The sequence below is a fragment of the Engraulis encrasicolus genome, chromosome 6, assembly GCF_034702125.1.
Source record: "Engraulis encrasicolus isolate BLACKSEA-1 chromosome 6, IST_EnEncr_1.0, whole genome shotgun sequence".
NCBI classification, from domain to species: Eukaryota; Metazoa; Chordata; class Actinopteri; order Clupeiformes; family Engraulidae; genus Engraulis; species Engraulis encrasicolus.
The window spans coordinates 35,391,926-35,463,032 of record NC_085862.1 but is presented as its reverse complement, the minus strand read 5'-3'; the positions used below and the strand labels follow the sequence as shown (position 1 = coordinate 35,463,032).

Here is a 71,107-nt window from a genome sequence, read left to right as displayed (position 1 = left end):
GGATCGTGAGGGAAGTGCCGATCCACACCACTAACACACACACACAGTAGTTAGCTGGTAATGGTTGGAAGAGGGAGGGCGGGTGGCGGGTGGTCAGATCCATCAGACTAGGCCCTCTCATCACGTGCTGGATTATGGTCCCGCCGTCTGAATTTCACTGGATGGACATGAGACGGGGACGCCTACCCTGCATGGCACACACGCGCATCCTGCCACCACTAATGATGCCCATCAGCCATCCAGCCATCCAGCCATCCAGCCAACCCGGTACCATGGTATGTGCCCCTCTCTCCGACTGAGGAACATCCAGTAGCAAAAGCAGCGGCAATAGCCGGCCCACACTTGGCATTCCCAGCATGCCTGCGGGCCAGTCAAACACCGTAAGATGGGCAGGGGCCACGGGCGGTGAGGAGGAGGAGGAGGAGGAGGATAGGGTGGGGTGGAGGGGAGAGGAGAGGAGAGGGAGGTTGGGGGAGGCAGGCAGAGGCTGATGGCTGTTGGAGTTGGGGACTGAGGAGGGGAGGGTCGGGTGGGACATTGATGGGTGTTACGGAGGCGATGGCATGAGATGGGTTTGAGGTCAAGGGAGAGGGGGAGGGGCGTGTTGATGGGGATGGCGGGATGAGGTGGGTTGGGAGATGATGGGGGGGGGCATTGATTGGCGCTATGAAGGCCGTAGTTGAGGTGAAGGTAGGGAGGGGGAGGAGGAGGGGGTTGATGGGGGTGCAGGTGGGTTGAGGGAATGGACGGGTGTTACAGAGGCAGTGGGCTGAGGTGAAGTGAAGGAGGAGAGAGAGGGAGATGGGTGCTGATGGGGGTTGTGGGATGAGGAGGGTTAGGAGGTAGTGGTGATGGTGGGGGGGGGGGGGGGGTACGAAAGGGTCGTTTGATGGGATGATGGAGACGGGGGGGTGGTGGCTGCCTCCAGTCCTGCTCTGCTCTGCTCTGCTCTGCCAGAGCTGTAGAGATGGGCCAACTGAAGCAGGCTGCAGGTTTGGCCTGTGGCCCAGTCAACATCATGAGGTTGTCTTTGGCTGTTGGCGACTGGAAAACACATAAGTCAAGATGGGTTCAGGCAAAGCCCAGGACGAGCCTACGCCATTCCTCTGTATACGCTAGGACAAAGTGTGTGTGTGTGTGTGTGTGTGTGTGTGTGTGTGTGTGTGTGTGTGTGTGTGTGTGTGTGTGTGTGTGTGTGTGTGTGTGTGTGTGTATGTGTGTGTGTGTGTGTGTGTGCGTGTGTGTGTGTGTGTGTGTGTGTGTGTGTGTGTGTGTGTGTGTGTGTGTGTGTGTGTGTGTGTGTGTGTGTGTAAAACCCAATGCAAGTGCAGCTATGTTGGCTCTGTCTTTTGTCACCCATCTTGACTCTGATATTTTGGTACCGTTAACACTAAAACCAGCTCTTGTCCATGATCCTGGCCCTGACACTATGTTCACCCCCTCAGCACACCACATTTTTTTCTTCCCCAATGCGTTTTTCACAGTTTAAATTTAGGTTTTCATCGAGGACCTCCTTCTCCCCCCTCTCAGGAGTTTCAAAAATAAAGCTTGTGTAGCGGTGGCGAGAGAGATTTATTTTGGATGCGGTCCACAGGCAGTATCGGACATATAAAAACGCCCAGGACTCGGGGGGCTGTCTGAATCGTCTGTCAAGGATTGTCAGCATCGTCCTAAAAATATGTTTAAAAAAGATGGGTTTTCTCTGGACAGAGGCAAGGGGTGGTGGTGATGGGGATGGGGTAGTTTGCCGGTCAGTGATAGGGCAGAGAGGATGGGGATAGGGACTGGAGTTGGCCATGGAGAAAGAGATGTTACTTGGGATGTGGGATGGTGGTGGGTGCACAGCGAAAAAATGAGGTGCCAAAATATTTCAGAGCAAAATACAAAGAGTAAGATTAATGTATTATATAATATAATTTATTATTTTTAAGTGGCACCAAATCTTATCTGAAGCGGGGTTAATTTAAGAGTTACATTAACACTGGAATTTTTACTGTGTCGATGGGGGGTGGGGAAATTGGGATGTGCTGGTCTGAGACTTTATTCCCAGACAGACTTTTTCAGTGCTGATAAAAAAGAGCTTTGCTGACATAAAATGGTCTGTCTGCAGCCTCTCCTGTTCCTGAGAGGGATGACGGACTAACAGCACAGGAGGACACAGGAGGGGGGCACCTAGGACTTTTTTCCACTGCCGGTTTACCTGTAAGCCTAAGGCTCGACACAGCGCGACTCAGACGCCATATTTTGCTTTTTGAATAGGCACGACACAGCTAAACTGTCAAGCAAAAAGTGGCGGCTGGCAATACTGTGTTTGTGTGTTTGTGTGTGCATGCGTGCGTGTGTTTGTCCGTCCTCCCACAGGTGACATCAGTGAATTGATTCAGTCAAGAGTCAGTGGCAATGTGGACCTGCAGGTAAGGGTTTCCCAATAAACAGAAGCCTGCTGTGGATGGCTGATACAGGGGTAATCTGACCTGACCAGGCCCTCTCTCTGCTGCAGATCCACACTGATATTCAGAAAGGCTGTTAGAAATATTTAGGAATTTAGGAATGATAAGAAATGCTAGGGAATGTTGTACGTCATTAAATGTGTATTGTTAATATTTATAAATGGTTATAATGGGTCCTATTATAAATACCATAGTTACAAATGAAAGAATAAACAGTGTAATTTAGTCAATTAAAGTTAAGTAGAATAAACATTGAGGGGATCCACTGATCTGCTGTTAATAATCAACAGTGAGGGAAAGTTTTGATAATAAAAATAACAAAATAATCAGGCGCAATTACAACTGGTATTGCCTCAAGGTGGATCTCAGCTCATAACATTCATTACATTACATTAGTCTAGTAGATAGTCACTGCATCACAACAGTACATACAAACATAAAATATGCATTTCATTTTTTTTGGTAAAAATGTACAAATAAAAATCAGTAAAAGCTAAGTCTTAGCAGTGGTGTGCACAGACGTGTTGGGTGCTACCTGGATTATTGTGCCAAGCCACTAGGCAGGTGTCACCATTCTAGTTCAAGGCCTTCTTGTGCAAACCATGCAACTGCAGACATGGGCTACAACACCATCTGCTGGTTCAAAGGCTGCAGTGCTTTGGCACTAATGGTTTGAAATGTTTAAACGTTGCCCATTCTTTCAAACACTATCCCTTTATGTGCATTAATAAATATATTTATATCTTGTGCCTTTTGTGATAGAACCATGAAGACATGACAGGAAATGAGAGTACGTGAAAGAGAGGGATCAGGCTTGGAAATAGCACAGTTTGCCCACAGATTCGCCCATACATGCTCAGTAAAAATTGTTTTCATTCAAATTGTTTTTTCAGTTTGATCATGGGAACCTAAAAGTTCTTCCACAATGGCAATCAAAGGTTTGCTCAAAGAACTTTCTGGCTTTCTGGGTTCTCTGAAGAACCTTAAAAAAAACCTCTGAGTTCTTCCTTGGATCAATTTGACGCTTTTAGGTTGCTCACAGACCTTTTAAGGGACAAACTGAAGGTTCTTCTGGGAAGTTTTATTTTTTCACAGTGTGGCACCATTGCATTAGTGCAGTACACCACCATATCACTTCCTAAAACCTTATCCATTACTTACCACAACCAGTGATCAATTAGCTTCAGTTTTTATAGTTTAATGTAGGCCTACATAAAGAGGGCCTCACCAGCCCTATCTGTGCATGTGCAATATTACACAGGTTTCGATTTTGAAAATTGCAATATTGTGCAATGTTCTCACACAAGATTAATGGCTATATAGTTGCTCAAAAGCTTGAAGATGGGAAGGCAAAACTTTGGACCTGTAATGATTAGGCGTTTCTCAGAGTTGTAGAGCCAACTCTTTCAGAATTGTGACAATACTTGTCTAACAGTGACTGTCTGGCTGATAAGGAATTAGTTTGCATCTTTCATATCACCTCAACATAAAGCACAGCAGAGCACTTGAAGTAGTAGAGTCTGACAGTGAAGAGACCCCCTTTTCATAAGACTTTGTCTGAGTGCATCACAGGAAGAAAGAAAGCAGGTCATGATTCATGCCTAACCGTAATTCTTGTAGCGAGCCATAGTTTGGAAAGCAGCCCAATAAGACTGAAACTGAAAATCTGACTCAGCCGGCATTGTGGCTTTACTGATGATGCTGATACTGATACTCATCATTGAAACACTGTAGATGCAGCTACTGATGATAGGTCTACAGATAAAGATCACATACGGTTGGATAGAATAGGGCTAAAGTGGGGCACTGTCTAATGTGGTACACTTAATGTTACAATGGGGGATGGAGGGGTTGGGGTACGAAGTCAAAGTTGCATTATCATGCGAAAAAGAATGAAAAAAGTAGCATTATTTTAAACGATTTTTTTGTGTTGAAATGTTGGTTTTAAATGGTAGACTTCCCAACTGTGAGCTACCATATGTCCCTAATCCAGGACCGCTGACAGCTTTCGCCCGGTTCAGGACAAAGTCATCTAAAAGGGATCCAGATCTGGGCCCCCTTCTCCCTGTGCCATGAACAACAGACACACCACCACCTCTGTCCCTATCATATCACAGCATGCATTCATTTTTCGGTAACACTTTACTTGACGTGGTGTCACAAGCATGTCATTACAGTGCCATAATAGTGTCATGACAGAGTCATAGATAAGTCATTATGTCCATGTCATAAACATTTTGTGACTGCTTGCCAACTGTCACAAAATGTTTATGACATGGACATAATGTTTATGACACATGCTTAACACTATTATGACACTATTATGACACTGTAATGACATGCTTATGACACCGGCGTCAAGTAAAGTGTTACCCATTTTTCAGAGTAACTAGAAAGACTGTGAAGGCCTTAATTATTGCCCAGGCCCGGATTCGTCAGAAACACAATTGAATGACCCTGTGAGAACATGCGTATAGGCCAGGGATGGGCAATTATTTTGGTCCAAGGGCCACACTGGGTATTGAATCTTGACCAGATGTCACAGGCAACTTTCATGTGTCAATAAGGAATAGTGCAAGTTGACATACTGTAACTTGTCAGCTTTGTCATTCCTGCCCATTATAATGAAATGTATTTTAGATCTAGCCGATCTACTCGGTTAATCTTTAGTTGACAAGACCCCTGTTTTAGGTAACCATTTTAAAAATGTTAAGTGACTGCATGAATTTGGTTAAAAGCTGTCTTTCTTGTAAAGGCTCTGCGGGCCACATGTGGCCTCCGGGCCTGAGCTTGCCCACCCCTGGTGTAGGTCTATGTGTGCGCACATACTGTATCCATGCATTCGTGTATTCGTGCATTCATGTGCATTCATGTTCTTGTTTGCATGTGTGCGTGAGAAGGAGATACAATATGTAAGACAACGGAGATTTCACATGTACCCAAGGTAGATAAGATCAGCATGACCGGTTGTGGTAGCCTATATATCTGCCAGTCACATAACTCTCCCAGCTCAGACTGCCAAGCTAGTTTGCCAAAGTGATGGGGTCTGCAGCTCTGCTCTACCTGCTGACTTGGGGGTCATTGCTGCTGTACTTTTCCAGTAAGTAGCCTATGTATACTGTCAAGGAAAATACATGGTTTTGTCAAGCAGGATTAAGCAGTGTTTTAATGATGGCTCAACTTACAAATTCACATTGAATACCATGTTATATTTGTATATTCTACATATTAATACAGTGCATTCTAGGTAATACTTAATATGCATGAATTACAAATTGAAATTTTGCTGAAGGCCAAGTGGTTATATTCTTTTGACTCAACAGTAGCCATTTTCGGCAGTTTATTTGATGGTACGTATAACACTAAAAAGTAATCTCCACCATCACTGTGTTTGGCAGGTGCATATGGTGGGTATGTGGGCATCATAAACGGCACCAAAGTGAAGGAGGACTCCAGGCCTTACATGGTGTCTGTGCAGCGGAATAGGAGACATATCTGTGGCGGGTTCTTGGTGAATGAGTGTTTCGTCATGACTGCTGCCCATTGCTTCAAAGAGTAAGTAATTAAATTTTTTCACAATTGAAAGTAACATTCAACCATTTTTGGAAATGTGCTCATTTTACCCCATCCCTCATAGAGTTTTACCTTTCTCTTTCTTTTCCCCGTTCTTCCAGCTGTTATCTGAATCTGGTCTTAATTGGGCTGCATGATTATGGAAAAAATGATAATCACGATTATTTGGGTCAAAATTTAAATCACAATAATCAACCATGATTATTAAACAACAATAAACAACGGAAGTTTGTTTAAAATCACAAAATGAAATAAAACCAAGAATGTTTAAGAGATGAACAAAAACTGAATTGTAATATTTATGTAAAAGGCAATAACATGAAGCTTAGGTGGGCCTACAGATTTGTGGCCAGAAATACCAGACTGTCAACATGTTCTGGCTGCAAGGACACCCGAATTTTTAATCGTTATGCCCAAAATCACATTTTTAAAATTAATTTTGATTAGTTTTGCAGCCTTACTTCTTAATATGTATCATTGAATCAGAAGGGATCATCCAGTTTAATTATACATGCTAGCTTGCTAGCTTGGTACGCTACAAGTTGTAAATTCAATTATTTAACTTTTTTTTTTTAAAGATATTTTTATGGGCCTTTGGGGCCTTTATTTTGGATAGGATAGTGAAGGTGCAACAGGAAGTGAGTGTGGAGAGACATGGGTGCCACGTGGGGGGGAAAGGTGTTACAGATTCTAAGGGCCCGGCAGCTCGGACAGGGCCCCTGGAAGGATGTTGATGACAATTTGTTATTTTGGGGGCCCAAAATTTGAATCTGTCATGGGGCCCAACATTTTTAGCGGCGCCCCTGTGGAGAGAGATGGGGTAGGGTTGTCAAATGACCCCGGCTGGACTCAAACCGGGGTCCCCATGGGCATGCAAGCCCAAGTGTGGGGGGCTTAGTGCACTGCGCCACAGCGTCCTCAAATTCAATTATTTCACTTAAGGGGAGGTGTAATGAGCCTCTTTCCAAAAATGATGGAATGTCACTTTAAATCATTCTATGCATGCCATTGAGTTTTAAAACTTTGCGAGGATAGAGGAATGAAAATCAGCTTGAATTTCCTAAATGTGTATGTGTCTGTTGTACTTTTTCTCAGGAAGGAAAACATTTGGGAGGTGACTGTTGTAGTAGGGAGCCATAATATTGAAAACGAGAAAACTGTATCAAGAAAAGACGTGAAGGAACACCACATCCATCATAAGTACAATCCTAAGACATTTGACAATGACATCGCTCTTCTACAGGTAAAGGGGAAAAAATGTTTATCTTTTGCTACAGTTTTTTTGTTACAGTGTAAGAAATGTTTACTTCTAACTTGGTTAATAGTCATTGATGTTGTTTTTGTTCCATAGCTTGTAGACGGCATCAAGAAGTCCAAGTCGGTAAGCTGGATAGCTCTTCCTGATAAAGATAAGGACATCAAGAGTGCATCGGATTGCAGTGTTGCTGGCTGGGGTGCAACAGATACCAACGGGCCTGCAAATGTTCATTTTCTTCTAGAAACAAATGTGATTGTCATGCAGAAAAAAGAATGCAAGAAAAAGTGGAAAAGTCTCACTAAGGAACAAATATGTGCAAGCGGTGAAGGTGGCTTCTGCTCGGTAAGTGCTGGTGTGTAAATCATTAATGTGCATGGGGCAATATGCAAATGCATTGTCTGTCAAGACAACGGTTGAGACAATATTGTTTTGTCTATTAGCTAACTTCTCTCTGTTGTCTGTGACAGGGTGACTCAGGAGGTCCTCTGGTGTGCAACGGCAAAGCTGAAGGTATCGTGTCTTTCTATCAAATGAACAACTGTGACAAGCCAACCAAACCAAATGTCTACACCAGAGTATCAGCATACCTGTCAGGGCCGGTTCTGGCTTATTTGGTGCCCTAGGCGAGTTTGATTTCTGGCGCCCAACCCCCCCCCCCCCCCCCCTACCTTTGAAAGAAGAAAAAAAATCTTTCTAATACCTCACAGAACACAAGACTAATATCCTTAGTAAGCTTAACTAATTAGCATCAAGAACAATAACCGTTTTTCATCAAATGGATTTGTGGTTCTTTTTGACAGGCGACCAACACATCAGATTGAGTCGCATGAAAGTAGCTTCACTGTGTGGTGTGTTGGATGTGATGGTGAGGCCAGATGAGAGGGAGGTTATCAATGTGTTTGAATTGTAACGTGAAATTGAAATGCCAGGAGAGTGATACAGTACATTTGCATGTAAAATGCATGTGTAGACAATAAGCCTACCAAGGAGGTCTGCATTGATCTACACTATCTACAGCATCACAAAGCATGGCAGCATAACAATTTTAATAAGCTACACATTTGTGCTGTCTTCCAAACCAATTTCATTTCTGGACTGGAAATAGTGGTGCATTTGTGAGTAGGAGAATGAGAAGGGGGCTATCTATGTGTTTGGAGGGACAGGGTGAGAGAAAGGGAGAAGAGCTGTCACGCTATTGAATTTCATATTATACAAAATATAGTAAATAGCCTCACTTGTCTGCTGTGCATGGTTCTGTTACATGATTAATGTAGGCTATGTCATTCTGGTCTGGAAATTAATGTTTTTTAAGCTTACAACATGCAGGTAGGCCTAATTAATGTGGATGGAAGGAGATATGGCAGCTAAAATTGTTTTAAACATTGCACCAGTCTTGCTTTACATTGCTTGTCAACCTAAGCAAGTATTATGATATCAGGTGGGTGTTAGTGAGTAGTGAGTGAGTAGGCTACTAACAGCTACTTTACTGGATTTCATTGCTTGGCATACTTGGCTAATGTTAGCATGCTAACTAGCGATTTCTCTGAACAAAAACAAAGCTCTTTTTCTCTCTAATTCCAAATAGTAACCTCATAACTATTAGGCTTTCCATAATCACAAACGGTTGCTGATTAAATCACATAGTTCCAAAACACCCTCTGAAACTCCTGCATCATGCAATGAGTGGTTTAATGAGAACATAATAATCTCCATCCAGCAGAGCAGCACTACTGTTTGTGCTTGCCCCCTCTGTCTCTCGAGTGAGTCTCCAAATTCAAAATAGACCACACGCTGTCACTCGTCCCGCCCCCTTTCTCAGAACTGTCTGTTTATTGGTTCACAGACTTCCCAGAGACAGTTGGAAGAGATATTACTATTGGCTGAGGGGCGCTTTGCCGTGAGGAGCGCTTTCGCCACTCTTTGTTGATTGCGACTTCATAAAAAAACTTCATATTGCAAAATTACGCATAGGAGAGCGCCATTTCGGCGCCCCTTCTTCACATGGCGCTCTAGGCGACCGCCTAGCCGGCCTATGCTAAAAACCGGCCCTGATACCTGTAGGCTACTGGATCAACCACATTTTGAAGAATCCAAAGAACTGAGGCCATTTGATGAAACTTGCAATAAAGAAATCTTTCTTCTGCTGCTTACTGCACTCTGTAAAAGTGTCCAGAACCTTCCGTTGTGAGTGTGGAGGGACAAAACAGTTCTTAAACAGTTTCTAAAAATTCTCTGAAGAACCCTAAGTTTCCTCAGGAGGTATTGAGGGTTTCTTTTACAGTGACAATGAAATGTTCCTCAAAGAACATTTGGGTTCCTGGGTTCTCTAATGCCTCTTTTCCCCTGCTGGTTTTCTGGTAGGCCTACAGCTGGACACAGCGCTACTCGGCCGCCACTTTTTGCTTTTTGATTGGGCACGACACAGCTCAATCTAAAAGCAAAAAGTGGCGTCCGAGTCGCGCTGTAGGCCTACCAGAAACCCAGCAGTGGAAAAGAGGCATAAGGAACCTTCAAGAAAACATTAGGGTTCTTTCTAGCACTGATTAGTCATCTAGATTCCTTATACAACGTCTAGGTATCTCAGAAATCTTTTAGGGGTTCCTCCACATGATCAAGCGGAAGGTTCTTCGAGGAACTTTTAGATTTTACAATGCATGTTGTTGCTTTTTTATTACTTTGTGTGAACATTTACAGTACCCTATTACAGCTTCCCAATCCAAGAATACCTGCAGTGAAGTAGGCTACATATTTTTGTCTAACGTGCTGTCGGTCTCATGTGAAATTATTCACTGTAATTCTTTGCGCCTTTTAATAACCGCTGACAAAGCAAAATTGCCCTAGATAAAAACTGCAAGATGGAAACGTGGTTAGAGACATGTCAGCTCAGAATGGTTTCCGGCAGGTGACCTCATTGCTTGAGGGGACCACAGCTTTGCGGCAGGGGTCTGCAGACACACTGGGGTCCTTATGAGAAATCAGTCTATATATACGAGCAAAGATACAGAGATGGTGGACAACAGTTTGAGTCAATAAATGTCTAGGCTGAACTCTGCAACATTTAATGTAAAATGTGTCAACCCTGAGTTTATCTTCATCAGTGATATCTAAGCAAAAATGTTCTAACTACCTATGGGCAACAACAGTATTGTTATTGAGCTGATTGGTGATTACATTAAAACTATGCACTTGTCTGCAATGTGTGGTCTACAGTTTCCTCACCATTCAGAGCAACTACCTGTATATCTTGACAACATCTTACTACCAATAACGTCTGAACTGACTGCCTGTAAAGACGTGAAGGCTGCAGGGTGCAAGACAAGACACAGACATTAGGCCTATGCATGTTGTGAGAAGCAAAACCACATCCTCATTTCAAGGTCATGACCAGGGAAGCTGGCAGCCAGGGTAGGACAAATGGGTCAGTTGTTCCGGGTCCATGAAGAAGAGGGGCCCAGAATTGGGTCCTCCTTACATTGTATGTATTGGATGGGGGCCCTTTCAGATGACTCTGAGCCCTGGGCCCAGCCAAAGCTGTGAGCGGTCCTGTTCTGTCATGACAGCAGAGCATTTTAGATCTGAGATTTACTATTTGCAAACAAGCCTGATTTGATCTATCATGTTTTTGAAGCAGCAGATTTACATGACGAGACGGAAATTATTGTATGAAGAGAGCAGATATGAATGGCAATGGAAATTCAGCCTATACCAGCGGTGAGAATTCAGAAGGGTGTGGTTTATCGCCTGTTGACTTATATTTGGTGGCTTAGTGAACTCTCTGTCACTTGAGCTTGTTGACGCAATGGGGTCTGCAGCTATGATCTGGCTAGTGGCTTTGTTACCATCGATGCTGAATATCTCCAGCATGTATGTATGTAAGTACATGTCAGTTTCATCAACATCAATACATCAAATACATCAACTGGTAGAGAAACAGTTGTCTTCCATTCATTTATTTGTGTGACACAATTATCATTGTGCTTGGCAGGTGCATATGGTGGGTACGTGGGCATCATAAAAGGCACCAAAGTGAAGGAGAACGACAGGCGTTACATGGTCTCAGTGCAGCAGGACAAGCAACATATCTGCGGTGGATTCCTGGTGCATGCATCCTTTGTCATGACTGCAGCCCACTGTATCAAGTGGTAAGTCTTCCACTTCCATGAGATTTCTCTTTGTAAAGATATTCTTGGGCTTTTCTTGTCTTAATTTGAGAGGACAGTTCAGACAGGAAAATAAGTGACAGGGAAGAGAGAAGACAGAGAGGGAGAGGGATCAGGTCTTGACATCTATAGTCAGAATCGAACCCCAGCCTAACAGCATAGTGCCTTAGCCTGAGCCATCCATGAGATCGATGACAAACACTATGCCGTTTTGGGTATATGATTGATTGTTTACATTTACTGGTATTTCTGGAGGTTGTTTATATCATGGCCAACAAAACCAACAACCATAAATGAAGAGATTAAATAAGTTTTAAATATCAATACTTACTAAAAAAAAGTTTAAAACCTTTAAAGGTGGGAACTTTAATTTTTCATTCTCACTCTCAGTGCAGAGCAAGTTAAAATAGCGCATGCTTAATATATAGAGGTCTACAACAATGGGGGTGCATCTCCTGTTAACAAAAAAACGATGCGTCAATCTACAATGACCAATTCGACACCTTGAATATACAGCTTTGGGTATATGTGTTCGGATGAAATAGAAATCAATGCATACCTTTTTTATCAACTCTTTCTACTACTATTCAGCAAGGGAATTGATTTGACAGTTGTGGTTGGGAGTAATAATATTAAAAACCCAAAAATGGAGTCAAGGATACCAGTGAAATACTACCACATGCATCCCGGATACAACAGTACAACACTGCAGAATGACATTGCACTTCTACAGGTAGGTACAAATATTGTTTTTGTCCTCTACAGAGAAAACTATACAAGGACCAGAGGTGGCAAAAAAGTAGAGGTAGAAGAAAATTCATGTTGTAAATACAACTAACACATAATATTACATAGCGGTTACAGCAATTATTCCATACTTAATAATAAGGTGGCTATAGATATTGTTGTGACTGAAAATACTGAAAAACCTAAAGGGAAACACCCCAAAATTTAATCCAACCAGCACAAAATCAGGTCATGGCATACGGTAACTGTAGACCATTACTCTGTGAAGTTATTTGTTCGGAAGGAAACTATGATTTAGTTTTTTACTTCTACTTTTACTTTGGACCCATCTGACAAGGACTCAATTTACAGTATTGTATGGCAAATTCGTTATCGGTCACTGTGTTTTTATTGTACAGCTTGAAGTTGGGCTCAAGAAGTCCAAGTCCATAGACTGGATAGACCGTCCACAGAAAGACGCAGACATCAAGGATAAAGCAGGTTGTAGTGTGGCTGGCTGGGGCAAAACCTCAAACAACGAGCCCCCAAGTGATGTTCTTCTGGAGGCTAACGTGAATATTGTGAAGAGAGAAAAATGCAAGAAATCTTGGAGAAATCTCACCAAAGAAATGATGTGTACAAGCACCGGCTTTTGCCAGGTAAACTTTGTGTGTGTGCAATTCATATAGGCTATATGTACCTGCCTTCATATGATGGATCCATTTAAGTAAGGGTTAACTTTCGGCGAGAAGGTCGCTACCGTGGAATAGCAGCACGACAGAGAGAATCTTTAGACCCCGACGCGGAGCGGAGCGGACCGAGTCGCCGAAAGTTAACCCGCTTATTATATGGATATAGGCTACTTAAATGATTCACACATGGAGGGGACATTTCTTTAGGCCTATTTAATGTTAAGATTGTTGCTGCGCATAACAAAACAGTGCCGTTGTGGAACACCGCTAGGTAACAGCTAGGTAGCCAGGACAACAGGTGTTGTCTATCACAGCAGCTGATTAGAGTCTTGTTGAAAAGTCGCTTTAGCAGTGAAAAGTCTTGTTGCCATTGACAGCGGTCTGTTATAGACCAACCCGTCCGTTATCGAAAAATAGGCCTAACAGACGTGCGAACGTTGGGGAGTCCCGTTGAAATGAATGGAGCATTCGACCGATGACGTCACACCATATAATAAAATAGATTAAAAAAGAGACTCAATACAACATTATTCTGCATTGTGTGTTAATGACTGGTTGGCAGTTGACTCTTCTCTGTTTCCTGTTACAGGGTGACTCAGGTGGTCCTCTTGTGTGCAACGGCAAAGCTGAAGGTATTGTGTCTTACAATGAGCCAAATAAATGTGACGATCCAGATAAACCAAATGTCTACACCAGAGTATCAGCACATCTGACCTGGATCAATGCCATTCTAAATAACATCAACTGAAGAAATCAAATGCATGATAATATGTGGTCCACAATGAGGGTGTAAGGGCATCCTTTACAACCGAAACACAACCAGAACCCTGTGAAAAGCCAACCAGGCCAAACATCTACTCCAGAATAGCAGGATATCTGCCCTGGATCATAGCATTTTAAAGAGCATCGAGAAATTAAGAAATTAGATACGTACATGCATGCTAGTGATATTCTTTCCAGGTTTGTCATTCATTATTTTTTTCTGTCTTTCCTTTTTTTGGCTTTCTTTCATTTCCTTTTCATATTATTCACATATTTTCCAATTATTCTCATTTTTAAGTTTAATAAATTAACAGAAATATGCCCATTTTTATAAACTCATAAAAAATGCACATACATGGTTTTGCATCTGAGCTCTTCACATTCCAACTCTGAATATGTTCATAATCTGTGATATCCAGGCAAATATTTTCCAGCTTCCTTTGGCTGCTGGCTGACAATAAAACTGAGCTTATGTACAATGTGTAGTTTGAAATCTCTTTCTTATTTGGATTACATACATCGCAAATACATGTCCCTCACAGCTAGGGGTTAAAATGGTATCTTACAAACCCCAACTCCGATGAAGTTGGGACGTTTGGTAAACAGTGAATAAAATCAAAATGCTATCATTTTCAAAACATTCAATCTATTCATTAGATGGAGAATAGTGAAAAGACAACATATTAAGTGTTAAAACCGAGAAAAAAATATTGTTTTGGGGGACATATGTACTAATTTCTAATTTCATAAATCCAACACGTCTCAAAAGAGTTGGGACGGGGACAATAAATAGCAGCAAATGTCGAGGAAGACTAAAAACAAAACAAAAGACAACACTTAACAGTTAAATACATTAACCGATGAGATGATTTTATATAAAAAACAGTGTTAATTCCTATCTTGGGCATGATTTCACCAGCTTAAATGGTGGGTGTATTCCTTGTCATGTTTTGCAATGTTTTCCTTTCTGTAGTGCTTACAGTGTGACAGGTCTTGACCAAAAGCCATTTTATCACCTGCTGGTCCTTATAATGGAGCCAAACTGTTAAAACGTAGTAGAGAATGCAATTTTACCTTACTATGTGGCAGTAATCGAAGATCTCCCTTCAAAATATAATGCATGAGTGGCTTTTCATGCTGTTTAAAACCCATTTATACCATTCAGCACTGTATTTAACTCTACAGATGAGTGAGAACATCTTAACCAATGCACTACTGCTCCCGCATGCCATCATGGCGGCTGACTTTTGAAGCTAGCACTAACACAAGTTGGATGGTCCATTTTCACTGTAGCACAGGATGTGCAATGCTCTATTATTGTCAAAAAGAATGGACTTCTACAACTTCTGCTGACTTCTGTAAGCAAAGGACAGTTTCCCATGTCTTCTGGGTCTATTTCAAGTGAGCTCAGGTGCTTAGGAGAATGTTACACCCCTGTATCATTTGCACGCATGAAGCATTCTTAATATGGTCAATTTTCAATAGCTCTAATTCCTGGAGTGCTAGAGTGAGACTACAGCCAATATATATTTCATGATGTCATGAACCTATACAATGATTTTAGTAACAAAAATATGTCATATACTGTATACACTCAATCGTGGTAAATCAAAGGGAATTCAAAAATGTATGTAATAACTATGGTAATTATTCCCTTTGCATCTTTAATTCTGAGTGACTCAGCCTCTCTGTGATGATCTTATACCTGGACACCTATATTGTCCGTCAGTACAATTCATTTTGAAATGTTCTTCTTTGTTGTTTTATCTTATTTGGATGTTTACTAAATTTCACTGATCCCCGTCCCAACTTATTTGAGACGTGTTGGATTTATCAAATTAGAAATGATTACATATGTCCCCCAAAACAATATTTTTTTCTCGGTTTTAACACTTAATATGTTGTCTTTTCACTATTCTCCATCTAATGAATAGATTGAATGTTTTGAAAATGATAACATTTTGATTTTATTCACTGTTTACCAAACGTCCCAACTTCATCGGAGTTTGGGTTTGTATAAAGGAGGCTATGGGCTGGGGTCAAGGTGAACAATCTTTTTGATTGCTGAAAAGTGTGAAAAGGTCATCATGGAGCATGACCTTGCATGTACGTATGTGCAAAGGCTCGGCCCTAAACAGATCTGGCAGATTTAAGCCCTGCTCACAGCAATTTCTCATCTCTGAACTGACCACCTGTGTAGGGAAGACTGCAGGGTACAAAGAGACATGTAGATGTTGAGAAACAATGCTGTAGGAAACCACAACCTTGTTTCAAAGACATGGCAGCCGTGCGTTCTATCTCGAAGAACAGAATTGTACCATTTGTAAACAGGCTTACTATGCCTGAGTGATTTTATTTCTCTTTTTTTCCAAAGCAGCAATATTTTCATGGTGCAGAGTTCTTGTATGAAGAAAAGCGATATGAATGACAATGAAATGCCAAAGGTGACAGGAATTATATAAATAGGTATTAGGTCAGTGGTTCCCAAAATGTTTCTTTAGGGACCCCCTTTGGACCAAAAAACATTTTTGCAACCCCCACCACCCATATTCCAAATGATAAACATTTTTGCCCCTTCCTACTATATTGAAACGTAATTTCAAATTCTTTGTATGACCAGTGCATGTAAAGAAATTGACAATAAAACCAACTTGACTTGACTTGACTTGACTTGACTTGATTGCAAGATTTTAATGTGAAACCAAAGGTACAGTAAATACATTACCGTATTAACCATACAAATGAGAGTGAAACTGTTACTAAAGAATTATAGAATTTTATAGAATAGTTATGTATATCCAAGATTTTATGCAAACAGTCCTCAATGCCTTTTGGTTGTTTTTTATGGTCTGACTTTGTGTAACTCAAGCCACCAGTTGTGTTACTGTGTAAGGTGTCATTTGCTCTTCGTGGCAATGGTATGTGGAATACAATGTTGGTTTCACAGCAGGGCCGTCGTTAGGCCTATTTTAGGGGGGCTTTAGCCCCCCCTACATTAGTATTAGCTCCCCCCCCCCTTTAACGATTTTGCAAAAAAAAAAATGCAGTAAAATGTTTTCTACATTTTCCCAAAAACAAATGCAGTAAAACACTGAATACGAACCTCCAAGAAGGCAAGTTAATCTGAATACAAGTTCCTGTTTGCTTATTTATTGTTTAATGCCACTTATATCCTACTAAAAGCAGGGTGCACAGCAATATGTTCTGCGGGAGGAAAACAGGTAGAGGATTGTGCTTTGTGACTAACACCTCAAGAAAAGTGTAATTACTTACACGGATGAAATCTTCAGACACAAAGTAGCCTACCAATTTTCACTCACAATCAGGATTCACGTTAGCCGGCTGTGGCCGGACATTGGCCGTTTTGCATCATGAATGACCGGCAAAATAATATGTGACCGGCCAAAATGTCCGACAAAAAATGACTAAAATTAATCAGTAAATAATATTAGCTCAATTTAAATACTGAATGTTACACAAAACACCAGTGATATGAAACTGAACAAAGCTGAAAATAGTTATGAATAGCCTATGTAAATGAACGTGTCATAGTCTAAACAGCACGCAATAGTGTTGCTTGCACTCTCGTCCCCCATGGCGTTCTCCCTAATCAAGTTGCTTCCCTATCACTTCACTCACGCTGACTGATGTCGAGGAACAATTCAGGGTTTTTTTACTTTTATTTTTATCAGGAAGCACAAAGGGCATTGCGCTTGCAAAACCGTTTCATGCCCAGTTGAGAAGTCAAGCCTGGGACCCAATGCGATGGCATGCGCAGCATCGCAGCATCGAATCACTTTCACTTTGACCTCTGCTGAAAAATGGTGGTGGATCTCCAAGTAGGCTAGGCTTCAGTCAAGGGTCAAATTAAAGGGGCATTCCACCGGTGGAGACATGAATATGTTACTGAAAGTGGATCATATTTATAGTAGAATAGTAACATACATTTCTAATTTGGTGCCTTCTTGGCCAAGAAAAGGCAGAAAATGACTTTTTAGTGCTTGTGGATTTGTGACAACAATCCCCATAATGCACTGCAATGCTCAAGTTCCACAGGCCACACCCAGTTATTTGGGACTCTATGCATCATCCCTCCCTCAGCTTGCAGGCAGTGTTGCCAGATTGGGCTGTTTCCCACCCAATTGGGCTGCTTAGGATGGTCGTGTGCGGGTAAAAATGGCATTTAGCAGAAAAACCCGCCCAATTTTAGCCAGAGAAATCAATAGAATTGGGCGGGATTTTGAACTTCTAGGCTGGTTTTGAGCATTTTTTGGGCTGGAAATCATCAGCCTCATCTGGCAACCCTGCTTGCAGGTGCATCACAGTGGGACAGACATCACTGGAAAGGAGAAGCTGGAGCACACTGCAGCTTAGTTTTCAAGACTTTATTTTGTGCACACATGCGACCAACGTTTCTGTGTTGCTACACCTTCTTCAGAGTCAAATGATAGCAAGAGAGAGACACACATTTCAAGACTTGACATTCACAGGTGATCCTACTTGGTTTGGCTAAATTGGTCTGATCTCATTGCAGGTAATTAACCCCACCCCCCAACACCAGGACAAGATTGTAGACAATTAGACAGCTTGCCAACTTCCCAAAACAAAATAAAAAAGTGAAAAAAAAACAATACACAAAGAACATTGTCAATAAAACCACAGCTATAATTATTACAAGACCACAGCCCCGATGCTGGAACAATTTGTTACTGAGAGCAAGACATATTGTGTTCCTCATTTATGCCCTGAGGCTCCACTGAATTTAGAGTATGAATCCAAAATGCCTTTCAACGAAGCCTCTCTGTCTAATTGTCTGCAATCTTGTCCTGGTTCTTCTTCTTCTTCTTCTTCTTCTTTTTGTGGTTTAACGGCGGTTGGCAAACCAGCTTTGTTGGTGCATTACCGCCACCTCTGGATCTGGAGTGTGGACAGGAATAGCTACCTCCCACTACTCAAACAAACTAAGTGAACAAATCAAAAGTAAACATAATAATGAGAATGATAATAATAAATAGAAAAAAATAAAATAAATAAGCAACAAACAAAAACAAAAATAACAAAAAACAAACAGACTACAACAAGGAAAATATGTTAAATCTTGCTCATTAGCCCTGTGTTTTTCAAGAATTTGCATATGTGGTTAAACCCCACATGCCCTGTACTTAACTGTAGTACTTTCTGAAAGTTAAAAGACACTTTTTCCCTTTTTAAGTTAGCAATTAGTTGTTGTCTTTCAGTGTAGTACCTTGGACACTGCATCAGTACATGCTCTATGGTCTCCTGGCTGTCACTGCACTCACAGGTCCCATCAACATGCTTCTTAATTCTGAACAGTGTGCTGTTAAGTCTTGTATGGCCAAAGCGCATCCTGGAGAATACATCCTCAACCTTCTTCTCTCTGGCTGTGACTCTAGCCCTTCCCACTTGACTCTGGGTAGCATGGTACTGCCGTCCTGTGTCTCCGGTATCCCACAGTCGTTGCCACTTCTCACAGGTTCTAGCTTTAACTATGCTCTTGACTTCGGCCTTGCTGTGTTGTACCTTCAGGTCAATAGACTCCTTCTTTAAAGCATCCTTAGCAAGTTTGTCAGCCATTTCGTTGCCTCTGACGCCTATGTGTGCAGGTACCCATAAAAACACTATTTCAACCCCAGCCTTGACCAAGTTGTTACCACTCTGCATTATTTCAAATATAAGGTCTTGCCTTGACTCTGACTGGCCATTCTTTATACTCAGAAGTGCTGAGCTCGAGTCAGATGCTATTACTGCCCTCCTGGGCTTGTTGTCCTCCACCCACTGTAGTGCTAGCCATATTGCTAACAGCTCAGCTGTATACACCGCCAGGTCATCACTGGCTCTTTTCGCCATTGTCGTCTTAATTCTTGGAATTGCATAGGCCACCCCAACCTTCTCATCCTTCCTTGATGCATCTGTGAAGATTGCTACCCACTCAGCATATTTTTCCCCCATATACCATGCCACAGTGCTACTGTCCATTTCATTGCCTTGCCTCTCCTTAAGTAACCACAAATCTACGTTGAGATCCTCGTACAGCCATGGGGGGACTGCTGGGTACACAACCGTGGGGGACACACTGACTGTGCTCAGCTTCATCTCAACCACCGCTCGTTCAATAGTCCATCCAAAGCTCCTTCCCTCCTTCTCTCTCTCTTGACTACGTGCCAACACAGTCTGAGTCATATGGTTGTCATTGTGTCCCCTCAGGTTTGCCCAGTACACCATAGCCAATTGAGATCTCATTAATAGTCCACGGGCCAGGTGAGATGTCGGTACCACTCAGAGGGGCAAAGGTTGCTTATATTTTTTGAAAAGATACATGTCTGAAGTTAACATTTTTGTATGATAACCCTTCTGGAAGTACAGCCAAATTAGGGTTATCAGCCGTTAAAGTAACACCCCCCCCATCAAAAATAAAGGTTTTTAAGATGGGTGCCTGTCTTTCTACTGGCCCTTGTTTAAGACATATAGGGATGGTTAATTTTGTTATGTGTGGTATCGTTGCGAAGGGGAGACTCTGAGCTTTCGTCCGACACCTCTTGAGAACATTTTGGTTAAGTATAGCCCTCCCTGCAGCTCTTCAAACATTTACTCAGACACATTTTTTTCCATTTTCGCCGATATCATCTCTTGTCTTTTCATACTGTGGCATCAGGGAGCATCAGAAAGACCTATTTTAAACTCTAAAATATTGTCTTGAGTATCAGGAATCTGAAAATGTATCCTTTCACTATGTTATCCCATGTTTAGGGGGTGATTTTCAGTCTTGTATGAGGCATGTTATTTTTTTCAAAACACAGTTTTACCATTTTCTCATAAAGTTCAGGAAGCAATACCTCTAGGTGCATTTTGCAGTTGGTTGTCATAGCTTGTTATATACCATATGAAAGCTTGGAGTGGGTAGCATATTCATATATTATCATATATTTGGTGTACCTGTTTGCAGAGCAATGTTAACTAGGTAAATCATTTTCCATAACCAGTATCAATGATATAGTTTCTCAGTGATTCCATTGTGTCATATGGTGTCTGAATCCTGACTACTTGTCCTAAAATCAATGTTGTTATGCGCCCAGAGGTTATATACCAGAAATATATGTGATAATGTCCCCTATGATATTAGTCTTGCAACTGAAATCATAGCAATTGTGTGAAAAACACAACATAAACTCATCCCTTAACTTGTCCCTTTTTAGTAGTCTTTAGTAGTAGAAAGTGAAGTGAAAGTCCAACTAGTTAACTCCTACATCCATTCACATTGTGACACAGCACTCCACAACACACTACACACTGTGCACACGACACACAAAATTGCATTTATGCCTCGCCCGTGCAAGGGGGCAGCCCCCAAAGGGCATCCAAAAGGCAGCAGTGCAGCGGGACGGTACCATAATTGAGGTGCCTCAGTCATGGAAGAGGATGGTGGAGAACACTGGTTAATTAATCCCCCCACTAACCTGGTGGGTCCTGACTGCAGTTGCACACTTGGTGGAGGAGAGAAGTGCTGCACACTCTCGAGTTGTCACATTCAAAACTTGTTTATTTAATTCGAGAATTTGCGGCACTTCTCTCCTCCTGGAGGCCTTGGTCGTACCACAGGTATCATGATTTACAGCAAAATGTAAAAACCCTCTGCAAGAACACTTGATTTGAGGTGAAGATCATGAAGAGGTTTGCAAAGGAAGAGTGGGGTACAATGTCATCAGAGCTTTGCAAAGACAGCACGAGTTCTGAACTTCATACTGCTGCAACAACTACTACACCATGCCACAGATGAAGCAACATGCATACATGTACTGTATTCACATGTGTTGGTGTACCAACTGAGCAACTGCAGCTCACTTTCCAGGCATACACTGATACCCATCCCTAGACCCAAGCAGCAGTAATGAACAATGGAGTAGAGTGAAGTAGAGTAGAGAACTGTATGGTACAGTAGAGTATAGTTCAGTAGAGTACAGTGCATTACAATAGGAGACCATGCTGAGCATTGAACTCTATGAACCTGGTAGTAGATGTAATGGGTTTGTTATTGCCCTGCTACTCTACATGTGCTAATGTCACAATAGCACAGAACCTCATATCACAATGAACAGTACTCCCTGCACATGCACTGTAAATGTAGAGAGTAGGACCAACTGTGGCATTCATACAGTTACATAACAGCCATGTTACACATACTGTAACAGCACATGGGGCAGTTGTGGCGTAGTGGTTCAGGAGATGGACATCAGATCAGAGGGTTGCAGGTTGAAATCCCACCTGTATGACTTATGCATAAAACTGTATACTGTATACTACATACCACTTTAGAAAGAAAAAATGCATACACAAAGAAGATGTACACTTACCTGCTACTTAGGTACACCTTGCTGGGCTGGTACTGGGCTGGGTACTGGGCTGTAGCCTACCCCTTTTTCCATAAGAAGCCATTTAACTGCCTGCAACAACGTTCAAGTAGACTGGGGCATTGTAATGATGCTTGATTGGTACAAAGGGGCCCAATGTGTGCCAAGAAAACATCCCCTGCTGAAATTATATTTTTGTCTTCTGAATGGTCAGTATACAGTCCTCACCAGTAGTATTTGGGTGCACAATGACAATGACAGCTTCCAAACATGTTTTTCATTCATCAATGAGCTTTTTGCACTTTTCTGATGGTATTGTCCCTCACTCTTCCTTTGCAATATGTTCAACTTCTTCATGATCTTCAACTGTTATATCACAGAGAGTTTTTACATTTTGCTATAAATCATGACACCTCTGATGCAGTCTAGGTCTCCAATACCAGATGCAACAAAGCCCTGCTGCCTGTTCAAACCACTACCCAAGACTGAAGTTGGCCTTTAGGTTTGTAGATGATAGACCTGCTGGTTTTCCTGCAAGAGGGCCTGTCTGGGAACACCAGATGTGTCATTATTGACTAAACAAAACCACTAAATGAAGAGCATCTCAAAAGGACTAGGCATGGACCATTGCTAGATATGGCACCAGACTGCCGCCTCTCTCTCTCTCTCGCCAATCCTTTCCTGTCACAAGATGAGCCATAAAAGACCAAAAAAAGAGAGGCCTAGGCCACTAGAGGACATCTAATTGAAAGTAACAAAGAACTATTTTTCATCAAAATACATTTTAAGTTCACTACTTTTTTTTGAACTACTTTACCTATACTTTAGCAGATTTTTGATGAGTACATGACTTTTACTTACCCCTCGAGTAAGATTTAAGAAAGATAGGCCTACGCTCACTTGAACTTCAACTCTTTTCCTATCTCTGCTGCTAAGCACATGTAAAATGAAGATACATGTAGGTCTGACATGTAGTAACCGAACATTTTTAAGTCATATTTAACATGACACAATATGTCTACAAAAGTTGACACGATATGTTTAAAGGTCTATTGTATTTCTCACACATTTGCTATGATTTCGGTTGGAAGACTAACATCAAATGGGCCATTATCACATATGTTGCAGATGTTGTATATAACCTCTTGATGTATTGCATCACAACACTGATATTAGGACAAGTAGTCAGGATTCACGTATCATAACACAATGGAATCAATGAGAAACTGTATCATTGATGCAGTTAAGGAAAATGCTTTACCTGTATTGCTAAGCAAATAGGCACAGCAAATATATCATAATATCCCATACTGCAAACTCCAAGCTTTTATATGGTGTATAATGAGCTATGATAACCAATTGCAGAATGGCCCTAGAAGCGTTGCCAGTTTACCACTACATGGAACTGATAGAGTAGTGTGGGGTCATGTACAATGCGGTGTAAAAAAGAAAAGTGGAGTGGGAGTCAGATATATTACGGTTACCACTCAAATTCATCTTCAAGGTTGAAACGTCTTGAGGTATTTTGGACACGTTTCAATCATAACAACAAATTGGCAACCGCTGCTATGCAAATAGGTTACTATGCAAATAGGTACACCAAATACATGGTCATATCTGTATACTATACAATCCAAGCTTTCATATGATATACAGGGTCGCTGACAGCCTTGGCTGGGCCCGGGACAAAGACATCGGAAAGGGCCCCAAATTCAATACATACAATGTAATGAGGATCAAATTCTGGGCCCCCTCTCTCCCTGGGCCCGGGACAAGACATCCCTTTGTCCCCCCCTGTCGGCTTCCTTGATGATATATAACAAGCTATGATAACCAACTGCAGAATGTCTCAAAAAGGCCTGACTATACGAGACATTAGCACACAAAAAAACAGCAACAAAAAAGTGGCATGCCTGATACAAGACTGAAAATCACCCCCTAAAAATGGGATAACATAGTGAAATGATATATTTTCAGATTCCTGATACTCAAGACAGTATTTTAGAGTTTTAAATAGGTCTCTGATGCTCCCTGATGCCACAGTATGAAAAGATAAGAGATGATATCGGCGAAAATGGAAAAAAATGTGTCTGAGTAAATGTTTGAAGAGCTGCAGGGAGGGCTATACTTAACCAAAATGTTCTTGAAAGGTGTCAGATGAAAGCTCAGAGTCTCCCCTTCGCAACGATACCACACATAACAAAATTAACCATCCCTATATGTCTTAAACAAGGGCCAGTAGAAAGACAGGCACCCATCTTAAAAACCTTTATTTTTGATGGGGGGGGTGTTACTTTAACGGCTGATAACCCTAACTTGGCTGTACTTCCAGAAGGGTTATCATACAAAAATGTTAACTTCAGACCTGTATCTTTTCAAAAAATATAAGGAACCTTTGCCCCTCTGGCTGGTACCGACATCTCACCTGGCCCGTGGACTACAAGTGGAGGGGCATCTCCCCCATCTCAACTTGGAGCGCAGCTATAGGAGTGGTCTTTACTGCCCCACAACATATTCTTAGGGCCTGGTTGTGGACTACATCAAGTTGTTTCAGCGTCGTCTTAGCAGCTGACCCATACGCCATACAGCCATAGTCAAATACTGACCTCATCATTCCTGTGTAAATAGTTTGTAATGCTGTCCTGGTCGCTCCCCAGTCCACGCCACATAAGCCCCTCATCACATTGAGCACCCTTTTGCATTTGTCCACCATCTTGCTCACATGTACTCCCCATGTCAATCGCTGATCAAACCATAGCCCTAGGTACTTGAAGGATTCAACCCTTTCTACCTCTTTACCAGCCAGCCTAAGCTTGAATTCTGCAGTATTCCTTTTCTTTGTGAACAAGATACATTTGGTTTTATCTTCCGATATGCGAAAACCCCACTGGATAGCCCAGTCTTGCACCATGTCTATTGCCTGTTGCATTTTCTTTGTTATCTTGTCCTGGTGTTGAGGGGTGGGGTCAATTACCTGCAATTAGATGAGACCAATTTAGCCAAACCAAGTGGGATCACCTGTGAATGTCAAGTCTTGAAATGTGTGTCTCTCTCTTGCTATCATTTGACTCTGAAGAAGGTGTAGCAACACCGAAACGTTGGTCGGGTGTGTGCACAAAATAAAGTCTTGAAAACTAAGCTGCAGTGTGCTCCAGCTTCTCCTTTCCAGCTATGCCAGTGACTTACTGGCAGTGTTGCCAGATGAGGCTTGTAGTGGCTAAATGTTCGTTCTTAACTGTTGACCATTTCTTTCTTGAGATAAAACCAAATAACCACTCAGTCAGACGGAATGAACGAGTCTACACGTGTTAAAGTTTGAACGACGGTAGAAAACAGTGTGTTCGCCCCGTCTTTACTTAAGATCTGAAATATGACAAACACACAGCAGTTTTTACATTCGATATGCGCGAGCTCCAAGACGTCATTGCTCAGCGTCAGCTCCTATTGGCTATTCATTCTAGATAATTCTAAGCATTAAACTAAAGGCACATTAAACTAAGGGGAAATTATAACATAGTAAGGCAGTAAAATAATTATAATGCAATCATAAATATTCTACAATATACAAATACTAAATATGTCCAAAAATAACAACTAAATATGAGCATAAATTATTGACTAGAAAATGGCCCCAATATTTCCGGCCCCTAATTGCTCATCATGGGGATGACAATTACACTAAACTAAATAAACTGAAGAGTCATTTTCTATCCTCAAATCCCCAATACGTCTAAACATGAACTAACTTAAGTCACGCTAGGTAGTAAATAATAAAGTAAATGAAATGTCCTTCATTGTCCGTGAGATTCTTCCATCTCCAGCAAGAGACACAACTTGTCGATGGGTCTCTCAAGGGTGTTGGTCTTCGTTTTCACGAGGACTCGACGAACGAACCCTTGGGCGTCGGGGATGGTCTTTTCCACTTTTCCCATTAACCAGGACCCTCTTGGAGCCCTTTCATCCACGATGAGTACGACGTCCCCCTCTTTCACGTTCCTCTTCTTTTCCAGCCACTTTTGCCGTTCTTGTAGGAGAGGCAAGTATTCTCTAGACCAGCGCTTCCAAAAGATGTCGGAGATATACTGCACCTGCCTCCATCTTCGTTTGCAGTACAGATCGTCTTTCTGGAACGTGCCCGGAGGGAGTGCTGGCTTTCCCTTGAGCAAAAGAAGATGATTCGGCGTCAGTGGCTCGAGGTCGTCGATGTCATCCGAAGACTTGGTAAGGGGTCTGCTGTTGATCACTGCTTCTACTTCACACATCACAGTGTGCAGACATTCGTCGTCGAGACACTGGAGCTTCAGGACACTGGTAAGTACTTTGCGCACTGTTCTGATTTGGCGCTCCCAGATCCCGCCGTGGTGCGACCCAGCAGGCGGGTTGAAGATCCAGGTAACTCCCCTTTGCAGCAGAGCTTCGGAGATCTGGGACTGGTTCCACTCCTTCAAAGCCTTGCGGAGCTCGTGTTCCGCGGCAACCAGGTTAGTACCATTATCGGATCTCATAACTTCCACTTGTCCTCGTCTCGCGATGAAACGTCTCACTGCATTTATACACGAGTCGGTGTCCAGTGAGTGTGCGATTTCGATGTGGACGGCTCTGACTGTAAGGCAAGTAAACAAGACACCGTAGCGCTTGACTCGCGCTCGTCCACGCTTGGCTTCAAAGGGGCCGAAATAGTCGACGCCGACATTGGTAAACGGTGGGTGATCTGGCTGAAGACGATCAGGTGGTAAATTCGCCATCTTCTGTTCACCAACAGCGGCTTGACGCTTTCGGCACTGCACACACTTTGAAATCACTCTTCTCACTGCTGCATTCCCTTTGCATATCCAAACTCTTTCTCTCAGCCGAGTGAGTGTGTGGTTCCTCCCTCCATGTCCGGTCTCCTCATGTGCGTTTCTGATGATCAGGGTTGTGACATGGTGGTTCTTGGCTAGAATGGCCGGATGCCTTGTGTGTTCCGGCAAGGCTGCTTGGTGCAGTCTTCCACCAACCCGGAGGACACCATCTTGGAGGAAAGGATCCAATCTGACAATGAAGCTGCTTCTCTTGATCTTGTCACCCTTCTGCAGCGCACAAAGCTCCTCATGAAAGGTTTGCCTTTGGCTGAACTGGATGATAGCAGTTTCTGCTCTCCTGGTGTCATTAACAGTCAAGTGGGTTCCGTTTAGGCCAGATTTCCACTTTTGCATGTGGTTGTCAACGCTCTTGGGTTTTACATCTTGACTGTCTTGAGACTGAGTTTGAGACTCAAAGATCTTTCTTCGTTCACACAGATTTGTCAACAACTCCTTCAGCCTCAACATCCAGGCGACAGCCTTCCTTAGACGGTGCCAGTTGGAGTGATGATGAATCAGCTTGAAGAGAGGATCTGTGCTTGAATTGACGGCATTAATGATGTTCACGGTGATTTTGCGCTTCACCTCAGCATCATCATCGCTTATCTCTCTTGAGAATTCTGAGAGGACCGGCCAGTGAGACTCATCCTTGGCAAGGAAGTCAGGTCCTTCAATCCAACTCTGACACTTCATGAACTGCTCTGCCTTCATCCCTCGTGATGCGTGGTCAGCTGGATTAGAAGAAGTGCTGACATATCTCCACTGTGCTGGCCTTGTGTTCTCTCTGATTGTTGACACTCTATTCGCCACAAAGGTTTTAAAACGAGCGCCATCATTGTCTATGTATCGGAGGACAGTGGTGCTATCTGTCCATAGCACGGACTCCTTGAGGTCCATCCGAAGTTCTTGCTTCATGAGCTTGTCCATTTTCACCGCAATGGTAGCCGCAGTCAGTTCGAGACGTGGCACAGTGACTGGCTTGAGCGGCGTCACTCTGGATTTTCCTAGAAGAAACGAACAATGGACTTGACCGTGGCTGTTCTGTATGCGAATGTAGCTGACGACGCCGTAGCCCTTCTCGCTAGCGTCAGAGAAATGGTGCAGCTGTGCTGACACTACTGAACCAAATCCCTCAGGTTTGATGCACCTTCTGACAGAGAAGTTGGCGAACTGGCTCAAGTCAGACAGCCAGGCAAACCATCTGTTCGCTACGTCTTCAGGAATCTCCTCATCCCAGGTAAGTTTAATTCGACAGAGACTTTGCACAATGGTCTTGGCCAGAAGAATGAACGGCGACAGGAAACCAAGGGGGTCATAAATTGAGCTTACGACTGATAGGATACCCCTTCTGGTGACAGGCATGTTCTTCACAAGGATGCGGAACTTGAAGGAATCTGATTCGATGCACCAGTCCACTCCAAGCGCCCTCTCCATGGGTAGTTCATCCTTGTCCAGATCTAGATTCTTGATCTCCTTTGCACGCTCATTTTCGGGAAGTGATGACAATACTTCGCGGCTGTTGCTAGACCATTTAGCCAAATGAAATCCTCCACTCTCGCAGAGCGCAATGAGGTCTGTGGTCAAGGAAGTAGCCTTCTCGTCGTCAGACGCTGAAACAAGACAGTCGTCTACATAGAAGTGCTTGAGAACAGTGGCTACTGCCTCAGGTGATGACCTATCTTTCCCATCCTCTGCAGTCCGCCGCAAAGCGTAATTGGCACAGCTCGGGCTGGACTTGGCCCCAAACAGGTGGACGACCATCTTGTACTCACGCAGAGGCTGGTTCAGATCTCCCTCTGGCCACCAGAGAAATCTCAAAAGATCGGAATCTTCATCAGGAACTCTCACCTGGTGGTACATCGCCTCGATGTCTGAGATGAGTGCGATGTGGTCGTGGCGAAACCTTGTCAAGACTCCAACCAGACTGTTCGTGAGGTCCGGCCCCTGTAACAGCTCCTCGTTCAGCGACTTCCCTTGGAACGAAGAGGCGCAATCAAAGACGACCCGCAACTTCCCCTTCTGCGGATGCACCACGCCGTGGTGGGGAATATACCATACTCGGCCATCGTTGCGGTTGCGCTCGTTTGCAGGGACTTCCACAGCGTAGCCTTTGCTCAGCAGGTCTGACACGAAGGCTTTGTAGTCGTCATGGAAGCCGGGATTCTTAGCAAGTTTCCTTTTCAGGCTCGATGCTCGTTGCTCAGCAACACACTTGTTGTTCGGCATCACAACGTCTTTGTTCCTTAGAGGCATGCCAATGCAGTAGTGTCCATCAATTTTCTTGGTTGTCTCAGTTACACACTGCATGAATTGGATGTCTTCTCGTGACATTTCTGACTTCTCTTCGCAGGCTTGCTCCGGAAAGTCGTGATTGTACTGCCGCAACAGCATGCTGTCCACACTACTGACTGACACTCTGTTGACGGAAGCACCATGACTGAAGTGACTTGGCTTGTGGTCATTGTCTTTCTTCAGAGGACCGCAAACTACCCAGCCAAGGGTCGTTTTTATGGCAAATGGGCCATCGTCTTGACTGTGAATTATCTTCCATGGCTCCATTGCAGAGTGAGCATTCATTCCGATGAGCATCTCCACATCTGCGTCAATCTGTGGTAGCCGCACTTCATTCCGCAGATACGGCCATCTTTCCAGGTCTTTCTCTACAGGAACATTCTCCTTCGTTACAGGTATGTCCGTGTGGGTGTAAACATCTGGTAGGCTGATGTACTTGCTCTCTGTCAGACCGCTCACCTCTAGATCTGACAGGACGAAGCAGGACACAGGCTTTTCCTGGCCCATGGTACGGAGTAGCACTTGAGTCCTCTTGCCATTGACACCAAGTCGCCTCATCAATCGTTCGGAGCAGAACGTCGCTGAACTTCCTGAGTCCATGAACGCATACGTTTCTATGATGTTGTTGCTCTTTTTGGCTTTGATGCGCACCGGCACAATGGAAAGAATACAGTCGCTGCCTCCGGCCCCCGTGACTGCTGAGAGTTCTCTCTTGGATGACGCTTGCTCTTGTGGGCTAGAGTGTTCACTGGTGGAGCCTTCACTTGTCTTTTCAGGCTTGGCAGTTGGTTGGTTGCCATCTTCCTCTCTTTTCATGTGGAGCAGAGTAGGGTGTTTCTTAGTGCAAACGTCACACGTTGCTTTCTTTTTGCAATCTTTTCCCATGTGTCCTTGAGTTAGACACCCGAAACAAAGACCTTTTCCTTTAAGGAACTCAATTCTTTCTTTATTCGGCAGACTTCTGATTTTGTTGCATGCACTCAGAGCGTGTCCCTTGTTGCAGTACAGACATGGCTCTTGAAATGCGTTGCTAGTCTGCTTGGCCTTTCTTGATTCAGAAGAATCATCAGCTGGCGTTACGCTTGTGGCTAGGCCAGTGGTTCTTTTCAGCCGACCCACTGCAGGTTTAGCGCTAGACTTTGACTTCTCTTTTGCATCAGCAGGGTCTTTGACATCACCGAACAGTGGGTCTGAAGCTATCTTAGCTTGCCTGTTGATGTATCCCACAAGATCTGCAAAGTCTGCTCTTCTTTTTTCTTTCTCTTGGAGATCGAAAGCCACGACTCTCCATCTTTCCCGAAGCCTGAAGGGCAACTTGTGGACAATGATCCGAAGGTTGCTCGGGCTGTTCATTTCCTCTAGGTACTCCAAGTTGTTTATCACATTGTTGCACCCAGTGAGAAAGATAGAGAAGCTGTGTAGGGACTTAGAATCTTCTGCTTTGATTGGAGGCCATTTGACAGCCTTGTCAACGTAAGCCGCAGCTATTCTCTGTTCGTTGCCATAGTGATAAGTTAAGAGCCTTATTGCCTCCTCATAACCTTGTTGTGCGCTCATGTGTTGGCAACTTCTCACCAACTCTCTTGGTTCACCTGCGGTGAATTGCTCTAGATAATACAGACGATCTGCATCGCTGTCTGTACGACTATGAATGATGTGCTCGAACGCCCTCAGGAATGGCAGGAACTCAAGAGGATCACCACTGAATTCAGGGACTTTGCGTTGAGGTAAGTTAGCTAGTCTTTGTTGTGTGACTAACATCTCAGTGATATCCTTTTGCTTCAATATCACCTCTCCTAGTTCAACTTGCCTTGCACCGGGACTTGTGCTTGCACCAGGATGTGTGCTTACACCAGGACGTGTGCTTGCACCAGGATGTGTACTTACACCTGGACGTGGGCTTGCACCATCATCATTTTCTTTCTTCACTTGCACATGAGGCGTGTGCCTAGCTGGAACATGAAGCGACCGGTTATCTGGGATCATTCGAGGATAGCTAGTTGCCTTTGGTCTGACGTCTGGACCATGACGTGGGATAGCTGTAGCTGCATGCATGTTCTTGTTCAGGTATGAATTCATTCCATCTTCCTTGTTCTCATATTCTTCCAGAACCTGCAGCTTTGCTGTGGACTCAGCAAGAGCAGTCTCGAAATCCAGCTTCTCCATTTGACTCTTCATCTGGATTTTCTGAAACTTCAGCTGAGCTTCAAGTTGTGCTTCTATTTGAGCTTCTTGCAGTAGCAATGCTTCTTTCTTCTCAAGTGCGTCTGCACGCGCCAGTAAAGCTGCTCTGCGAGCTTCCTCTTTCTTACGCATAGACGATGCGTGAGATGACACATTGGATCCCTTTGAATGTCTACTGCATACACTTCGTGCTGTGACTGAAGCATACTTCTGTTGCATCATGGACGCGCTGTCATACGGATGCACTTCTTCGATAGCAGCCTCTTCGGCAACAGGTTCTTTGGCAGCATGTTCTTCAGCAGCAAACTCACCTTGCTGTGTCGTGGCGCCACCCTCTGGAGCCTCGTGTTCAGTGGCTGCCTGTTCATGAGCATTCTTAGCTTGCTGCTTTACGTCTATTATCCACTGCTCTAATGTGGACAAAAAGTTCTCGTACTTGGTGAGGTTAGGCTCACTCCAATACTGCTGGTCAGCTTTTCTTTCTTCTTCATCTAACAATAGTTCACGTACAGCATTATTCGCTTCAATAAACTCATTCAGTAATTTTGAGTATTCTCTCAAGTGATCCTTCTCTACTACATGAGCATTGGACTCATCACTCATTAATTTTCCAATTTCCTCTGCTTTGGAGACAAGGCGTGCTAAAACACGTTTTCTTAAAGTCATTTGCTTATCAAGCTTCTCTTCTAGTGCCTTTGGAGTTAACTTGATCCTTCTTTTAGTGTCTAGCTCAACATTGTCATCCATCTTTTTTCCATCCTCAGACATTTTGACTGGCTATTTATGTTGGTCAAGTCTCAGCAAACTCTTATTAACTTCTGAAATCCAAATAAGCGTTCCTTTAATCTTAAAACATGTAGTTTTCCCAAGCAAGATTTAAGGCTTTATTTCCAGAGGCAAACGTGAGCTTCTTCTTAGCTGATATGACTTGCTAACTGTAGCACGTTTCCAACACCGTCATGTATGGCTTCTTAATTAGCAGAGTAGCACACGTGAAACTTTGAATATGATGACTCAGCCACGTTACTTGGCGTCGGCAATTACAGTGAAACAATCATGAATTTTCCTTCATTACTGACAAGTCTGAAGCATTGCTTATTTGTTCATTCGAATTTGACATTTTTGTACTCATCCATCATCATTGAAGTCGTCTGGAAATCCGATGGTTTTCCCCGCGCTCAGTCCTCATCAAGCCGGCTGGCTTCCTCCAAGAACGCGTGATCCACGCATGCAATGCTTTCCTCGGTTCCCCTCTGTTCTTTTCTCGCCCTCGGCGACTGTTTTCTACTTAATGTAGTGGCTAAATGTTCGTTCTTAACTGTTGACCATTTCTTTCTTGAGATAAAACCAAATAACCACTCAGTCAGACGGAATGAACGAGTCTACACGTGTTAAAGTTTGAACGACGGTAGAAAACAGTGTGTTCGCCCCGTCTTTACTTAAGATCTGAAATATGACAAACACACAGCAGTTTTTACATTCGATATGCGCGAGCTCCAAGACGTCATTGCTCAGCGTCAGCTCCTATTGGCTATTCATTCTAGATAATTCTAAGCATTAAACTAAAGGCACATTAAACTAAGGGGAAATTATAACATAGTAAGGCAGTAAAATAATTATAATGCAATCATAAATATTCTACAATATACAAATACTAAATATGTCCAAAAATAACAACTAAATATGAGCATAAATTATTGACTAGAAAATGGCCCCAATAGGCTGATGATTTCCAGCCCAAAAAATGCTCAAAACACGCCTGGAAGCACTAAATCCCGCCCAATTCTATTGATGTCGATGGGAAAGATTGGGCGGGTTTTCCTGTAGAATGCCATTTTTACCCGCAGACGGCCATCCCAAGCAGCCCAATTGGGTGGGAAACAGCCCAATCTGGCAACACTGCTTACTGGAGCCTCAATGCCAGTGATTTCAAAAGCACTGGGACACTGATCTGTGATAGGTCTGTTAGAGCATTAGGTCCAACCCCCTATGGGCGGGGTTGAAAAGGTGGGAAAAAGGCTTGTAGTCTCAACAGAAATCCACCTCTCTTACACTTCCTCTGTCGATGATGCAAAATGACAATTTTTACATCATTGACAGAGGAAGTGTTAAGAGATGAATGCAGATTTCTCCTATCTCAGGGGGAATTGAGAGATTTTTGCAAGACCATTCAAAAGTATGACTGGGTGTCTAGCAATGGAAAGCCTAATGCAAAATGGGTGGAGTGTCCCTTTAAACATTTCAGAGAAGGATATGCTCATGAGAAGTCCCAGTAAAAGTGCATGCAGGGCTTTATCACTTTTTTCATCACCGGCCAAAATAGCTAGGGGATGTATCTCACGCGCCCACATATATAGAGCATCGTACGGAATGTGTCAATTCCCTTGAGAGCGCAGGAACACAACGCAATGCAGTTCAAATTTCAGTAGCGTTGTTACCGTTACTGCACAACCATTACAGTCATCACATCGTTACCCAATTTGAGTAGGGAAATCTTCTTCGGGTTTGCTGATAAAACACAATGTTTTCAGTCGATAACTTTGCTAGATATGCCTATGCGCGCAGCACGTTGCCTGGCTGTTTTTTTTCTTTCAGTTTGTTCGAGTTCTCAGGTATGTGAAAGAGAGCGCGCGTTTGCTCCCAGTGCATACAAGCAGCTGGCTCTTTAACACCAGCCAACTGGCCCAATGCTAGTGAAATTTAAGTTTTACTGGTAGAAAAGACCAATTTACTATCCACTTTAACCCATTAGGGAGTGCGTGTTTGGATATATGAGGGAAGGTCCGTTAGATATTCTACGTAAATGTCCGGTATTCTGCAATGCAGCCGGCCACTTGTCCGGCCAGTAAGAATTCTAGCGTGAACACTGCTCACAATACCCGTGTAATAAATCCATTTGACATTGTCTTGAAATTATAGTTGAGCTTTAATATTTGTCTTAACAGTTTGAAAACACACATGAATTGATTAAAATAGCTACTAATGGAGTAAAAATGACCTAATATCTGCCAGGGATGCAGAGTTTTCCAAGTAAGGAACCTGTTTGAATGAATCGCTTCCTGACCACTGCTTCTCCTGGAGACGCGCAGTTAGTAACTCCTTAAAGTTCCTAGTCCTTGTGTAAATGATGCTCTCTACATTTTTATCTAATCATTTTAACTTCCGTAGGCCTACATAATATTCATCAGTTGAAACATTTTGAAATGTTTTGTTTAGCTTACATATTAGGAATGTTCATTAAAATGTGAATAAAAAAAAATCACTCTAGTGTTTAAAAATCGTTATGGTGTTCTTAAAATAATTGTTCAAGAAGACGCTTTTGCACACCTCTGTAGGTGGGTAGGTGCATAGGATATTATCCCAATGGGGTTGTCATTCAAGTGTAAAGAAATCCTGCACTGCCCTGTCCATTCCACCAACAAACTTTAATACAACATGAAGACGGTCGGATGACCGAAACAATGTATTAAAGTTTGTTGGTGGAATGGACAGTGTGCAGGATTTCTTTGCTCTTAAAGATGGCCTCTCAACGTCATTTGATTAATATTGCTGTGTTCCCCATTGTTATTGAATGTGTTACGCGTTGGTCCTGTTTTAAAAAATGTTCTGGTTGCTTTGTTTCAAGCTGTTTTTGCAAGCCAGCAAGGTGGCTTGTGGAGAAACGAGAGGGTGTTCCGTGTTTCTCGTGGAAATGCGTCTCTGATTGGCTCACTCTTCCTGCTCTCGTGGAAATGCGTCTCTGATTGGCTCAGTCCTCCTGTTCTTTGAGAGAATGTAATGGGAAACAGAGTCGCCACTTCCCCGGGTGGTACTGCACATAGGGGCGCCAACGGAGGCGTGCATGCTCCATTCAGGGCTGTGCTCTTTCGACAGCGACCCCTAGGCGAGCTGCAGGCACGGAGCAACCAGAGTGGGCTTGCTGCATGGATGAGGCTTTGGGCTGTGTGTGTACCTGAGAGTAGCAACCAGCTGATAGCTAAGCTAGATTTCGGGCCACCAGACGTTGCTTGTATTGAAAACAAGCAGAAAAAAATTACTCGACATGTTTTTAGAAAAATGGGTCGACATAAACCATTGTGGGCAACGCCTTTTTTCGACGTGACGAAACACAGAAAGGCTTTCGTGATTCGCTCGTTTCTCTGCATTATTTATGTCAATTGGGAAACACCGGGAAACACAGCCAGGCGAGGTGACGCACCGCTATGAGAGCCTTGCAAGTGAGTTTAACTTGGGGTGACCGTCCGATCTTCAAAAGGAGTGAGTAAAACTGTGTTTTATCGGAAGTTGGCCTTTAAAATAATAAATTCATAGACAAAACCTTAGCAGGTGAGCTGAAAAAAATTCGGCGCGCGCTGTGCACACGCATTTTCTTCCTCTGGGGCTAAGCCCCCCCTGTCACTCAAACCTAGTGACGGGCCTGTTTCACAGTTCTTCACCGTGCTTTTTTCATATAGCTGTTGACACAGCATAAATGCACCAGTTCACAACTGTATGGTTGAAACATGGTAAGTAGTGGTTGATGCAGAGGTCTGCAGACATAGGCCAAGGTCTTTACAGGAATCAGAAGTCTACATTCAGTGATGCAGTGAGAGAAGACAATGTGTTCTTAACTGTAAAACTATTCATAATGTGCACGATGTTTTAAACAAACATTATACACTATATCAACATGTACTATGTTTCATAATCTCTGAAATCTTGGCAATATTTCTCCAGCTGTTTTTGGCAACTGATTAATGTTGGCAATAAAACCATGCACTTGACTTATGTACAATGTGTGATCTCTTGATAATTTACATAACATAATGCGCCACTGTCCGTCCCTCCTCTGAACTGACCACCTGAAAAGTCAAAGCTGTGAAGGCTGTGGGTGCAAGACAAGACAAGTCTTTTCTGAGAAGCAACAGCAAACCACAACCTTGTTTCAGAATCATGACAGCAGTGCATTTCATCCCGCAGATCTGAACCTCATCACTTGTTTGTACATGAGTTACATGATTCTGGCATCCTTCTAAAGCAGCACACATTTTTTTTGGTCTTTTTGACTTCATTTATGACAGGTCAGTGAAGGTGGTGACAGGAAGCGAGTGGGGAAAGAGAGACGGGGAAGGGCCGGCAAAGGACCCGGGCCGGGAATCGAACCCGGGTCAGCCGCATGGCAGACAAGTGCCCTACTGTTTGGCCACGGAAGGGCCAAGCATCACAATTTTCAATGTGGGAGTTGGGACTTCTTGAGTAGACAGGAGGAGATATGAATGACAATGGAGTTTCAGCATATATAGATAACGTCAGCAGTAGCAAGGCTGTGGTTTGTCTGTGGGTGACTGATCTCTTGTGGCATCTGCCACAAGGTCATTCTTGAAAAACCTCACAAGAACTGCCTTTGGCCCTTCAATATGAAGCATATAATGTGTGTTGCTGCTGCTGCTATGATAACTTGACCCACTTGACTGCCCTGTACTGTCTTGTGCACTGTCTGTATTGTGTCTTGTTGTTGTCTTAAGCTTTGATTATTACTACATTTTAGATGTAGACGCACTAACAGGGCTAGAACACTTGACATTGGGAAAAGGTGATAGAGTTTCCCAAAAGACCTGTGAGTATACTTGTGAAAGATCTGTGAGTGGAGCCCCCAGGAGGAGCTGTGCAGAACTACACAGGTCTGGGGAGAGCCAGATAGGTATGTACAATAGGCATCAGCAGTCAGCATTTTGAAGGATGTGGTTTATCTGTTGGTGGTGACTAATCTCTCATTGCTCAGTAAGAACTCCTGTCACTTGAGTTTGATGACACCATGGGATCTGCAGTTATGCTCTGGCTACTGGCTCTATTACCATTGCTGCACTTTTACTGTGAGTATACTGTATCTGAGTACATACATAGTCAAGTAGAACATGCAATTTTGGCACGCAGGATGCCTTTGTTACTAATTTAAAAATATACTATTTTGAGTTAATATTAGCTTTGTTATGTGTAGTGCGTTCATGTACGGCATATCTGTTAAAGCATATCCTTAAATGTAATGCACTTTTCTTCAACCATATGATATCTACTGTCCCTTTGTTAGGTGTGCATGGTGGGTATGCGGGCATCATAAATGGTACAAAGGTGAAGGAGGACTCCAGGCTTTACATGGTGTCTGTGCAGCAGGTGAAGAGGCATGCTTGTGGCGGGTTCTTGGTGGATAAATATTTCGTCATGACTGCTGCCCATTGCATTTATAAGTAAGTCATGTGCACAACTCATGTTACACAACTCATTCAAACCATAAAAGCAGAGAGCAGTTGTCAAACAACCAGAATGGGGGGGCAAAAAAATGCATGTCTACAATTTCTTTTTCACAGGGAGGTCAATGTTGTGGCAGGGGTGACTGTTGTAGTTGGGGACCATAACATCAGAAAACAGACACCTGGATCAAGGAAGGAAGTGAAATACTTCTACATTCATCCAAAATACAATCCCAAGACACTTGAGAATGACATTGCACTTCTACAGGTAGAAAGTGTGGCCTCTGTGGCATCAATTGACTCAGTTCATTTAGAGATACTCTGAAAATGTTTCTATCTTCTACTTGGTTGAACATTATAAATCATTAATGTTTTTTTTTTCCATAGCTCGCTGGGGGACTTCAGACATCCAAGTCTGTAAACTGGATAGCTCTTCCAGATAAAGTCACAAACATTAAGGCTGCATTGGTTTGCAGTGTGGCTGGCTGGGGTGCCACGAAAACCAATGGGCGTGAGAATGTTGATCTTCTAGAAACAAATGTGATCATCGTACCAAGACAGGAATGCAAGAAAAAATGGAAAAAACTGTCTAAAGAAGTTGTGTGCGCAAGCGGTGACAGTGGATTTTGTCAGGTAAGCGTTGACTGAAGTGTGTGTACGGCAGTAGAGGGCAACAGACAAATGCATTGCACATTACTCATTACACATACTAAGAGACATTTGGGATTACTTTGAAAATATATTGTATAGCCACTGGGTTGAACAGTATATTTTTTATTTTGACTGTATAAATTATACATGTGAATAGTAACAATATTCAACATTATGAAATGAGTAATGGCTCAGTCTATTGTGTTCCCTGTGTCAGCTGACTCATCTCTGTTTTCTGTGACAGGGTGACTCAGGAGGTCCTCTGGTGTGCAACGGCAAAGCTGAAGGTATTGTGTCTTTCAATGAAAAGAACAACTGTGACAAGCCAACCAAACCAAATGTCTACACCAGAGTATCAGCATACCTGCCCTGGATCAACAACATTTTGAAGAATCCCAAGAATTGAAGAAATTATAGACACGCATACTGTAGGCCCACATGCATTGTTGCTGAATGTATTTTTGCCGTGTGGAGTACACATTGAGTTTCATGTGAAATTCTTCACTATGCATCTTTCCATAGCTGTTGACACAGCATGACTGCACTATAGTTCATGGAAACATGTGGTTATCATGTGGTTGATGCAGGGGTCTGACAACATCAGGGTCTTTACGGGAAATTATAAGTCAATGATAGACCAACATGCAGAGATGCAGTGAGGGGCGAAAATGTTGTAAAATGTAGAAAATAATGCACACATCTTTTTTTTAAAGAAACATTATACATCAACTCATAGCCAACTACGTTCATAATGTGGCATCTTGTCAAATCCTCTCCAGCTATACTGTATGTGGCAACTGATTGAGGTTAACAATAAAACTACACTTGACTTGTGTACAATGTGTGGTCTCTTCATCATTTGGATCAAATGCACAACAAATACGCCTTATAATGTCCGACCTCTGACAACCCAAAAATTTGAAGACTGCAGGGTGCAAGACAACACACAGTTAGCTGTTGTGAGACGCAGTAGAAAACCACAACCTCATGTAAGACTCATGACATAAGAACATTTTGTCCTGCAGATCTGAGCTTTACTCTTTGTAAACAAGCCTGATTTGATCCATTGTGATTTTCAGGCAGCAAAATGTACCTGATGCAGCTAGAATCGCCTGATGAGTTGGGATCCCATATGGATATCACCATCAGTCTTTGACCCACATACATCACACTCACTAAGTGGACAGCACTTGTCCAGAAGACAAAGGAAAACAACAACAACAACCCAAAAAAAAGAAAAAGAAAAGTTAAGAGGATAAAAGTTAAGAAACAGTGAGAATGTGTAGGCCTACTCAAGCTTATTTTTTCCAAGGCCTTAATAAGTCACCATGTACCATGTATGTACAACTACTTTTTGGTCATGAATTCATTATCTCTCCACACGTCCCCCTTTGTCAGTCGTATTCTTAACAAAAACAGTAGGCCTATTGGTACTGAGTAAGGGGAAATAATTTAATATTCATGTTCATGTATATACTATTTTATGTTTCATTTTTCATGTATAGGCTATTTTTACATAAAAATGCAGAAAATGGAATATGTATGACAATGATATGTCATTGCTAGTCATTGCAAGCTAGAACTGTCAATAGCGTACAAGTCAAGTCACAAGTTATTCTCGATATTGCCAAGTCAAGTCATTTGTGACTCAAGTCTGACTAAAAGGTGCACCGTGTGAGATGGTGGCGCAGGGTGGCCTGAGTAGGTATTGCAACTATGCAGGTCCTTGAAACTGTGCTGCCTATTGCCAAATTTGATATTTTCATTAATATTTTCAGAACAATAAACCAATATTTACTAGTAAGACCAAAGCACAGTAAGTTTTGCAGCAAAAGGTGTCTTTGTATTTCTGGAATAGTTATATCCAAGATTTTATGCAAACAGTCCTCAGCCTTTTGGTTGTTTTTTATGGTCTGACTGCTACAATTGTGTAACTCAAGCCACCAGTTGTGTTACTGTGTAAGGTGTCATTTGCTATTCGTGGCAATGTTGTGTGGAATACAATGTTGGTTTCATGCGTATTCTTCACCGTGCATTTTTTCATAGCTGTTGACACAGCATAAATGCACCATAGTTCACAGCTGTATGGTTGAAACGTGGTTAGTACATGTGGTTGAGGCAGAGGTTTGTAGACAACAGGCCCAGGCCTTTACAGGAATCAGAAGCCTACGTTCAGAGATGCAGTAAGAGAAGACAATGTGTTATTAACTGTAAAACTTTCCATAATGTAGCCTACACATGATTTTTTAACAAACATTATACAGCATATCGACACGTACTATGTGTCATAATCTCTGAAATCTTGGTAACATTTCTCCAGCTGTCTTTGGCAACTGGTTGAGGTTGGCAATAAAACCATGCACTTGACTTATGTACAATGTGTGGTCTCTTTATCATTTAGATCAATAACATAACACATGCACTTCATCACTGTCCCTCTGAACTGACCACATGAAAAGTCAAAGCTGTGAAGGCTGTAGAGTGCAAGACAAGACAAGTCTTTTCTGAGAAGCAACTGAAAACCACAACATTGTTTCAGAATCATGACAGCAGTGCATTTCATCCCGCAGATCTGAACCTCATCACTTGTTTGTACATGAGTTACATGATTCTAGCATCCTTCTAAAGCAGCACAATTTTCTTACATATTTTTATTTTCTTTTTGACTTTATTTATGACAGGACAGTGAAGGTGGTGACAGGAAGCGAGTGGGGAGAGAGAGATGGGGAAGGGCCGGCAAAGGACCCGGGCCGGGAATCGAACCCGGGTCAGCCGCATGGCAGACGAGTGCCCTTCTGTTTGGCCACGTTTGCCCTACCGTTTGGCCACATTTTCAATGTGGGAGTTGGGACTTCTTGAGTAGACAGGAGATATGAATGGCAATGGAAATTGAGCATAGGTAGATAACGTCAGCAGTAGCAAGGATGTGGTTTGTCTGTGGGTGACTTATCTCTCGTGGCTTAGTGAAGATCCAAAGTCAAACTCAAAGTCACTTGAGCTTGTTGACGCTATGGGGTCTGCAGCTATGCTCTGGCTAGTGGCTTCCTTACAATTGCTGCTGGACATCTCAGGTGAGTGAGCACAATTTACATGTTGCCTACTATGTCAGTACATACACTGTAAGAGTACTGTCAAAGAAAATATACTGTATGTATTACACAATTTTGTTGATGAGAAGGAGTCTTCAGTCATTTATTTATTTGTACAAAGCAATTCAATTTTCATTTTTTATGTTAATAATGTTGTTCATATTGGTAGAATGTTACGCATTGTAAGTAGGCTATTAACATATTTTGCTGACTTTTATTGTACAAATGATAAATGCACTTTTGTGAAGATTACACCTGTCTAGTATAAATTAATTTTTATCATCTAACATCACTGTGTGCATACAGGTGCATATGGTGTTTACGTGGGCATTATAAATGGCACAGAAGTGGACAATGGCTCCAGGCCTTACATTGTGTCTGTGCAGAAGGGAAAGACACATTGGTGTGGTGGATTCCTGGTGCAAGAGTCCTTTGTCATGACTGCAGCCCACTGCATCCAGTGGTAAGTCTCCTGCAGCCACAATATTTTATTTAAATCGTTCCTGAAAACCTCACAACTTTTTATATTTATTATTTGCTTAACTCAGTTTAACTCTGTCTGTCACTCGCTTATCTCTGTTATTGGTGCTATCCTGTACATTCATGTCTTTAATGCCAGTCCTGTGGACAGCATGTCCATGTCTTTGCATGGGTGGAGAGGGGAAAAAAACACTCTTTTTCTTCCGCAGGGGTGTTGAGTTGACTGCTGTGGTTGGGATTCATAACATTAAAAACCCAAAAGCAAGGGTGCCAGTGAAATTCTACCACATCCATCCAGGATACAATAACAAGACGCTTGATAATGACATTGCTCTTCTACAGGTATCAAGTCAGGTCTTTTTAAAGAAAATACAAACTACATGGAATCAATCTACAGTGTTTTAACATGGACTGCAAATGTGCTATTAAACAGCTGCTTCTTTTATTACACAGCTTGAAGGTGAGCTTAAGAGGTCTAAGTCCGTGAACTGGATAGCTCTTCCCAAGAAAGACACAGATGTCAAGGCTAAATCCAGGTGTACCGTGGCTGGCTGGGGCAGAACCACAACCAAGGGGGCAGCAAACAATGTTCTCCTAGAGGTTAAAGTGGACATTGTGAAGAGAGAGAAGTGTAAGGCATATTGGGGAAATCTCCCTAAAGGAACAGTTTGTGGGAGCACGGGCTTCTGCCAGGTAAACCTTGACGGTGTGTAATTTTTAATGCACCTTCAGAGGACAATGAGTATTCATAATCAACTCTGTAATGACTTAATGACTATGGTTGACAGCTGACTCATCTCTGGTTTCTGTTACAGGGTGACTCAGGAGGCCCTCTGGTGTGCAACGGCAAAGCTGAGGGTATCGTGTCTTACAATGAAAAGAACAACTGTGACAAGCCAACTAAACCAAATGTCTACACCAGAGTATCAGCACATCTGCCATGGATCAATGGCATTCTAAAGAGCTTCAAGAACTGAAGAGACCAGATGCATGTTGATGAAATTTGGTAGTTTATTTGTTATTCATGTATTTCTTTAATATTATACTTTTACAAGTATATTCTTTCCACAGAACATTATTTTATTTATGACCTGGTCTGAAGGCTAAAATTGTATGCATCTGTCATCCAAGCCAGCAATAGCGTCACGATGTGGCTTTGCTAGCGTGCTTCAAGTCCATGTGAACTTTCATTTCAGCTTCATGTGAAATTCTTCACCATTTTTTTTATAGCTGTTGACACAGCAAAATTGTACAATAGTTCAAAGCTGCAAGGTGGAAATATGTGGTGAGAACGTCGATCACAGCTCATGTTGGTTTCCTGCGGATGAGGTCATTGCTTGAAGCAGGGACCACAGGTTTGCTGCAGGGGTCTGCAGACGCATGGGGTCCTTACGGGAAAGTGTGCAGAGACACAACGAGGGAGGAAATAGTTTGAGTCAGCAAATGTGGTAATTACTGTGAAACATTTCTGAAGAAACATGATTGTAACTCGAAACGGGACCCCATTGCATTTTATGCATTGGGAGGGGGGGTCTTTTCAGATTATTTTGACCTGTGCTCGAGAAACAGCCGCTAGAGGCCCTGGTCTGAAGTGATTGTCTTTCATAATAAAACTATGCATTTGCACATTGTGTGGTCTGTGATTGCTTCATTGCTACCTACAGTTATGACAAAGTTATGTATGAAACCTACAGTTTCATTTTAGAGCTTGTTAAAGACACCAGAGTGGAGAGAGCAAGGCAATACACACGTGCCAAGACGTGTAGTTTTCAGACAAGCAATAGAAAACCACAACCTCATCTACAGTAGGCCTACAAGTCATGAGTGCATACAGTTGCACTGCCACATCAAACCCCTTCCAGAAACCGAAACCTTCACTATTACCTACTGATTCTATCAACCATTTTACTGAAGCAGGGTAACAATTTACAATTACAATTTCAATCTGGAGACCTTGTTCTTCATGAACATAAATGGTAAACATAGGCCTATTGTATTTTCTGTCATCATGAGAATAATTGATCACTGAGATGGTGGTAGCAGATTATACAAATCACAGTAGTAGACAATGGGGCTGTGCAGTCATTGCTATTAAGTCTAAATTTGATGTTACACAGCACACCAGCAAGTTTAGGCTATGAGTCATTTTCAGTAGGGCGCACATATCCAAAGTAACACTAGTGTCAGGCAGTGGAAAAAGGAAATATTTCTGAGCACAACTGGCAGTGTGCAGAACTATCTCCTTAAAAACACATGACAACACAGCAATATTTTATAACTTACTGATAAAATATTATATACTGCACCTACTGACATTGTTTCTGTGATCCATTCTGAGATGCAATAGTTTAGCACCTGGAAAGGACACTATGAGATACAGAAGGACCAGAGGTTTTTCTTGGTGGCCTCCAGTCGCAGTCACAAGAGATGATGACTAGGATTTCAGACTATATTCTCATATTGCTATGTGATGACATTTCTGTCATGATCACTTTAGTCAAAATAAAAGCATCGGTTGGAGAAGAAGAAGAAGAAAAAGAAGGAGAAAAAATGGTTTGTCTAAATGCCACACTCTAAAACGGCAAAACATTAGTGTGCTATGTTACATACTGTATGGACTGACACTAAGTGGAAAAGGAAAAACTAATAATTATATAGTACTGTATATAGGTATACAAAAAAACCATCAGACAACGCTGTATAATGGGTTAACTAACCTGTACTTCAATTATCAGTTCATTCTGAAAACAGGTGCATCCAGCCTTCACTCAACAATAAACCACTGTCAAGGAGACAAAAGTGGGGTTATGGTTTTCTATAACAAAATTCACAGTAACAGGAACTGCTTCATATTTCCAGAACACTAACTTGGTCAGAGTGGTCTGATGAGTAACACTGACCAGACGTTGTACGTGACTTGGACAAGTGTGTGAATGTGCAAGTGTGTGTGCAACTCTTCAGCACCTGTATTGTTCTCACATTTGCATTCTTCAGAGGTGCAATATGTGCACTTGAGCCGCCCCCTCTAGACTGTGAGACAGTCCCTAGAAAACAGCAGCATTGGCTCCTTGGAGATTATCTGCCCACCATTGCCATAAACCATCAATTGTATTTAGCCTAATGCCATAAACAGAGCAAGCAGGGGGCCGGTTACCCTGGGCCAAACGCTACAGGGGGCCCACTTTGGCCAGATCTATCGTGCTGAATTATTTAAAAACACACAAACAGTGAAACATTACCTCAAACCCTGGTCATTGTCATATGCAATTTAAAGGCAATCAAGCTGGCATCACAGTTCCCTACCCACTTTGGAAAGCCTCATGAAGTCACCAATAACATCACGGAGAGTTTGGACCTCAGTAGTTTATGGTTTGTGCTTAGTCAGTCTTGACCAATTAAGCTTACAGCCTAATCTAAGTACCAGTGGATCTCTGCAGCTACTGAGAAATGAGGTGGTCTCATTTCTGAGAAATGTCTGTAGCAGGTCTGTGGTCTTCACCACACACATCATATGTGATGTCTACGTGACTGGACTGTGTGCACTAATGATACTGATAAATTAATAAAGAAATAACTACATTCAAAATCTGCTATTTGCATGTGCAATGAAGGTGGTTGTTATTTTTTTATACTACAAGCGACTCATTAGGAAAACTCTGGCCAATTTCAACATGGCGCTGTATTGCTGAAGCAACCCATAACTTGCCGGAACTGGGGACGCTTCTGGCCCTGATGGACCAGTACTGGTACTTGGACCCCCTCAACGCCACCCTGGGGCTCTGTTAAGGCCCCCTGAGGAGCTTTAGAGCCCCCGTTGAGAAACACTAGTCTACAAGCAGTTTCATCACTTAAAAGAGTCTCACCACTGTCGTCGGTGCCCTAAAAATAAAAGCACAGCAGATGTGTCATAGGTTTAAAGATGAGTAGCTTCTCTATTAAAAAAATAGAACAATGCCCCCCAATGGCAATTGAGCACCCCCTCCCCCAGCTGTATCCTTCTCAATGCCTCCCTAGCGCTGTGTAACGCCAGGGGCTGTAGAGCCCCCGTTGAGAAACTAGTCTGCAGGCAGTTTTGTCGCTTAAAAGTGTCAGCGCTGTGGTCGGTGCCCCAGAAATAAAACCACAGCAGATGTGTCATCGGTATAAAGATGAGTAGCTTCTCCGCAACAGATCTGTGTCAGCTAAGGCCACAACTGAAGAAGATGAGTGTCCTCGGCTTACAACTCCTTTTCACTGTTTTGGCAGGTACCCTTGCAGGTAAGTCTTTTAAGACAGAAAAATAATAAAATATATCAAGGCGAAAGTGAGTAAACAGCTGTATGGATGTTATATTGTGTTGCTGAGTTTACTCTTGCATGTTCACCTATGCACCATCTTAATCCACATGAAGCCTCATCTGGACATGAAATCATCAATGGGAAGAAAGCCAGAGATGGCACCCTGAAATACATGGCATCAGTGCAGATCAATGGCACGCACAAATGTGGCGGATTCCTTATCGCCCCCAACTTTGTGCTCACTGCAGCTCACTGTGACAAAAGGTTAGCCTTACTTTCACAGTTTTTTTGGGAGGGTATTGTTTTTCATATGCTGCTACTAAATTGCTACAATGTCTTTTTGTCCATTTGTTATAGTGGGGAGATGACTGTTGTCCTTGGCACAACCAACATTGAGGGAGATGTAAAAAGACGACAAGTTCAACGCAAGATTAAGCATGAATTATTTAAAAGATCTCAGGATGGGAATGATATTATGCTGCTAAAGGTATAACTCATTATCCACTTGTATTTGGAAGACTGGCATTGAAAATAGTTTACCCTCTGAGAGATACTAATGATATGGAGATATCAATAGGTTTCAAACCTTTTTTTAAACCCCTATGTGTAGTTACGGCCTAACAAGAAATCAGACGAGAAGGTGACACCAGTGAAACTCCCAAGTAAAGACCAATCGTCCAAGGCATCCACAAAGTGCTTGGTTGCAGGTTGGGGCTTTACTAAGGACAGCAGGGAGACTGCAAAGGACCTGCAGGTTGTCAAAGTGAAGACCATTGACACAGAGGAGTGCAAGAGCGTGTGGAAGCAGGCAAGAGTGACTCTACCAGAGAATGTGCTTTGTGCTGGAGGATACGACACCCCGAAGGGGGCATGCCAGGTTTGAGAAATTTGTGAACTACATGACACACACACACACACACACACACACACACACACACACACACACACACACACACACACACACACACACACACACACACACACACACACACACACACAGGTGGAAAAAAAGCTTATTGCATGCATGTCTTGTTGATATGTCTTTGCAGGGAGATTCAGGAGGACCACTGGTGTGCAATGACGTGGCTGTTGGCATTGTGTCATTCAACCTCAGAGGTGACTGTAATTACCCTAATGTTCCCAATGTCTTCACCAACATCTCCAAATTCCTCCCCTGGATCAGGAAAAAAATGAGAGCCAACTCTTAAAGGTAGAAGTCGTCAATGTGGCTCAAGGTTGGTGCCGTTGTAATTAAATAAATAAAAATAAAACCCTTCTGTGCACCATATGTTTCTGATAACAGGTTGCTATTGTTAACACTTATTATGCTGGAAAAAACTGTCAGGCTTCTAGCCAACTTGTTTGTTTTTGCTTTAGAAATATATATTCACTCATTAGAAGGAATTGATAACGACTTGAACAAAGAAAGTTTGCAGTGGATGTATATTTTTAAAAGGCCGCTCTCCATTAGAATGCTGAGATGTATGTAACTTTCAGTCCTGTCTCTATCTTTTCTATTTGAGTCTACTTTGCATTTCTTGCCACAACAAATGTTTTACCAGTAATGTTTCAAAACCATGTCAGACCGCTTTGTTGTTTCTTGCACTTCTAATGAAACAGAAATGTGTAAAATGACGCTTGATACAATTCTTTATTAATGGTTATTATTATTATACACCAATTACAAGCCAATTACTGCCTTACTGACTAAGGCCTTGGTAGCTTCTGAAGGACAAGACAAATCATTTCCTTACAGATAGTTAATAACAGAGGGTGGATAGGACATGATGCATATTATATCACACCTAGGCACACAACTGCGTCACATTCCACATTTGAACCAAGGGTGGAGACCACCACAAAGGTGGCTGTTTTATCATGCCCATCATCTCATCACACAGCATGAACGTCAGTTTAACCACATCACTCACATTTTCCAACGGTCTTTTCCACCACAGCTAAGCCTGACTGTGGGGTTATAACAATAAGGGGTAGTAGTTTGGTCATGGCATGAAAAGCCACATTTTCATAATTAATATTCAATATTTTGAGTTGGATTTTTAATTGTTTATCATCCTTTATAATCAAAACAATACGCTCATCGGCCACTTTGATAGGCACAACGATCCAACAACTCATTGACAGAAAATTCTTCAATATAAGGGCAGCAACTCAACGCATTTAGGCATGTAGAAATGGCCAAGACGACCTGCTGCAGTTCATCAGAGCATCCAAATGGTGAAGAACAGTGATTTAAGTGACTTTGAACATGGTATGGTTGTTGGTGCCAGACGGGCTGGTCTGAGTCTTTTGAAAACAGAAAGCGGTTGAGAGGTGTTCTTCTAGGCACTGCTCTGCGGACACTGCACCCCTGTGTGCCTAATAAAGTGGCCGGTGAGTATATATTATTATTATTATAACATTTAGATCAATATTAATATTAAAGATAAAGGATGAAACTAACCCATGTCCTCCGAGGGTTACTCAAATTACCTGGACATTAGCACCCAGTGCAATGGCTTTTTAAAATTATGTCTTTCCTTTACCAAGACATGAACTAAATAAACTTGTGTAATCACTTCAAGTCATTCGTTTTCGTTTGTTTCTGACATGTAATGTTTCTGACATGTAATGTTTCTTTTTGTTTTGTTTTTTGTTTCTGCAGTATAACAGTGATGTCAGAGTGTGTTGATGTCGGACATGCTGTGTAATTACACACCCATGTGACCCTCTGAGGAAGACAGACTTGATTTAACATGAAAACATGATGAATGTAATAATAATAATAATACTTTCGTTTTATATAGCGCCTTTCAAAACACCCAAGGACGCTTCACAGAGTGTTGTGTTGGAGAGTGTGAGTGTGTGTGCGCGTCAGTGTGTGAGCATGTGTGTGAATGCGTGAAAGTGCTTGTGGAACTAGCAGCCATAAGCCTCCAGGAAGAGATGTGTCTTAAGGTGTTGCTTAAACATGGCCAGTGAAGGAGCATTTTGGATGTGGTCGGGCAGATTGTTCCAAAGAATGGGAGCAGCAACATGGAAGGCTCTGTCACTGGTGGCCTTGAGCCTGGCACTGTAATCATCACTGTACCGCCCCAAGGCTGTGATAAAGAACAGCCCAAACTACCTTTGTTTCTGACATGATAAAGTTTATTAATCATGAAAATAACAGCTAAATGGTTATTTACAAAGGAGATTTGATTTGTTGCTGTAACAAATGATGTGTATTTTGAGTTGGGAGACATATGTTGGGTAAAAATACAGCAGACCTGTACTGTATCATTGAACATTCACTGATAAAATGGTGATGACAGCAAACAAAACAAGTGTGGATTTAAATACACAACAGCTTCATAAATGTAGTTCTCAGAAACTTCAGACATTTCCCCCCTCACTTTACACAGAGGCAGATTGTGAACATAAATACCACGAATGTAGTGCGTATGAATTCATTAAATCAGAGTGGGAAAATCTCGAATGAACTCAAACATAAATAAGCCACTATCTTTTGTGAAAGTGGAAGCGGGGCCTTACATAGAGATCATGTGACTCATATTGAAGCTTGGGGCAACAGCAACCTGATTGGACGAGCAAGTGGCATCGAAACGGTCTTCACTTGGCGAGGTTTTTTACATACTGCACGCCCTGGCTGGTGGCTTCGCCTGCTCTGGTTGGAGCCATAGAGAGAGCATGGATAGACTTCTGGACTCCTATAGAGAGAGTATGTGTGTGAGGGGCACAGAGAGAGAGAGAGAGAGAGAGAGAGAGAGAGAGAGAGAGAGAGAGAGAGAGAGAGAGAGAGAGAGAGAGAGAGAGAGAGAGCGAGAGAGAGAGAGAGAACGAAGAACATTTTGAAATATTGAATGCACACAGCTCAGAGTGTATGACTGAGTTACATACAGTAAAAGAAGTGAGTGTGTAAAAAGTGTGGGTTTAACACCTACCGGAGTTCCATGCTTGCAGAGGAGCAAACTCTATATTAGGGATTGTGGGCAACTGAAAAAGAATGAGACTGGTCAGTGCATACAATACATAGACAAAAACAATCAGTACACCTGCAATAGTAAATTCAATTGGTTAGACATTAGGCTTCCGTTTAAATGGCAAGCTCTTGGAAGGTATTGAGAGGCATACCATCTTACTGCAATAAAAATAGCCTGCCGTCATGATCCTTAGTGGCCACATTGGATTGTATTGAGTAGCATGAATGAATGTTATAGCCGATGAATTGAGTAATTATATACGATAACTCTGCAGCTTTGTGTGATGCATTACAATTAATTAAAGAAGCACGGTGGGCAAGGCAATGGCATGAATCCCAAAGAAGAGGCTAAGTAACCATTGTCAATGCAATGTATCAGTTTTTAGATAAGGATGGTTGGTCATATATGGGTAGGCTATGTAATATATAAGGTGTATGTGTGTGTGTGTTTTATTCACTTACCGACAGTCCAAAGTATTTCGCCCATTCGTCCACTGCTGGGGGGATAGCAGCCTTCGCCTTCCCAAGAGCCACGGACCCCTCCTCGCTGTTCCCAAGAATGCCCGAGTCATAGGCGACATATATGGCTCCTCCTGCAATGGTCAATTTCGTAGCGAGCCTGGACAACAGAGACAGCAATTTCGCCCACAACATAAAACAGGGGTGGGGAACCTTTTTCATTAAAGGGGCCACTTCAAATTCTTCCAAGGGCCTCAAAAGTCATCCAAGGGCCTTACTAGTATGAACACGAACCAGGATTTCCCCCTGCACTTCAGCCTGGTCTATATTGAAAGCAGTCACCTACCAGATCCCACCTTCACTAGGTGCCCTGGATATAACTTAACTGTACTGCAATTGTCATTTCTAAGATTCCTTTACAAAATGTCATATTTCATGTGAAGCTGCATAAGATTAAAATTATATCGGGGATCGGATAAAACTGCCTCGAGGGCCGTACCCCACCCCTGGCAACACGTTCAACCCATAAGCCTTGTTTAGTTCAGATAAAGAAATGAAAAGACGTAGGCCTAACCAAAGGAAATATTTTGGTAGTTACCGCTACAGCTTGGAGCTAATAGATATTAACCAGTGCCAAACTGTGCGTTGCTTGGCCTTTTAGGCGGATATTGATGCCAAGATGTGTAGAAAACGAATTAGTTCAGTTAGTATTTACATTTGGTTGAAACGCGCTTGTGATGTTTACTCAGATGTTTAGTAAATCGTATGAGTCCATCATTACAGCATCTCCATTTGGCTATCATAGTAGTTCTAAGCTAGTTAGGCTTCAAAACCAGAAGGAAAACGGCCATTCTTACGTGGCAGTTTGCATTTTAATTTCTTATTAAGCTGCATTAGGCCTACTACATTGTATGCCAGGCATTTGTGGCTGGTTATTAGAGATCTATACCCAGGCGAACAGAAAATGTTAGGTCTTCCTTGAGAGGTTAGCTGCTAACAACACACCAACAGCTTGCTAACCTACGCTGCCCTAAGCTGCTGTTGCCTACAAAAATCAAAAACACACGGAAAACACTTACTTGGCGACAGGCAAAAGCTTGGCAGCCATAATGTGGGTGAACAGGAATGCCGTATAATTAAACTTTCGGACGTTTAGAGCAAACTCTGCAACGAAATCAATGGACGAGTTTCCACCAGCTAGCCTCTTTACTGAAGGACATGGGTGCACACACAACACGGGACTGGAGTAATGGAAGTTTGACAGCTACAACAGTTCTGAATTTCCAGCTCAGCAGATTCGTCACAGTCAAAGAAAATACAGCGCGCTGCAGCGAGTCCCTGCCAGAACACGAGTGCCCTCAATTAATGATTGAGGGCACTCGTGTTCTGGCAGGGACTCGCTGCAGGCCCCTGAAACCAATGATATTTTTTTTGAGAGAAAATTATACAGATTTTTGCAGAATGAATAACATCATTTATGAACTAAAAATATGCTTATGAAACATTACTCGTCCTCCACTTAATATGAGCTATTTGAATGAAACCGTAACATTTGTTATGACAATTCTTCAATTCTTTTATGGAAATTTACTGAAATTGTAACCAGCTCTTTGTAATAGGCCTACTTCCAGAAGGAATGTAGATGCTTTATTGATAGGCTTAATTATGTCGGATTTGTCTGCAAAAAAGGGTAAAAAAATATCTGAAAAATTGGTTTCATTCATTGGTCATTGGTTTCAATAGAGCTCTTCAGCGTTGACGTCAACTTGTATGCGGCGTTTGGACTACCGGTTCCCTGGCGATTTTTTACATTGCAAAACGCCATAGAGATTCAGGTTTGGCAAAAATATAAGTTGCACGGCAACAACGAACATTAGCGTGTCCCCGCATCCCTTTCTCATTAGTGGAACGGATCGTATCATCATGTTGGTGTATTCACATGTTAAATCATGACGATTATAATTCAATATTGCTAACCCCTTTCTGATCATTAAAACTTCCGAACTACATACTTTCCTTTGGTTGCCATGGGTACAACCTTCCGCACGTACATGCCGTTAGATACTGGCGCCGTTTCTGTAGTCGCCAAAAGCTTCCGGGTTTAGCATATGGACGCAACATCGTATTTATGTCGAAGTTTGACACAAAATGATCAACCATGTCATACCTACAGCCTATTTTTAACACCCTCGACAGTTTGCGGGGGTTCGCTAAGCGCGTGCTTGCACTCGGAGCTTATTTGAAATTTACCCCTATGCATTCCCAATGGAGGCCGGAAGCCGATAGGAACCAGGACGTCCTTAAATGCTAACATTAAAGACTACAATCTACTACGTGCTTCCGCGTTACTGAAGAACTCTATGAGGGCACTCGTGTTCTGGCAGGGACTCGCTTTTCGGCACGACACCGCCCTGATGTACGACGTAAACTTCCCGTCTCCTGTGCGTGCGTCTAGTTGCTAATGCGCGTGTCAGACACTGTATACTGGCCCTATTATTCTTTCACCCAAATTAATTATTTAATTAAATGAATTAATGATGAACCAATGAATGAACCAATAAATGAAGTAATGTATGCCTAAATGTAGGCATGCATGCAAAACTAAATAGAAGTTATTAAAATACACATTAGTTTCAGCGGCTCAAATGTCCACCTCTGCGACTGTGACACCCCCCCAAAAAGGGGGAAAATATAGGCGAGCTACTGGAGACTCCGCCTGCTTCAAATTCAAGTCCGATCAGTCTATAATCTGCAACATTCTGGAGGCATGCCGACCTCGGGCTTGGAGTTTATCCCATTTACAGCTAGAGCTAATGAATAGCCCTGTCAAGACTGCAAAGTAAAAGTATTATTTTAAATCAGTGATACATTTCAGTTGCCTTACACAATCGGAGGTAGCCTACCTAGAGGTGAAGTGTTGTGTTCTCAGGAGAAATGGGATTTTACTTAAAACTTTCTGCATTGGTTGGTGTCACTGCAGCTTTATTTGCACTGTACATGAGTGGACCAGCTTTCAGCTCTGGTAAGTAGCCTAGCCATACCTAGGAAACGAAATTTGAAATGAAATTATTTTTTCCCCCTTCTCACCTTTTCTTGCAAATGTATCGACGCTTGAGCGTGGGGATGAATAAAAGCTGGATGGAGCTGCGTGTCTGGGGGTCTCACGCAGGTTTAGTGAGTGCAAAGTAATGAGGTTCGTGTCGTGTTTTAGGAATCGTGCAAGGCACAGACAATGCTGCTTTAGTTTATTTCGCGTGCTGTGCATGGCATTGATTGTTTGACAAGCGCATAGGGGCGTGTTCAGTAAGTCCCAGTAATGAGAAGAAGATGCTGTAATAAGAGCCATGTCGAAGCCCCACTTCTCATTATTGATGTAGTTATAATACATTAACACTATCCTGCAAACTGACCACAGGTTGGCCATTTTGGCCTCTATTTAATTGCCAAAAGTCAGAGTTGTAGGTAAAAGTAACACATTTACATTCGACACTTATGACATTTTTAGCATGGGTTTTCTATCATATGTTTGCTCTTTTAAGAAAATCAGAGCCCCAAATGTGGTTTCACATGTGCATTGATCTATTTTCTTTAAACCATATAATCTTAGCACCAAACACACCACATAGCTACCTCCCATATTATTCCCCAAAAATGTTCAATGTTTATTATTCACTTGGGAATCAAAAGGCCCCTTGAGGTCAAACCTAAGGTCATGACCATATGGAAGGAAGGCATCTTGCTTGCTCCCCAGGGACATGCCAGATTACTTTGACCCAGTTATGACTCCAATTTGTGCACACAATAGGCTATTCACTTTTCAAACCTGGTGTCTCCCATTTTTTTTCTAATTTTGTTCTTTGGGACAAGCCTACAGAACGGCGAAATACTGAGAAATCTTTTCAATTTATCTCAATCCTTTGTGTCCATCTATCGAACCACTCTGGAATAATCAGAAAAAGGTCTTCTAGGTTAAGGCCTACCTCAAAAGTTTCTCCTAGTACTTAAGACCTAACCAAAGTCCCACAATTTCTAGCTTATTCTCTTACTAAAAAAGTTAATTGAGTCCATGTCCTAAACAGACACACAAACTTGAAATTATGTGATTATTTGTCTGGTTTCAGAGTCTTTAAAGGGGGCCCGTGTCTTGGTGACAGGGGCTAGCGCTGGTATTGGGGAACAAATTGCCTACCACCTAGCAAGATCTGGGGCTCAGATTGTTGTCACTGCAAGGAGAGGTAATGTTCTGCAGGAGGTAAGTGGATTCACTCACTGGATGGCAGTTTGTGTTGTATTCAAGCCCGTTTTAGCCCCGCTTCATGTGGTGACATGTAGATGTTTTGTTGTATAACCAGGCTTTTCATAGTCGTTGCTGGTATGATTTTTTTTTTATTAGACTGATCGATTAATGGTGTAAAGACTTATTTGTTTGTTTTGAGGTCAATCATCTTGGTTAAACTTTACTTGACATGTCCCAGTATAACACATTCATAGCAGCTGTTATACACTTTGCATGAAGCAAGCATTCACGACTGTTTCATAGACATTGACGATGAAAGGATAGCATCTTGTCAAAGTAAAAGTTAAGCCGTTTTTGTTCTGAACCTTTCCTGATCGCAACCAATCTAGGTCAATGATTTATCCAGTGTCAGGGACAGAACATGGTCAAGCAAATATTAGTTTTCTTTCAAAAAGGAGGGGTTCGAGTGAGTGTCGTTCTGAAGCGAGGATTCCAACCATCATGTCCTAAGGAGACTGCAGAGGAGTGTCTTATGAAACAGTCATGAATGCTTCATGCAGTGTATGACAGCTGCTGAATTTGTGGGACACGTCAAGTAAAGTGTTACCATGCTTTCTTTTTACATGTTAACATAATATTAGCAACACATATTCATTCATTCATTCTTTCTTTCTTTCTTTCTTTCTTTCTTTCTTTCTTTCTTTCTTTCTTTCTTTCTTTCTTTCTTTCTTTCTTTCTTTCTTTGCAGGTGAAGAAAATTCAATTAACATTTTTATGATTTCATAAGTATCCTTACTGTGTATTCTTTTGTTTAGGTCGTGGAAAAATGTTTGGGTCTGGGAGCACAGAAAGCTGTGTACATCCCAGCAGACATGGCAGAGCCAGCTGACCCAGAGAAGGTGGTGAGCTTTGCAGTGGAGCAGCTTGGAGGGTTGGACTACCTCATCCTAAACCACATAGGACCCAGCCCCTTTGCCTTCTGGGATGGAGATATCGAGCATACTAAGTGGCTAATGCAGGTGTGTTATTTCATCTTATAATCCAGATGAAGAGAATTCTGTTTTCTGATTGGTTGGCAAGGCTTGCATAAACTGCGTCAAATTTATGAAGAGCGATTGTAAAATTGGTGTAAATTGAAATGCTCATGTGCTAAAACCACTAGACTAATTTTATGAGTCTATATGTAGTTAACATTTCAGTTTTGAATACATTGTAAAATGATCCAAGTATTATCTAAATTCTCATCTAAATTCTGTGTTAACAAGGCCGGATGATAGAAGAGCTGTTATTCGAGAATGACTGATGAACGGCATTTATGTACAATTACATTTTTGACTGGTGTTGGTGCTTTCTTTTGAGAGCTTCAACTTTGTATAGCAGGTCCATCTCTGCAAAGTTATCTGAGGAAATCTACATTCTACAAGGATCCAAGTTGTATTGGTAATTCCATCACGTAGAACCTTCTCTGTCGCTAGTCATCTTCTCAGACTAATTCATACAAACTGGTGTGTCATCTTCAGTCCTGTAACCTGGGAGGTTGTTGGAGTGATTAGCGTGTGAAAAGTAGAATATGGATGCCAATATGGACGCTGACAACCTTGACTGTGTACGGGACAAAATCTCCTGTTGGGGCCCCACTTTCAATACTATGTTATGGGGACGCAATTCTGACCCTGCCCTATCCCTGTGCCTAGGCCAACTGAGCCGTTTGTCACCCCTGTTTATGGCCTGCATGCTCGTATACACAACATTCTTCTGTCCTATACACACAAGCGGAATATTTATTATAGATAGATAGATAGATTATTTATTTGTCCTTTCGGAAAATTGTTCTGTGCCATTTTCAGTTCATCTGATACAATTACAAAGACATTACAATAAACAAGAACACAATAGACAAACACAACCCCCCCCTCCCCTCCCTCTATAGGACAAAAAGACAGGTTGACAAAAAACCCAACATAAACACAGCAAAGTGCAGTATTCAGTACCAAAGTGCAATGTGCTATTCAGTCTAAGTTACAGTTGTCTTAGTTAGCATGGATATACTAGTAGGTATAAATGATTGGTGGGCTCTGTTTGTCTTAAATGAAGGCATCCCAAACCTCCTACCTGAGGGCAACAACTCATATGCTTGCTGTAATGTGTGTGAGAGATCCTCACATATGGTATTTGCCTTCTTTATTATTTGGTATTTGCCTTCTTCTTTCTCTGGCCATGTTGATTATCTTATGCAGCTTATTTTTTTATTAACAACAGACAGGGAGAAGTACCAGGCCACAGAACAGAAACATAAAAGGCTCTCAACAAACGAATGATAAAAAACCTGCATCATATCCCCATCCACTTTAAATGGTCTTAGCTTTCGCATGAAGTACAGTCTCTGCATTCCCTTTTTGTAAATAGTATCGGTGTTACAGCTCCAAGTTAATTTGTCATCTATTACAGTTCCCAAATATTTATAGTTTTTCACCACCTCAATGTCTTCCCCATGTATGACCATGTTCTGATGGGTGTGTCTCCCCGTTCTAAAATCCACAATGAGTTCTTTTGTCTTTCTTGTATTTAGAAAAAGACAGCTGGACTCACACCACTCTACAAACTGATCCACCCAGGCCCTGTATTGGGTCTCATTGTTGTCTTTAATTAACATGACATGGTTGAACAGGGACTCTGGGAGTCTTCCAATTTCTAAAGCAATGTCTAAAAACCCTCTCACCAAACTGTTCATGAACATATTAAACATTGACATGTGTTCTTGCCTTTACAGGTAAACTTTTTGAGCTATGTGCAGATGGCATGGAAGGCCATACCAACTCTTGAGGACAGTAAAGGATCCATAATAGTGGTGTCCTCCATGCTTGGTGAGTGTGGCATAGGCTACTGTGGTTTATCACAAGTACAGCAACAACACAAGTTCAAAAATAAAGAGACTGTTTTTCAGTCTGTCATTATGTTTTGCTTTGAAAGTTGACAGCGTTGAATTTATGAGTAGTCAGAAGGAAACATTTGTCTATAAAGCTAACCTGACCTGTACATAATGATAAATGAGTGTGTTTTTACGTCATGGCTTGTGTGTAAAACTATTGTAACATACCCAATAAATCATAGCTTAGAATGAGTATCATCAACAACAATCCAGTGTCCCTGTTGAAAGACATCATTGTTTTAAGTGTACTTGCACTGGCTGTCATGGCATGTATCACTGTACACAATGAAATTGGGTTTGTCAGTGTTTGTGAAGGTTGCCAGAGCAGCATAGTTTCTGTATCGTCGTCCAAAAATAGAACACACTAACGAGCAGATCGTTTTTTTTTCTGGCTGGCGCCATCTAGACTGATCCAGTGGAGCATTTTTTGTAGTCATAAATTGCTTATTCACAGTGAAGCGATTTCACACTTTTGGATTTCATACTTTTACAAATTTACCGCTTCAACACATGATCTGAACATTTGGTTTCTTTCACAGGGAGGATGTGCTCTCCATTTGTGGCCCCCTACTCCTCTACAAAATTTGCCTTGAATGGCTTCTTCGGCACGCTGCAGCATGAACTGGCCATGAAGAACAGCAACGTGACCGTCAGCATTTGTACTCTGGGGCTAATCGACACAGATTCGGCAATGGAGAAAGTCAGGTTGGCTGTTTCAAAGTTTCCCGAAATGATAAGGTCAATATCAGGACAGACTATATATACAACCTTTACCTTTTTTTGGTGAAATCTGAATCATCACTGGGCATAGGTGGAAACCAATTCTTGCATACTGGGCATAGGTGGACACCCATACACAGGGCTGTAGTCAAGTCCACCTTTGTGGAGTCCAAGACCAGGACTAGTCAAGTCCGAGGCAAGTCCAAGTCCAAAAAGGTTTGAGTCCAAGAGAAGACAGAGTGCAAAAAGATTAGAGTCCAAGTCAAGTCCAAGTCACATGTCGGTCTGTATAAACCAAACTGGGGCTCGTGGAGGTACTGGAGAGTGGTCACAGTAAGAAGAGACTTTTCATAAAACAGGGAAAACAGATAAATCGTTGCCATAATTCCATAAAGTGGTTAATAACAGTACTCACTTATATGGCTAATACATTTATTTACTTTTCTTTTGAATCTGAAATTCAAATTTAGCAATAATGGCATTTGACACATGGGGGGATGGGGGTCGTGAAAGTATACTTAGGGCCTAAAGGAGGTCCTGGACGAAAAAGTTTGGGAACCGCTGATGTAAATCAATGAAAATGATGAATGACAGTAACTTGAATGTTGAGGGTAAACTAGTATGTTATTGGATTAAAGCTCCACTCAAGAATATATGATGGCCAGTGTTCAAAATAAAATTAAGACAGGCCCAAAAACGATATTTGGCAAGACGAATTTTCGAGTCCAAGACAAGTCCGCGTCAACTATTGTACTACCTAGTCCAAGTCAAGTGCGAGTTTGGACTCGAGTATTACAGCTCTGCCCATACTCTCATCATCACTCAGATTATGTCATCATCGCATTTCTGGCTGGAGAGCTCGTAAGAAGCTTGGTTTGAGGCATGCACACTCTAAAACCAATTTCGCAATCTCAACTCAACTGAGCCTGTTATTTTTGGATGTGAAAAGGGCCAGTCATTTTGCCAAATCACTATGTCTTACACGAACCGTATAATCCCATGAATAACTTCATAGATATGAACAGTACATACCGTGTTGACCACTCCCTTGTATTGGAAAGAATGACTGAAGTCAAATCACTGCCATGTTTACCCGGCATATTTTTACTGCCATCAATTGGTAACAAGGCAGTAGGGCCTACGCACATTACTCTGCAGATGGTGGTGACATCTCTGAGAAATATCAGTATACCGTACTAAGACGGCGGTACCCAGGGTTGGCCACACCAAAAGGTTGAACAAGGTGAAATAGTTTTCATATATCTATGTATGTTGTATAAGGTATGCAGTTCACTTCAAAATAACACAAATATAATTTATAGTGATTGTATAGTTATAGTTAGTTAGTTACCAAAATGTCACAATGGCTGTATGTGCATGAATGCCACTGCTTAGGGCCATGTTGAGACCATATTCCTGATTAATAATAATAATAATAATTATAATTATAATGATAATTAATTATGATTCCCTTTGGGGCAATAAAGGATTCATTCATTCATTAATTAATTAATTCATTCATTCATTCATTCATTCATTCATTCATTCATTCAGTCATATATTCCTCTGAGCTGTCTGATGTGGTTGCAGGAAGTACACCAACATGACGGCATACCCGGCCAGCGATGCTGCTCTGCAGATCATCAAGGCTGGAGTCACTCGGCAGTCAGAGATCTTCTACCCCTGGTTCACCTACTACCTCATCAACATTAAGGACTGGTTTCCCAACATGAGTAACAAGGTCATGCGAAGCTTTTACAGCACTGAGCCGCAGTCATAGGGGACTAAGTCGATGACCTACAGCCTGTAGGAAATTGAAGTGTGAAGAATTGGGAATTCTTAGGAATTTACAATTAGAAAATTTCAACAATTAGAATTTTTTTTTAAGAAGCACAATTTTAAATGCTACTTTTAAGTTCTTCAGCTTCTTTCAGTGAACTGTGAATAGTCGTGAATCAGGTTACCTCCTATTGAGGTTTGATTGGGGTGTTGTGCCTGTACCTCTAGTGTAGAGGTGTAACAACATACCCGCGCACTGTTTCATATAACAATTCACCAATGAGAAATTGACATTTTTATATTTCATTTTGCTGTGAGATTATGACCATTTCTCTCTAACTTCAAGAAGTTCCTGAGAGATGTTGTTCTGTAGGAGCACTTCCCATTCAAAGAATCCTTCCCCTCATGCACTTCCCTTGGTTTGGAGCTAACTTGCTCTGTGCTCTGTATTATGTGATGCTTATGCTTTTGTGTTGTCCGCTGTTTACTTGCAACTGAATTCAGTATATATCATACTGTATCCTCATGTTTTAAGTTACTTTGCATAAAAGTAGCACAATGTGACAGGTTTGAGGAAATAGAAATGGGAAGATTTCAATGAGAAAATCTCCATGATCATTTTGAAGCAAAATGTATGCTACTTCGAGATTCTTTATACCTCACCTGTGTCTGAATGAACTGTGAACCGTCATGATGGGTACCTACCTCCCTTTGAGGTCGGGTTGCAATGTAGAAAAGGCCTTTAGCATCGGAGGTAATGTAACATCGTGCCAGTGTTTGATATAACACCATTCAGCATGGAAAAATGTATATTTTTACGTTTCATTTTGCTACGAGATTATTTACTACTCTCTTATTTACTCTGTAATAATGAGTAATTCTCAGTAGAAAAAGTACCATTTGCAATGTTTCATTTTGCTATGAGATTATGCTATTCCTCTCAAACTTCAAGAAGTTCCTGACAGATGTTTAGTAGTAGCACTTCCCATCCCAACTATCCTTCCCCATATGCACTGTCCTTTGCGAAGGTCCACTCTTCTGTATTTTGTTATGCTTTTGCTTACTGTGTGTTTAAGTTACTTTGCGTAAAAGCAGCATAATGTATGTGACAGTTTTGAGTAGGGTAGAAAAAAGAAAATCGAAGAATTAGGAATTAAGAAATGCCCTGGAGAATTTGTGAAAGTTAAACATTTGTTTTAAATTATTTTCTTCACATGTCCTAGAGAACTGTTAATAGTGTTGCATCGATACCAATACCAGTATCGGTGGATCGGCACTAAAATGGTGGTATCGGTATGGGCGAGTACCAACAAATAGGGCACCGATACCATTTACAGGTGCTTGTATGACACTTAAACATCCTTGGAATTAGTTATTTCATAGAGGTATTTAAAAAGTATAAAAAGTTTTGCTGGATTCACTTTGTAATAGTCTTTTTCCTGTTTCACAAAGGTAGGCAGCATCCTCACAAAGCCATGCAATGATTTTACCAAGTAGTATGCACTACAGCCCTTCATATATATATACATTTAAAATAAAATGGTATCGGTATCGATATCGGCCGATACTGCACAGCCAGGTATCGGGTATCGGTATCGGGGCCAAAAAATGGTATCGGTGCAACACTACCTGTTAATCAGGGTACTGTTCCTCTCTTTGAGGTTGGCTTGTGATATTGAGCTGTTAGGGCCATTTTGGAATAGAAGGCATATAACATTGTAACATGTAAGGATATATAAATTGATATACAAGTGATATATAAATAATATATCACTTAAACAATTTGTAACTGGATGTAAACCCCAGAGACACATGTCTCTGTGGGTGATACTGAGACAATTAATATTAAATCTGCCTTTTTTCATTTTTTGGGAAAATGTACAAGTTGAGGTCTTGAAGAATATACACACAATGCTTCAGAACACAGTATTAGTTTCACTAAAAAACTACCATTTTGTCTTATCTAATGCTAATGTCATGTATTTTCTATGGGCAAGAGAAAAAAATAATTGCTGATTTCTCTGTTTTCTACTTTAAGAAGTGCACACACTCAAATGGCCTCAAATTCATAAAATATTGCCAGATTCACATGTGTAAGGTGTCGTAAAGCTTATCTGCACTAGCAGAGTCTATTATGAACTCAACAAGCCAACGGGCCTATTTGCTGCCTTTTTTCTTGTGGCTTGTCACATTCTACCTTTCATTGATGAGTGGTCCTGGTGTAATGGTTAGGGAAGTGGCCTTAAGATCAGAAGGCTGCCAGTTCGAATCCCAACCTTTCATCTCCCTACACCTCTATCCATGGCTGAAGTGCCCTTGAGCAAAGCACTTAACCCCACATTGTTCCAGGGACTAATATCTTGTAATTGCATGTACTGTAAATAGTCGCTTTGGATAAAAGCATCAGCTAAGTGTAATGTAATGTAGTGTTACTATGACATTTTTTTCTGTTACTTACTCGGCAGCCCGGTAACTCACCAACCACGTGGACTTTTTTATATACAGTAAAAACAATTCTGAGTATGTTTTTATGTATAATCTCTCCACAAGATTATGGCTAATCGAGATTAATGTGGTCATTATTGTGGTTGGGTTGTGATGTGCTATTGAAATGGCCTTTTCATGATTTCATAATGTAATATCACATCTATGTGCACTGTACACTGAACCAATTCATTATGAAAAAGGTAGATTATATGTTTCTTGTTGCTATGAGATATGGTCATTTCCTTCGTAGTTCCTCAGAGATGTTTTTCTGTGCGAGCCTTTCCCATTCAAAATATCCTCCTTTGCTCTGTCCCGATGCTCTTCACATCTTCAGCTGAAGAGACTCTTTGGGTCAGTCTTGGTACAATGTTACATAGCACTACATTACAAGTGACATGTCCTGAAGTCACCTGACATTCAGCATTGATGATGCCTTTTTATTTTTCCTCCTCTGTCTGCTTTTTTGTAACTTCTTTTTTGAACAGCATCAAGAAACAATTCCTGATGGACCAACATCACACCATTAGCTTTACATGTGGAATCATCTTTCAGTTTTTACTTTTTTATTTGCACTGTTACAGTTTTAGACACTAGATGTGACTACATAATGTTTTGTGTTCTGTTTGTTGCTGATATAATTCCTCTAGAAAAGTGTATTAACTCTATGTGTGGACCTCATCCTTCAGACTTTGACACAAGAAATGAATAAAGCTTTTTGCGTTCACTTTTGTGGGGAAAACATTTCAATTCAGTTTGCAGTGCTAGCCTAATTGTGACTTCAACCATTTGCTGAAGCTTACCGTTTTTACCACAGTAGGAGAAAAAAAAACAATAACATCTTTCCTTTTGAGAAAATGTCTCAAACATTCTTTGTGCTCTTGCTTAAAATCCTTGACTTGACCCGCTCGCATTCACAGGCAAAAAAGAGTCAAATCAGGATGGTTGAGCTGTCTTGGCCCCTTGTGAAACAGCAGAGTGCATCAAGAAGAGCCGAGGCCTTCCCTGTGGCTTCGAACGATCCCTTTTATGACTGTTGAAAATGTTTTTACTCTCTGGTGACAGTTACATCACTTGTGTTCTTCCAGCAGATATGAATTTTGGTCAGGGCAGAGTGATCTCCAGGCACTAAAATGTCTACAACATCTTCACCCAACAACAGTGAATAAGGCCTCTTCACTTGAGGGGAGGAAGACATTTTCCCTTGAATCTAAATGTTGAAGACATTAAATTTAGAATGCAGCTTGTGCGTCTAAGTTCAACACCTGATAAAAATGCTGTGACCATTAGATTGTATTTGGATCAAGTAATGTCAAGATGTGAATTCATCAATATGTCACACTGCATACACCTTTAACCCATTTTAGCCTAAGCCCTTTTTGGGAAAAGGTGTCCTCCTCTCCCTATTAAAACCTTCATAAGCCCTGAAGAAGGCTATAAGGGCCGAAACGCGTAGGCATTGTAGCCAAATAAAAAAGTAAAAAAACTGTAACCTTGAGTGCCTCAGCATCTGTCTTCCTGAACCATGGAATAAGTTGCATTTAAAAGCTATAACCTTAAATTTTTCACTAGAACATGTTCATTCAGCTCTAACATACCCATATTTTTAATAAACACAGCTCAAATCTCAAGAACCTGAATGCCATTGGATCCCATAATGGGAAAAAAGCTGTATTTTGTCTCCCATCACATACCGTAATGACCGTGTGTTAACACAGAGATAGGCTAATGCCATAAAAGAGAAAAGCAGATTCTCTCAGCTGACATTGATATGGATATGAACTTCCTCCTATACTAGCCAGTTTCATTTCACCCTTTGGAAAATAGTTGCTGGGTAAAATGAAATTGAGCTGAGGCAGTAGGTGGAGACAATATAGATGAAACAGCTTACATTCATATCAAAAACAATATTTGCTTGCACATTTGAACTACTGCATACGATGAAAAAGAATATGTGTGAAATAATGAATTTAACTGAGTATTAACATGCAGACAAAATTTTTGTCCATTTCTCAAAATAAAATTGAGTTCGACCTGCGACTTCGTTCCGGATTTTAATTTTGGTCCTCGGCCAATTTTAGTTTGACACCCCTGCTATACGGTAAACAACCCAAAATGCACAAATTGTAAAAACGTGGAGTATTGTAATGCGCTTTAGTAATGCACTAGTTTCATTTCACCCTGTGGAAAATAGTTGCTGGGTAAAATGAAATTGAGGCGAGGCAGTAGGTGCAGACAATCTAGAAAGGCCTATGTATTATGGGCCTCATCATACTAAAACCTGGATCAGAATAATGGTCCTCACTAGAGTAAATTTAGGGGAAATTATTTTGCTTGGCTACATGAGGACACAAGAAAAGAAAGGAAAACTTTTGTTTTGTGTGCACTCCAAAAAGTGTAATGCTTTTTTTGCTGCTCACCTGAAGCAGTGTGGGCTACCAGGCCCGCCACCAGGGGGAGTTAACAGATCAGGGAGATGAGGGGCCCCATTACATTAGCATACATGTCAAACTCAGGCCTGGAGGCCAAATCTGGACCACGGAGTAATTTTATTTTGCCCGTGAGATCATTTCAAATGTGTATTACAGTTGGCCCCCATACACCAGTAATGTATTGTATAACAAGACTTGAACATGAAATGTGGTGTGTCACAGGAATATGAGTGGGCCCAGACCAATGAAACAGCTCACACTCATATCCAACACATGTGCTTGCACATTTGAACTAACATATGCAATGGGAAAGAGTGCGTGTGAAATTTAACTACGAGTATTAAGTCCGTTTTTTAAAATAAATATTGAGTTCGGCCTGCGACTTTGCTCAAGATTTTGATTTTGGCCCTCAGTCAATTTGAGTTTGACACCCCTGCATTATAGGCTACTTTATATGTACTGAAGTGTGGTCCTTTGTCCCAAGCCCAGCCAAGACTGTCAGCGCCCCTATACAGCAGATAGACAATGTTATCGCAATGTAGTCTGTTTTCAAGGATTTGTTTTACTTCATGAGGCTGCTTATGATCAAGTTTCAATTCTGAGTTCACATACTCAATTGAGGTCTACTCTATGTCGAATTATGTTTCACATACAGATCCGTTGCGAGCGACTTATCTTGTCCTTTATGTATGAGAGTGCACGAAACAGAGTGGCCTTTGTGGTTGGCGCTCCATGGTAAAGCTACATATTGAACACCTGGGTTCAACCCTCGCAGGATGGGTTGGCGCTGTTAAGTAATTTTAAAACGGTCCTATCTGAATGACGACTTTGGTCCCAAAACACAAAATGAATAGCCTAAAGTGAGCACTAATTAACTGAATTATTACATCTAAGCAGTGATGGGCAGTAGCTTCGCTACAAGCTACAAGCTACTAGTTTAACTACATTCCCCAGTAGCTTGGTCGTAGCGTCACTACTTTATGTATCGAGTAACTTCCCTGTAGTTAAGCTATCTTTTGTCTCAAGTAGCGACGTAGCTTCCACAAAAGCTACATTTTGTTGCTTGAAGAAAAAAATGACTCTCTTTCCCGAGATCTAGGCAGTCACACATGGGTTCCAAGACCCACCTGCATGAAATGAAGTCAGAGGTGGTATATACTTTTAACTTTGTTCCATGCTGCACACACCAGGGAGTGCCCCACTGACACTGTCCCTCAAAAAATATCCATGTCCCCCCTTGGACTTGGGGTCACCCTAGGCCTGTGTCCTTTAATGATATTTAAAACACACTGAATGTATAATACATATCAATTAAGTATAATGAGATCAATGAAGTTTTGTTTAATGAAGGTAGGCCTATCTGTTATTTTAAATCAAGCTGACAATATGTCGGGAAAATGTAGCTTCTGGTGTAGTGAACTACATTTCCACATTTTTGAAGCTTAGCTCACTACATTTCTGATGGTGGTAGCTTTAGTGTAGTGAAGCTTATTTTATGGTTGAGTAGCTGATAGCTTAGCTCACTACATTTTACAAGTAGCTTGCCCAACACTGCATGGAAGTGAGGCCAAATCATCACAAATTTAACTAAGAGTTGTACCATGATTCACCGAGTGGTAACCTGTGTCTCTACCTCAAGACCATCCGATTTCTCTTCGAGAGGCAGAGAGAGTCTCGGATTTCACAAGCATGTGCCGACATTGGTAAGCGTGTCATGGAATTAGCGCCATGATGACTTAATTCCACAAGAGGGCGCCCTGGTACACCCGCTGTCAAAAAAGGTAGATCCACCCACAGACCCATAGATCCACCTTCTTTGCCGCTGTTGAAATCTCGTCGTCCTGATGTATCCAGCTTGGTTGCGACGCAGTTATCCCCTCCTTTTTATGACCAAGCAAATCACGTTTTGATCACATCTTTTGCTGCGTGGTTGCAAACGAGCCTAATGACAATCAGAGTTACCCAGTTGGGCTTTCTACAGGCAGGCCTAAGTAATTGCATGCTCTGGCATGTAATGACTCCAAACATCCTCAAGGTGGCAGTGTTTCTGTAGTTTCGGGTTAACTTATGAAGCCTTTGGTTTGAAATGTCTCATCAGATGTTATTTGGATAAATGCAGACAGTGCAATCACCTGGAATGTTTTGTCTTCACAAGGAATTTCAAGACATATTCTCTTGATGTGTGGTCTAGGGGATAATTTTCTGGAAACCACGTTACAGTCATACTAAAGAGTAGAGACAGCGACAACATTCATCTAGAAATAGGATATCGGCCTAACAACCCAAAATCGCACAGAAAAACCACTCATTGGAAAATAATTGAAAATGAGAAAATTGTACCGTTAGGGCCATACAATGACATGAGTGGGCATAAAAAATATACACATCTCTGAGAAGGTAGCAATTTTGTAATTTTCCATTTTGACAAAACTGCAGAGAAGACGTATTAATCAATATATGTTCTTCAACCCCTTTGGTGTCACAGTTTTCCAGAGAGCAGATATACAGCAGTTCATAGTTTTCTACTTCATGCTGTCATTCTCCTCAGCCTATATTCTCCTTTGTGTTTCTTCCCCCTCTCTTTTCCTTTGCCTCCTGCAGTCTATCTTCCATGTCTTCTTTTTCTCTGTCTACTCTACTTTTTTCCCTCTTCATCTGTCTCTTCTGTGTTCTTGTCTTTTTCCATCTTCCTGCTCTCTTCTTGACCCCCCACCCCCTCTCTCTCTCTCCTTCTCCCTTTCTCTCACACACACACACTTCCACCTCTCTCTCTCTCTCTCTCTCTCTCTCCTTTATCTCTCTTTCTCTCTCTCTCTCCTCTCTCTCTCTCTCACTCCCCTTTATATCTCTCTCTTTCTCTCTCTCTCTCTCGCTCCTCTATCTCTCTCTCTCTCTCTTACCCCATCCCCCTCTCCTCCTCCTCCTCCTCCTCCTGCTTTCCTTGAGCGCCACACACACATGGTGGGGCCTCCTGGGGAAGGGTGCTTGGGATGTCAGCCAGTAACACCTGCAAAAGATTAGTGCTTCTAATGCCGGGTAATAAATCCCCTCGCCCTCAGCCAGCATCAGCAGAGCAGAGGAGGAGAGGAGGAGAGGGGAGCAGAGGAGGAGAGGGGAGCAGAGGAGGAGAGGGGAGCAGAGGAGGAGAGGGGGAGAGGGGGAGAGGGGAGCCGAGAGGAGAGAGGAGTGGAGGAGGAGAGGGGAGTAGAGAGGGGAGAGGGGAGCAGAAGAGGAGAGGGGAGCAGAGAGGGGAGAGGAGAGGGGAGGAGCTGAGAGGGGAGAGGACAGGAGAGTGGAGGAGACGAGAGGAGAGAAGAGGAGAGGAGAGGAGCGTGGAGGAGCTGAGCGAGGAGAGGAGATGAGAGGAGAGTGGAGCAGAGGAAGGGAGGAGTGGAGTGGAGGAGCAGAGAGGGGAGAGGAGAGAGGAGTGGAGCGTGGAGGAGTCGAGAGAGGAGAGGAGAGGAGAGCAGAGGAGGAGAGAGGGGAGCAGAGGAGGAAAGGAGTAGAGTGGAGGAGCAGAGAGGGGAGAGGAGTGGAGAGAGGAGTGGAGCATGGAGGAGTTGAGAGGGGAGAGGAGAGGATAGGAGAGGAGAGGAGAGGAGAGGAGTCGAGAGGGGAGCAGAGGAGGAAAGGAGAGGAGTGGAGGAGGAGAGAGGGGAAGTGCGGAGAGAAAGGGGATGGGATAGGGGAGTGTGAAGGAGCCGGAAGGGGAGAGAAGAGAGGGAAAAGGAGAGGGTAGGAGAGGAGGAAATCTGGCATCAAGGAGCCAGGGGTAGGGGAGAGGAGGTGAGGTGAGGAGAAGCACACGCCCTACCACACACACACACATGCACACACACACATAAACACCCGCATGCCCACACACACGCACACACAGTTCCTGTGGACAGGATCACGTAGAGGACTGTCCATTGTCCACAATTATCAGCTGTTTGCCAGCTGTGCCAGTTGTGCACTGGTGTTTTTATCTTGGTTGCACAAAGACGGCATAAGTCAGTATGTGGTGTGGGGTTGGGGTTGGAATTATACCCATATGTGAACAAAGATTTCAGTATTTGAGATATATCTTAACAGACAGACAGATGATAGGACAGATGGGCAGATGATAGACAGACAAACAGACAGACAGGTGGGCAGTGTAATATTGACAGACACAGACAGACAGTCAGACAGACAGGTAGTATGCTACTGACAGACACAGATAGACAGTCAGACAAGCAGGCAGGTAAGCAGTGACAGACACAGACAGTCAGACAGAAAGGCTGGCAGTATACTATTGACAAACACAAACAAAAGTTAGACAGGTGGGCTGTAATATTGACAGACACAGACAGACAGACAGGCACTATTGACAGACACAAACACACAGGCATTATACTATTGACAGACACAAACACACAGACAGTATACTATTGACAGAGACAGTCAGACAGGTGGGCAGTATAATATTGACAGACACAGACAGACAGGCAGACAGACAGGTATGCAGTATACTATTGACAGACACAGACAGACAGACAGACAGTATACTAGATACAAACAGGATTCAGGCAGACAGTATACTATTGACAGACATAGACAGACCGACAGACAGACAGACAGACAGACAGACAGACAGGCAGGCAGGCAGGCAGTATACTAATGACAGGCACAGACAGGTGGTCAGTATACTATTGACAGACACTGACAGACAGACAGGGCAGGCAGTACACTATTGACAGACAGACAGACAGATGGTCAGTATAATATTGACAGACACAGACAGTCAGACAGAAAGGCAGTATAATATTGACAAACACAAGCAGACAGTCAGACAGAAAGGCAGTAAGCTATTGACAGACACAGACAGACAGACAGGCAGGCAGTATACTACTGATAGACACAGACAGGCAGGCATATTATTGTCAGACAACAGGCAAGCAGTATACTATTAACAGACATAGACAGACAGACAGACAGACAGACAGGCAGACAGGCAGACATACATGCAGTATACTATTGACAGGCAGACAGACAAACAAACAGGCAGACGCCACATATACCACCAAAGAACAAGTGATTAAATCTTGAACAGAAGCATCTACGTAGATCAGGCTGTAAGTGAGGATGAAGGAAAAGAGAAAAAAACATTAATATTGAACAGCCGATAAAAATTAATAGAGGAGGCTGATGCAAGGAGATGGAAACCGGTAGCCTGTTAAAAATACATGGGCAGTTGCTCTAAGAGTAGAAACTGACCAATTTATATGCAGCCAGGTAAAAGGAATACCTAGGGCCGTGAATCGGGGTGATGTACTGGATGCGCAATCATCACACATGAAGACATACACACGCAAAAAAACATAAAGCATATAGAGCTGTGTAAACAACTTATTACTTTTTTTGAGTAATGCGTAGATTGCTTTGCGCTCTGACAGAGTGGCATACAAACAACCAGGGAGAATGTATGAGGGGTGTACAGTAGTGTAACTTTATTATTGTCCGAAGGAAATTAAAGTGTCCAATAGCATACACGAATAATAAACATAGCACATCAAATAAAACATAGCTCACACTTGTATTAGGCAGATCAGAAGAGACTTTAAGCAGATCAAAGAGGAGGAAAAAAACAGCAATGCAAAATGGAGCACACAAGTAAATGCATGTTTCCATTCTGATTCCAACATCAGAATCTAGAACTGAAGAAGTAGGCTTCTCAGATATGAGAGATATGAGAGGCATGAGTGATCTCAATCAACTGTTTTTTTTTCACTTGTGGCCCTGCCTTCTTCGTGCTCACAATCCAGGCATGCATGTATCTGAACCATTGCTAACTACATTAGCTACTTTATTGTTTTCAATGGAAGTGGCGACTACTCAAGATGCTGCTAACTGGCTACAAAGCTACGCATTCGAGATACGCACCCTAGGACAGTAAACAATGGCAAACAAGCTTCAAGGAGACTGGACCCAGCACACAGAATACCTTTAAAATTGGTATTATTCTTATTGTCCTGCAAACATGACTGACATTTCGACGCGGTGCGTCTTACCATACTAGTATCATTCATTGCCAGC

General features: G+C 42.2%; 5 protein-coding genes across 6 annotated transcripts; 4 read left to right on the top strand and 1 right to left on the bottom strand.

Moving 5' to 3' along the window:
• The first annotated feature begins 11,097 nt into the window (after window positions 1-11,097).
• Window positions 11,098-13,624, top strand: LOC134451170 (mast cell protease 1A-like). The gene is made up of 5 exons (XM_063201400.1): window positions 11,098-11,153; window positions 11,267-11,420; window positions 12,033-12,174; window positions 12,587-12,826; window positions 13,449-13,624. Exons 1-5 carry the CDS (start codon window positions 11,126-11,128, stop codon window positions 13,605-13,607), a joined length of 723 nt encoding a protein of 240 aa, XP_063057470.1. The 5' UTR covers window positions 11,098-11,125; the 3' UTR covers window positions 13,608-13,624.
• Window positions 13,625-30,767: 17,143 nt separating this feature from the next.
• LOC134451557 (transmembrane protease serine 9-like) lies at window positions 30,768-43,394 on the top strand. The gene is made up of 11 exons (XM_063202062.1): window positions 30,768-30,847; window positions 31,508-31,656; window positions 37,372-37,528; window positions 37,649-37,799; window positions 37,919-38,164; window positions 38,427-38,587; window positions 41,147-41,253; window positions 41,578-41,734; window positions 41,961-42,093; window positions 42,205-42,444; window positions 42,567-43,394. Exons 1-11 carry the CDS (start codon window positions 30,768-30,770, stop codon window positions 42,726-42,728), a joined length of 1,743 nt encoding a protein of 580 aa, XP_063058132.1. The 3' UTR covers window positions 42,729-43,394.
• A 2,520-nt stretch (window positions 43,395-45,914) lies between these two features.
• LOC134451168 (granzyme B-like) lies at window positions 45,915-48,176 on the top strand. The gene is made up of 5 exons (XM_063201397.1): window positions 45,915-46,008; window positions 46,142-46,292; window positions 46,386-46,515; window positions 46,639-46,905; window positions 47,078-48,176. Exons 1-5 carry the CDS (start codon window positions 45,954-45,956, stop codon window positions 47,234-47,236), a joined length of 762 nt encoding a protein of 253 aa, XP_063057467.1. The 5' UTR covers window positions 45,915-45,953; the 3' UTR covers window positions 47,237-48,176.
• Window positions 48,177-49,156: 980 nt separating this feature from the next.
• On the bottom strand, window positions 49,157-51,735 carry micos13 (mitochondrial contact site and cristae organizing system subunit 13). Its single transcript, XM_063201401.1, has 4 exons — window positions 51,549-51,735; window positions 50,473-50,629; window positions 49,973-50,024; window positions 49,157-49,738 (listed from the first exon to the last, which is right to left on the bottom strand). The coding sequence occupies exons 1-4, from the start codon at window positions 51,575-51,577 to the stop codon at window positions 49,641-49,643; spliced, it is 336 nt and encodes a 111-aa protein (XP_063057471.1). The 5' UTR covers window positions 51,578-51,735; the 3' UTR covers window positions 49,157-49,640.
• A 1,492-nt stretch (window positions 51,736-53,227) lies between these two features.
• On the top strand, window positions 53,228-63,345 carry hsd11b1la (hydroxysteroid (11-beta) dehydrogenase 1-like a). Of its 2 annotated transcripts, none has more exons than XM_063201396.1 (6): window positions 53,228-53,491; window positions 54,591-54,721; window positions 55,522-55,725; window positions 57,477-57,570; window positions 58,175-58,340; window positions 59,946-63,345. In XM_063201396.1, exons 1-6 carry the CDS (start codon window positions 53,404-53,406, stop codon window positions 60,133-60,135), a joined length of 873 nt encoding a protein of 290 aa, XP_063057466.1. In that variant the 5' UTR covers window positions 53,228-53,403; the 3' UTR covers window positions 60,136-63,345. The 2 variants fall into 2 exon arrangements, with proteins under 2 accessions (XP_063057466.1, XP_063057465.1); XM_063201395.1 differs by having other exon boundaries at window positions 58,175-58,373.
• Window positions 63,346-71,107: the final 7,762 nt, after the last annotated feature.

Excerpts from the sequence above, each read along its gene's own strand:
- LOC134451170 (XM_063201400.1), top strand. The coding sequence starts at position 11,126 with ATGCTGAATATCTCCAGCATGTATGTAT. Across the intron at positions 11,421-12,032 it reads ACTGCAGCCCACTGTATCAA|CAAGGGAATTGATTTGACAG; the intron begins GTGGTAAGTCTT and ends ACTACTATTCAG. Across the intron at positions 12,175-12,586 it reads ATGACATTGCACTTCTACAG|CTTGAAGTTGGGCTCAAGAA; the intron begins GTAGGTACAAAT and ends TTTATTGTACAG.
- LOC134451557 (XM_063202062.1), top strand. The coding sequence starts at position 30,768 with ATGAATGATGTGCTCGAACGCCCTCAGGAATGGCAGGAACTCAAGAGG. Across the intron at positions 42,094-42,204 it reads ATGACATTGCTCTTCTACAG|CTTGAAGGTGAGCTTAAGAG; the intron begins GTATCAAGTCAG and ends TTTATTACACAG. Across the intron at positions 42,445-42,566 it reads GGAGCACGGGCTTCTGCCAG|GGTGACTCAGGAGGCCCTCT; the intron begins GTAAACCTTGAC and ends TTTCTGTTACAG.
- LOC134451168 (XM_063201397.1), top strand. The coding sequence starts at position 45,954 with ATGAGTGTCCTCGGCTTACAACTCCTTTTCACTGTTTTGGCAGGTACC. Across the intron at positions 46,293-46,385 it reads GCAGCTCACTGTGACAAAAG|TGGGGAGATGACTGTTGTCC; the intron begins GTTAGCCTTACT and ends CATTTGTTATAG. Across the intron at positions 46,516-46,638 it reads ATGATATTATGCTGCTAAAG|TTACGGCCTAACAAGAAATC; the intron begins GTATAACTCATT and ends CCCTATGTGTAG.
- micos13 (XM_063201401.1), bottom strand. The coding sequence starts at position 51,577 with ATGGCTGCCAAGCTTTTGCCTGTCGCCAA. Across the intron at positions 50,630-51,548 it reads AAGCTTTTGCCTGTCGCCAA|GCTCGCTACGAAATTGACCA; the intron begins GTAAGTGTTTTC and ends TCTGTTGTCCAG. Across the intron at positions 50,025-50,472 it reads CGAAATACTTTGGACTGTCG|TTGCCCACAATCCCTAATAT; the intron begins GTAAGTGAATAA and ends ATTCTTTTTCAG.
- hsd11b1la (XM_063201395.1), top strand. The coding sequence starts at position 53,404 with ATGGGATTTTACTTAAAACTTTCTGCATTGGTTGGTGTCACTGCAGCT. Across the intron at positions 53,492-54,590 it reads TGGACCAGCTTTCAGCTCTG|AGTCTTTAAAGGGGGCCCGT; the intron begins GTAAGTAGCCTA and ends GTCTGGTTTCAG. Across the intron at positions 58,374-59,945 it reads AAGTTTCCCGAAATGATAAG|GAAGTACACCAACATGACGG; the intron begins GTCAATATCAGG and ends ATGTGGTTGCAG.